At 36.5% G+C, this 72,089-nt stretch overlaps 2 protein-coding genes and 2 pseudogenes across 2 annotated transcripts in view; 3 read left to right on the forward strand and 1 right to left on the reverse strand.

Moving 5' to 3' along the window:
- Nucleotides 1-13, forward strand: part of LOC111876534 (root phototropism protein 2) — a 2,486-nt gene extending 2,473 nt beyond the window's left edge. The window contains exon 5 of the mRNA XM_023873084.3: nt 1-13. This exon is cut by the window's left edge and continues 674 nt beyond it. The gene's annotated coding sequence lies outside the window, so the exon portion shown is untranslated.
- A 7,302-nt stretch (nt 14-7,315) lies between these two features.
- On the reverse strand, nt 7,316-18,839 carry LOC111876557 (uncharacterized; annotated as a pseudogene).
- A 2,148-nt stretch (nt 18,840-20,987) lies between these two features.
- On the forward strand, nt 20,988-24,973 carry LOC111876533 (probable inactive receptor kinase At5g58300; annotated as a pseudogene).
- An 11,121-nt stretch (nt 24,974-36,094) lies between these two features.
- Nucleotides 36,095-38,045, forward strand: LOC111876532 (ubiquitin-conjugating enzyme E2 28). The gene is made up of 5 exons (XM_023873082.3): nt 36,095-36,252; nt 36,449-36,616; nt 37,234-37,361; nt 37,463-37,567; nt 37,647-38,045. The coding sequence occupies exons 2-5, from the start codon at nt 36,547-36,549 to the stop codon at nt 37,788-37,790; spliced, it is 447 nt and encodes a 148-aa protein (XP_023728850.1). The 5' UTR covers nt 36,095-36,252; nt 36,449-36,546; the 3' UTR covers nt 37,791-38,045.
- The last annotated feature ends 34,044 nt before the right edge of the window (nt 38,046-72,089 follow it).

Genomic DNA, 72,089 nt, shown 5'->3' on the forward strand with positions numbered 1-72,089 from the left:
TTTATTTTATGTAGTGCAAATGTTTTATGAAAACAAAATGAAAAATAGATATGTGTATATGTTGGATTATAAAAAAAACAAATATTAAAATAATTCAATTCAAATGTTGGTTCTAAGAATCGTATCAAATTATGTTTTGGTTTATTTTATGCAATGCAAATGTTTTATGAAAACAATATCATATGCATTGAATGAAGAAATATGTATATATGTTTGATTTTAGAAAGCATGTTTTAAAATAAGCCAATTCAAATTTCAAAATTTTGTAGAATCATAGCAGAAGTTCCAAATTGTTTAAGAAACATAATATCGAGTTGTTTAAAACAAAGTATGAGAAACTGATTTATTTAACATCAAAACAATGCTAAGATAAAATTCAAATACTAAATTCCCAAGTCTTCCTTCAAATTCCTAACTGCAAGTCGATACTCGGCACCCATGTCATGAGTTCTAGTACATTAGACTAAAATGTCTAGTGAGAAACATAGATTACGTTTCATATATAAAATAAATTGAATTCAAATAATCAAAACACGTAGATTTCAATAAATATATGTAATATGCATGATAATTCTCAAAATTCGCAATTTTATAGTTTTTAATCTCCTTGTGTGCAACATTGATTACATTACGTGCGCATTCATCGAATGTCTATATACCCATATTCAGTGGTGAATGCAGGATTTAAACTCACGGGTGTCCAAATTGAATGAGGTGGAAAAAATTTTTTTGATCGAAAACGTTTGTTATTGGATCGGTTTTTCAATTTAAAATCTAATTAAGCCAAAAAAAATAACTATAACTTAGTTCATACTTCTAAAAAGGAGTTTATTGTTCATTATTTCAATTTGGTTTTCCATTATAATGAGAAAAATAACTTGTTTCATTTTTTTCTAAAAAAACTTTAATAGTATACCTAAAATATACTGATCGTCACAAACTCAAAATCATTAAGCAATAGAGTAAATTACACGAATGGTCCTTATGGTTTGGGGTAATTTGCACGTTTAATCCCTAATTTATTTTTTTAACTCGGAAGGTCCTTACTGTTTGTTTTTGTTACGCATTTGGTCCTTATTGTTTGTTTTTGTTACACGTTTGGTCCCTATCTTACCTAAAAAGACTATTATTTAAATAGGAAAAAATGGTGGGATAGGTAAGGTAGGTGAAGGAGGTGGGATTGGGGGTGTGTTAATTTAAATAAATCAAAAAATCAAGGGCAAAATAGTGTTTTTAGGTAAGTCAGGGACTAAGCGAGTAACAAAAACAAATAGTAGGGACCTTCCGAGTTAAAAAATAAGTTAGGGACCAAACGCACAAATTACCCTAAATCATAGGAACTATTCATGTAATTTACTCTGAGCAATATTAATATATAACATTACCAAATTTATAAACAAGGAACACCATAACAATTAACATTATTTTGAATTCATTAAGTGTAGTTATAAATATAATTATAAATCTATAATTTGAGTAAATCAAAATATTTAGAAAAAAATGAAAACTAAAAGAATGAGGATGTATATATTGGCGATAATACCATGTACTATTAACCTAGTAACGCTCATCTGAAACAAAAGTGATTCTAGTAAAGTATATAGGCTTTGATTTGTACTTAATGGCAATAAGATTATAGGTGGTTTAGCACACAATGCAATAGACTAAATATTAAACAAAGAGAAAGAGAGAAACCTCGAAATAACGGAGACGAGTGTAATGGAGAAGGCACCGGCCGGTCAACGGTCGACGGAAAGAGACAGTAGATGGTGAAGATAGGCCGCTAAAGGGGATCTGACCATGTTGGGAAGAACTGAGATCCCATAATTTTTGAAGATGGAGATGGGTAGAACCGTGACCACGTCGGAAGCATCAAAAGAGTTGGCGGCGGCAGAAAAAATTTCAAGACGACGACAACCCGATGATTTTTTTATTTTTTAAGGGTTTTGCGTTTCCACCGTTTTCTTACTTTTTCCCCCATCTTATAGTCTTTTATATCTTATATTTTACAAGTTTGAGAAGATTTATCTTTTCAAAGGATATTTAGAGAAAAGATTTTGTTTTGGTAACCATCTCCTAACCTCCTAATACAGCTGTAATACTACATTTTACAAGTTTAAAGATTAAAATTAGGTTGGATTTGATCTTATCTTTGACAAGTTTTAAAAATTAAAATCACTTTGTTATATTATGTTATGTTTGTGCTGCTATAGGTGTCGAATTTGTCTTCCCAAAGGGTGTCCATCAAAAATTTATCATATACTCTACAAAAGAAACCCGAAACTTAGGGGTGTCCATGGACACCCTTGAGATATATATAGGCTCGCCTCTGCCCATATTGGCTTCTTATAAGGGTTGTCACCTTAATATCTCAAAAGATTCTCAAGTATTTTCCACAATTATCTACACAAGGCTAATTTACATGGATATACAATTACATATATGAATTTTCATTATCCTTAAATATTAATTACAATTTAAAGAAAAAAGTATTTTACTTCTTATTAGATTCATTTCCATTATGTAAATTACAAGTTATAGCTACCAAGTACTCTTAAAGTGATACATGATAATAATATATTAATATATGACTTGAACTCAAAGATCCTATATAATCACCTTAATTCTTCAAAGTTTTAGCTCATTTGATGCTTGTTATTGCTTCACTGAACACTAAAACTTATTCATAGTGCATGTAAGACCATTTTGTAACAATACTATAGCTATTACAAATCAATTTCTCATCAAGTGTGTTTGTATGGGATGTACACAACCTTGTATGACCATACATGATAACTTCATACCACTTTTCTTCGGACCCATGCTCGGTGCTTCAATGCTCGTACAATTTGCATGGTGATCACTAATGCATGTATAATCTGGGTATAGTGTACCATGATCACTCTATACAATACAATCTACATTGGAAAAAACCTTTACTATTGGATTTCATTCGGTCTAATGGATGAATATATATATATATATATATATATATATATATATATATATATAAACATACCAACTTATGTACAAATATAAATTAAGCCTTTATAGATTGTATATTCACAGATTCACTAATGGAAAACACATTAATGTAATATCATTGTATGCATTACATGACGAGTCTTCAAGATCATACACAAGACCGTATGAGTTAAGTCATCACCTACGCACCATGATATTCATAACAAGTAACCTTTTGTTCATAGGAGAGGCTTACAGTGGATGGGCATATGACGATGCTATATGAATTTGATAAGAGTATTGCTGGAGGTGTTAACGTTTTGGTGATGGCGTTTAGGGCCCTTGGCCACTGCACCCAGCCTGGCATGAACCCATCTCAGATCAAAGCATGCCCATTAAGGGTTTTTACAGGAAGTTTTCAGTAGAAAGATTTTCAAATCTAGGGTTTTCTGTAGTATGTGTAAGGAAGAAGATGATGGGGTGGCGCCGAATGGCGTCAACGACAAATGGTGGTGGCGTTGGGAGCGTAGATGGCATATGGTGGGGGTGTCGATTGGATGTCATGATGACAACAAGAGGTAATTGTAGGGTTTTTAGATTGTTTAGAAATAAAATAAAAAAAATCCTTTTAATCAGAGAAATAAATTGTTTCGAGTAGGCTGCATTTGTTTTTATAGTGTATTGTATATGTGTCTTTATTGTAAACTAAGTTTTGATTGGTTTGTTTTAAATGACATGGATCACTCATCTACACCATCCATCATAGATTCAATGGTCAATATCTTATCTCCTTGTTTTTAAAACAATCATCTTAAATTTAAGATGGCCCACCAAGATATATATATTATAAAGTAGTAAGATATATATATATATATATATATATATATATATATATATATATATAAGTTTGGATTATTTGTTTTTACTAACAATTGTGTGCCAGAATGCACAGATCTGGACCACCGGATGGAATAAATCAAAGGTTATGATCTCAGGGTCTATGATATTAGAATAGGATAACATATACCATATAATCAAAAAAATTCAGTATAAGGGCATTTTAGTCAATTAACCTATATTAAAAAAATGAAATTTTCATATTTTTAGGGATAATTAATTCCTTTATTTTTAAATTTTTGAATATTTTAAATAATTCGAATTTAAAAATCCAATTTTATTATGTCAGAATGATAGAATGTCAACCATAAACTAGTAAATATATTTTTCGATTTTATTCTGTTAGAATGACAGAATGTCAACCATAAACTAGTAAATATATTTTCGATTTTATTCTGTTAGAATGATAGAATGTCAATCATAAACTAGTAAATATATTCTGAAAGAATACACAAAATCGATTCTTGAACTAATAATATACCAAATAATTACATTGTATGATTGTGATTCATTGATTAATAACAACATTCTGAAAGAATAACAAGTGTAATTCTTAAAAAACAACAACATTCTTAAACAGTGAGTGTGATAATTCTTTAATTCATTCTTCAAGCATTTCCCATTAGGTCTTCAAGCCATTTCTATCACAAATTCATTGTCAAATATTTTGTAGTGATACACTTGTAACAACTGCACATTAAACATATAAATAATTAACTGCAATTCTATCATAATAAAACAATAATATTCTTACAAAATAAACTATTCTTGCAGAATGGTTTTTGAATATTCTTAAAGAATTTGTATTATCAAGAATATACACAACGAACAAAATATTTGAAATATAAATGCATGAAAAGATCATGTAAACACAAATGGTGACTAAGAAAAAAAAACAATTAGAATATATAAACCATCTTCGTAAGGGACCAAACAGTAGGAAGAAGACCCTCCAAGGGTGAAAAGGTCCAAATAGATAGTATCTATCCCGCCAATTGTAAAAAACCACCTTTGTTTGAATCTTTGTTTACATCTAACTTCATATTTTAACATACAAATAGCATCAAAGTTCAGATTTCTTCATCTAATATCATATTTCAGTAAAGTAATATCATTTACAAATAAATAAATAAAAAATAAAAAACTGACTTTTGCATCTAGTTTTCATGTTTCAGCAAACACAGTGTTTTAGCAAACAAAGAATATATAATATTATATTAAAAAAAAACACAGCATATGATTTCATATGTTACCTCATATCAGAAAAAAAAAAGAAAAAAAAAACAACAGAGTAACATGTACTATCAGATTAATGAAAAGAAAAAGGGGAACAAGAAAAAGCACTACTAGAAAAACAGCCTTTTACGACGCTCATTGCGCGTCGTAAAAGGCTCAGACGACGCGCAAATGCGTGTCAAGGAAGGCCCTGTCATAAAGAGAGACGACGCGCTTTTGCGCGTCGTCTATAGACGACACGCATTTACGACGCTCATTTACGACGCGCAATTACGACGCGCGTTTACGACACGCAATGCGTATCAAGGAAGGCCCTGTCATAAAGGAAGATGACACGCATTCGCGTGTCGTAACCTTACGACGCGCGTGTTAATGACACGCAATGCGTATCAAGAAAGCCCCTGTCAAGAAAGGCCATGTCATAAATGAAGATGACACACATTTTTGCGTATCGTAAATTTAAATGTTTAAAAAAAATAAATTTATATATTTATTAATTTTCAAATTAAATTTGCATTTAATTTCTCATAATAGAAATAAAATAGCATATACAAAAAATACAATCCATTGGATAATATAAAATAAAATTTCATACTCAAATCATAAAAGGTAAGATGAAAAACAAAATCAAAGATATAGTTACACCAAATTCAGAAAACAATTACCCTAGCTACATTTGTTCTATTTTCTATCCCACTCCAATCCACTTCCCTAGCTGCATGTGCTATCAAACTCCATCTAATTGTCCTTGCACAACCGAACAAACAAACATGACTATCAAAGATATAGTTATGTGAATTTCAGAAAAAAATACCCACCTGAACATTTGTAGAGTCTATATCTATTCGTAGTCGTCTGGTACTTCAGCAAACATGTATTACCTTTGAGGATGAAAAACATTAAGGTTGGATCCATGGAAACTAGAAATCAAATTTTCAACTTATGAGAGAAATTAAAAGGTAGAAATTGAAGCTTACCTACCTGTTGTAGCATCCACATAATACTCCCACATCCATTTCATATAACATTTTTTACACAACTTCATTTGACCACCATATGTACATATATTAAATTCTCAAAGCTCTGTTTTAATTTGCTTTTTAAATTGCATGAAACATTGAAACCCATGTTAAGCCTTTATATCATATAAAAATTAAATAACAGATTGTAGTTGAAACCCATGAAAAATGCTAATTCTTGAAAATTCATTACTCCAAACCTATTTAGACTGATCATTACAACCACCTAGAATGCTCCACACAGCTCCAAAAGGTGGCAGCAAGCTCCACACAGCTCCAAAAGCATGGGAAAAAATTTGAGACCAACAAACACAACAACTAAGCAAAACACAGAGCAGGGGTAAAATGGTCAAAAAGGCAGAAAACACTTCAAAGTTCAAATAGCAACCGTAGCAGGTTAATGATGTAGCTATAAAATTAGCAATTAGATACCTAAGAAAGAAATCACAAGTTTCCCCAAGTTTCCCCTGTTCCAACAATTAATAAAATCAATAATTCACAAATTAGGTTAATGATGTAGCTAATTTTTTATACTCACAAGAGAATAAGGGAATAAGTGATGCAATCGATTTCTACATGACAGAGTCAGAAAGAAGACCGGGTGTGTTGTTGTTCTTATAACATGCCTTGCTTCAGAACCCACACCATGTACTATCTCCGGTTCACTTTCCTGCAATATAAATCCAACATGAACAGATTATCAATAACAACTGATGATATATAAGAATTTTATGAATGATATATAAGAAAAGTTATGATAAGGGAAAAGGAACTTGCACTCACTCTTTCATCATCATGTTCTACCTTGTCGCATCTCAAGCATCTCTCTCCCGAGCCAGTCAACTGAACTAGATAAATAATTCAAGCCGGTAACAACTCTGGAACTGCCAACTCCGCCATGTCCAAGGTTGGTAGAAGCCATTTAACACCTGATGAATAGCACAAAGGTGGCAACGACTGTTTCTTTAGTAACTTCCAGGAAGTTTTTTATAAATGTCAACCAAGGGTATAATGGACCAAACTTGAAATAAATTTATATTTATCCCTGACATGACGTTGAAGTTTTCAACCTCGAGTGTCAATACCAAGCATATCCCTGGAACTTTGTGCTGTTGGATCGATGTATATCAGGAGCTGTAAAATCAAAAATAAAAAACATTAAATATGAGTAAATGCAAATTGTAACTTACCAATAGACATTAAATATGAGTAAATAAAAAATCAAGAACATCATCAACCAATAGTTTGATACCAATAAATTCATCACGATTAGCAAGGCTTCTAGCAAGGCTAATTGCTCATTCACTATAATCTATTCCAGTGAGATCAGAGAACCTATTTATACTAACATCAAAAGTAATAAAGAATGATTTATCAATTATCATCGTACCAAAAGGAGGAATAAGTGTTATTATGTATAATACTATACCCCTGTTTAGCAAGCTCTTGAAGAAGTAGCCCATTGCCTGTTCCAACATCAAGAACACTCCATCTTGCTAAATCTTTATCCTCTTGACTAACAGACTCAGAGTCATCAATTTTATGTTGAATTTGTAAATGTCTTTGTGAAATGTCAGCACATAGTCCTTTTTTCCATGAAGCAACCATTTCCATGACATCTGCCCCAAACCTTTAGAAAGAATTTAAAAAGTCATACAAAAAAGCATCTTGTCAAAGAAGGTATATGTCATAGTCAATTAGATATGCATACCAAACTTCACCAGCATCCCCATGTTCACGAAAATTTGTCAATTCATGTGCATATGTTGCATCCCAGTAACTTTGATACCCCAGATGATTACCTTGGTTAAAGCTTTAATTTACTAAACCTTCAATTGGAACTGAAGAAGCATAGGGCACTACCCTTGCTGTTGTAATTGATGATTGGGACCCATTTTGCCTAGCAATAACAGATCACAGATGTGACCATTATTGCAACTAAATGAGCTTCAATTCCATTCCATATCTTCAATTCCAACTCTCAAACGCTAAATGGTAATTTTCTCCAGCACTAGCAACTTCAGGGTAAGATTGACAAGTTGATTTAGTTAATGAAGAATCATGATCTTGAAACTGAATTTCAACTAAACAACACATGGGTGTCTTCAAAGTCAAGATCAAGAACTAAAGACGATGGAATTTTCTAAAAAAGAAAAACATTAAGAACAAGAACAAAGGCAAAAGGATTGGATGTTTAAGAATCATAACCCTAATTTGTTTACTAATCACAGATAAAAATGCCCAGATTGGGAAGGAAAATAAACATGCAGGTTCCAAAAATCAAGAAACCCGAACAATTTATGAAGATCTTATAAAATCAAAGAGCTAAATCCAGATAAATTCTAACACTGAAAGAAGAACAAGAAAGGGGTTTGAAAGATTAAAGATGAAAAAACATGAAAGCAGAAATTATACTCTATGGAGGAGAGACTTACCTAAAGTCGCAGGAGAAGAAGTGTTTATGCAATCAGAGTAGTTTTAGGGTTTCCTTCGGTTACTCCCTTCATGTCTCCGACAATCTCCATCTATGGAGGAGAGAGATGAGAGAAAACACGGTGGAGGGGGAGAGACGAGAAGGTGGATGCAAGCGCTTTCCAGAACCAGAATCCAATGTTGGAGAAGATGCAGCAGATGCAAGCGCTGTTGTGGTGCGATGTTGGAATGGTGGAGTCCGAGAGAAAAAACAAATTATGATGGGTAGCTATCATTGTTGGTGATGTTCGATTCATCAGAAGCCCTAGTTCTTCGCTCAATCGTCTATTTTGTGAAAGAAGACATTACCATTGCAAATGTGTTATGTTTGATTAGGGTTTACACAGAGAAGGAAGTGAAAGTCGATCGCAGAGGAAGGGGTTGCAGAGAGAAGGAAGGGAGAGAATGAAATCGATTTGGCGGGTGTAGAGAGTACACAGGGAGGATGGCGGGTGTTCAAAATTTTGGGGGATTTCATTTTCCCTCGGACACGCGCGTTTCTTATAAAAAATATAAAACGACATTCACAGATGACGCACAAGTGCCTTCCGTGTTTTTAATATTTTTACATCAGACACTAATTTAAAGGCACTCAGTAATGCGCGACATAAATCCTTAAAATTTTTGAAGAGATGACACTTTTTTAATGTCACTCTCTAATGTGTAACATAAATCAAAGAGCGTCGTGTTTTGCGCGTCGTAAAAGGCTGTTTTTCTAGTAGTGAAGCTTACCAGTTCGATTTTGACATCGGAGTTGTGGCGGTATTACGACAACAAGACCAATTTTCCGACCAAATTCCAAGAGATAACATAAGATATCGACAGACAAGTACAAATTCCGCCATATCTTCAACAATTCTGGCAAGGGATTGAAACAATTGGACATCAATAACGAATATGTCACAGGGGGAAGAGAACGAAAAAAGAAAAACAGAAAAGAAGAAGCTACATGATCATGGTCGTCGTCACCGGGAACTAAATTGTCAACGTTGCCGATAAGGAGCAACTCGTCATCGATGTCGTGGACATCGACGTTACCTAATGATGGTCCGACAAGAGGGTTGTGGTGACGAGATGATGATTTGGTTTGGGTATCGGCAATGGAAGGGAAGGAAGGAAGACGAAATTGTGTGCTGCTACAAGTAGTGGGGCTATGAAAGATGATGGGTTGGGATGTTGAACACGAAGGTGGAGGAACGACTTTGATGCTTCGATTTCTCCAGCGAGACAACAGAGAAGGAAGAAAACTGAAGACGACAATTGTAGGGTTTTTTCTACAGGTTTTAACTTTGACATCCCATATTTAAAGGGATAATAAAGATATTAATTATCTACCATAATTAAATATGTAGAGATTACTATAATACCCTTAAACGATTTATTTAATAATTTATTATTTCCTCAATTCTCATTGGTGCATACATACACACAATAGTTGCTAGAAACATTTGAACCTATCTCTCTCTCTCTCTCTCTCTCTATATATATATATATATATATATATATATATATATATATATATATATATATATATATATATATATATAGCTTAGCTAGAGGTTTTCTTAATCCATGTTATCTTAACCAAATGTGTAAGGCTTAAGATCCATTTATGGATATAAAACAAACATCTCAAGGTTGGAATAGTCATTATAATATGAAGATATAAGGTATGCTTTTATATAAAAATGAAAAGAACATATGTGTTTACTAAGAACTAGTGTGAGCAGAGTGATATTCCTAATCTTGTATGAATGAGACATGCTTAATCATTTGAAATAACATTCCGACTATGCATGGTTGTTCCCCCTTGAATCGGAAAAATGTGGTCAAGAGTGTAGTGGGTAAGAGTGGATACCCAATGGCGGTCATTTTACATGTCGATTCCTTAAACACCCCTTATGGACCAGCTTCGTGAAGAAGGTCTACAAACGGTAAGACTGACATTTTACTTATACATATATAATATTAAACTTTTAGTTCTATATAGTATAAGGGTGTATTTTACACTTTTAAAATACTAGGTGGTTTAATTTAATAAATTATACCTTTTGATTTAATTAAATATAAACCATATCATTATGGATTTATTAACTCTCTTTTAGTTATACACTTAATTAATTTAATAAAACCATAAGAGTGTAATTTGAACTTTTCAAAAAAAATACTAGGGTTTTAGAATTTAACATTTTAAAATTAAAACTTTTAATCAAAAATTTAAATTCCAAAACTTGAGGGCAAGTTTTGAAACTTTTCAAAACCTTAGGGTTTAGAATTTAAACATTTCAAAATTAAAGCTTTTAATCAAAATTTTAAATTCCAAAATTTGAGGGCAAGTTTTGAAACTTTTTCAAAACTATCTAGATCAAATTACAAATAATTTAAGTAATCAAATAATTGGTAATTATCTAAATTTGACCTAATTCAATTTTATGGTAAGATAATCCAATCAAATAATTCAAATAAATCTAGTTTATCATGTAAGACAATGACTATCTAATTAATTGACAATTATCTTCTATTTTGGTAAGGATAATCACTCCAAATTAATAAAAATCGGATTTTATCAATGAAAAACGTTTATGGTAATTATCCACAACCAAAACATGTCAAAATCCCGCAAAATCTGCAATCAGACCTACAAACTCGTCAAGTCAGGGATGAACTCGTCGAGTTCCCAGTGAACTTGTCGAATTCACCAATGAACTCGGCGAGGTCAGGCTCCAGAATGCAGATGTTCGGGATTTTCAGCTTGAACGATTATGTAAAGCATCAAATACATCAAACAAACAACCTATGGTCTGATACCACTGATGGGTTATGAGCACTACATCAATCCTATGGTGTACATGCAAACCCTAAAGCTTTGGATCTAGTTTGTCTAATGAACATGCAATAATCATCCAAAGCTCATAAACCCTAATTCTAGCATACAATAATCGAAATTGAAAAAAGAATAGAGTTTAGATCTTACTTTGATTGTTATGTTGCAATAACAATCTCAATTCCTCTTGATCTTGACCTTTGAAAGCTTAGTGCCTCAAATGTTGCACCTCTAATGGGGTCACAAACACCATGAGCAACAAGATGACCTAGGAGAAGGAGGAGGAGTACCAAAAACGTCCAAGAACCCTTAAGGATTGTTTCACCACGTTTTTGGGGCTTTCGGGGTTCCTTATATAGGTATGCTATTAGGGTTTTAAACTAGGAAACCCTAATTTGACTGCCTAGGTCCTAAGCAACCCATGGAGTCCCTCCTTAGCGACCTTGGACGAATTCTTAGGGGTTTCCCCATAGATTTCATCCACTCCAACTTCTATGGAGTCCATTAGCCCATTTATGCAACTATCTTATAATTATACAATCAGTCCCCTTTATTTAATTAATCTCTTTTAGCCACAAAATTAATTCTTGATTAATATTAATTAAACAATATGATTTCTCTTTTAATATATAATTCATATAATATATTAATAAATCATAATTAATCCTTTTTCTCCTTAGTTCATCCTATCAGTTGTTATGGTGAAGGCAACCCAAAAGGATCATGCTCGTAATCGGGTCAAGTACATACCAAAGTAGTTATGGGCTTAGACACTTAATCCAACAGTTTTTTATGGCTTTCCCATGCTTATAATTACACAATCAGTCCCCTTTATTTAATTAATCTCTTTTAGCCACAAAATTAATCCTTATCAATCCCTTGTAGCGTTCGTATGCTTCGTATATTCTTCCGGTTGTTGCTCAAAATTTGTTATGGTTTTCTTGAGTTTAGCAACTTTGGAGGGTGGGCAAAAGTGTTATAAAAATTGCCTACGCATCTGTACCCAAGTAGTAATTGCACCGAGTGGAAGTGCTTTCAATGTAGTGTGTGGGACATTTGGGATGTTAAAGTAGTCAGCAATGTCATTGGCTTCATCTAGGTGCTTGTAAGCATCCTCATGATCCTTCCTAGAAAATGGTACTTCTTTGAGTGCGGATATAATGTTTCCCTTCAGCTCGAATGTTGTTGTAGATATGATTGCATGTTGCACTAGACCGAGATCGGTGTCATCTCAGATTCTCTTTTTGTATGCCTCCGTAGATATACCAATAATGTTCGTCATTTCGTTAGTTTGCTCGTCCTCGAAATCGCTTTCTTCAAATTCAGGTTCAGTCTCCTATTCGGGATCTTTTGGATTAGGATTTTGTTCAAAGCTTTCAATCTTGTTCTCGTCCTTCTTTTGACTGCTTGAATCTCCTACATTATTTAATTTCTTTTTTCCAAAAACTGATTTGAGATCTTTGAAAGGTGACTTATTTGGCAGGTTAGTTTCTCCTGCGTTTTTATCCGTCTTTTTGTGAAGGGCAGACTCTGAATCTTCAAGCTGTGGTACCAAAGGTGTGTTGGATCCACAAGTCATGAACTACTGCAAGAAAAACAAAAATAAAAACGTAAAACTGAACAAAAACTAAATAAAAATGCTTACTGACTTCTCACCACGACGTGGTAAAGGGTACCACGTCATGGATTTCGCAAAAAAAAATCTAAACAAAACCGAAAAACAAAATTGTGAAACAACTTAGTTCACATCGTGGACTTAAGGTCCACGTTGTGAGTTCAGTACTGAAAAAAAAACTAATGAAAAAAATTTACTTTTTGCAGGTTTTACCCTGCAAAAAGGATCGATTAATCTAAAGCAAATAAATTCCTAAACTAATTAGCCATTCCCCGACAACATCGCCAAAAATTTGATGTGTCAATAATGCTACACCTAATTTTACCTACTATCCTACTAGCTATTCGACTAAAGGCAGTGTATATTTTCACAAATAGTATAGCACAAACAGTCGGGTATCAATCTCAGAGAACATAATTAATTAATTAACCTACTTACTATTAAATTAACCTAAAATTCTAATTAAAAGTAAAATGGTTTTTTTTTTATCTAATTTTGCAAGTTTAGACAAACTTAAATTCTTAACAACTTATTCAATCAAATATTAAAAACACTTTTGTTTAGTTCGAATCAACTTTTCCTCAATGGCTAGCTATTAATTATGGATAATTCTCGTTGGTTACCAATTAATATATTATTAGCAATTCAAGTCCAAATTTACTAATATTGAATTAATTCATGTAGAGCTATGCATGGTCACACATAAGTTAACACATAATCACTTATTAATTATTATTGGAGCTATATAAGATTGACTAAACAAACACAATATTATAGTCATAATATATGTTCTTGAGCACAACCAAAACTAATACTCTAATCACTTAACTAAGATTGGTTGGATCCTAGTTCTAGCAATTCAATGGTCACTAAATTACTAGGTGTCAAGTTCATGCAATTTAATATTCACCAAAATATACAGAACATGAGTTAAAGCAATTTAAGTATCAAATTCTAACATGCTAGGTATTAGCAATCAAACACAAGCATTCAACCAACACGAAAAATCCATAATCAAATAACTATTCCATGAGTTCAAGCTTTATCTAGCTAAACAGAAGCAGCTAGATTTAGCTACTCATAGTAACAACCAAACACACAATCTTCATTATTAAAATCATAGTAATGTACCAAACTAAGAATAAAGTTATTATCTTCTCCTTCTCCTTCGTTTTATGCAAAAGCTTGATTTCTCTCTTAATTCTCCTCTGGAATTCGTATTCAGAACCCTCTAATGTCTAGCCAACCTCTCAAATCCGTAAACACCAAGGATATATATACTTTTCGGGATTTTGAACTCCATGTCGTGAATTTGGATGAATCCTTATCGGGCAAGGACTTCGACTTTTCGTGTACTCATCTTCTAGAATCGCCCATGCCACGTCGTGTAAGTGAAGTCCACGACGTGACTTCAACTTTTTTCGTGGGTTTTTCTTTTCTTTAATTCTCCAAGCCTCCAATGTTTCATCATTTGTCGTTTTTAGTCTTTGTTCTTTAAGATCACTTACGTGAGTTTTGTGTGTAGACTTAATAACATATAATATCATTTTACTTTAAAAATACAATTTTGTAATACAAACAAATAATTATTATAAAAGTCATATTTAATACATGTTCACCATGGTTTTTTATATTTCTTCATATTTAGTATTATATTCTTATATTTTCCATATTTTAGCAATATAGTTTTATTTTGCAAGTTGTATAAATCGGCTTGGTTTGAATATTCATGTTGGTTGTTTAAATCATTTTATAAATTCAACAAAACACCCCTTTGATTTTTTTCCTCTTAATCCTTTTTTTTAATTAATAAGCAATAAAAATGTTGAAGATTCATCATGGGAAATAAACAAAGTTCTTTATAACCAATCTGCAAATTCGATCTCATTTTTAAAATTTTAAATTTCATTTATATAAGTCAAATAAAAATCAATTATAGATGACGTAAAAGTAATGTGACGTGTTAATAAAAAAAAGTGATGATTTTTCCACTTAAACAATCTTAAATATTATTAAAAGAGAAACATTATGACATCATCTTAAATAATCTGGACCATTGATTGTATTTCAATCTTATTTTTTCCACCCTTAGATCAAACTGCTGACATCATCTTCCCCATATGGAATGTATTTAATTCCAATAAAGGTTTTCCAATCATCAATCAATAACTTACATTCATTGAAATGGAATGTATTTAATTCCAATAAAAGTTTTCCATATTTTACATCTTGAATTTTCAGCTATGAAGATTTTAATATGGTCAATTTTAAAAACATATTACTAACAAATCATTTAAATCAAGGCCTTAATATCAACCATTAATATAAATCCGTTTATATTAGTAAACCATTAATATAAAATCTTTTTTTATTAGGAAATCATTAACACCGAAAAATCATATTCAAATTATCACATACATATACGATTCATCATTGAATCCGCGACTCACATTTATTTTCAATCGTTTATTTTCTTCAAACCTTCTCCTACAACATCGTTAATATTGCTTATAACTTCCATCATCATTCTCTACTATAAACATTCGCTCTTGTGCGCTAGAAGGTCAATACCTTCTTTCGCTTTTTATATTTTTTTCGATTATTTTTTGTTCCTATATCAAATGTATGTATTCATATATTTCGATTTTCTTTGTCACAAATTACATGAAATCAGTTAACTACTTTTCTGAAACTTTTCAAATAAATATGAAAAGATATTAGGTACCTTTAACAAAACAAAAATTAACTATCTTGGGAACTGACATTAATTACGAAAATGTTACTTTTATATATTAGAGATAATTATGATTTTTTTTTTTAATTTTTATGTCATAAGAATCCGGTTAATTTTGGCATGATTTTAAAATATCATTGAAATTATTATGTTTTTGTATATCATATCAACCTACTTTTTTATCTTTGTATAATAACAATAAAATTTATTAATTTACACAACAAATATAGATATTTCAAATTTTGTAATATTATTATACCTTACAAAATACAACTCCCTCCAAAATAGATTTTCGCCAGTAATTTCATCCATAATTTCAACAAATTTAAATTTGTATTTTCTTTATATAAAATTTAAATTTCAACAAACATTTACGTCTTAGATAATGCTGCCCTATTATAATTATTATTTTCCAAAAGTATATCCGTTAATTGAGGAATTTGATATAATAAAGGAATTGAATGTTAATTAAAATGAGATATATATTCCATAATTATTACACGAGTTTATTAAAAAAATTAATATCAAGGTGTAAACATTAAACATTTTTAAAGTGAAATTTCAGAATACATACAAACGATGATGTTGTACAATGAAATATAAAATTGAATAAACTGAAAAAAAAACACTATTAAAGCAGTCAATCTTGAAAATAACATAGTTGTGAAAAATTATAAAGTAAGATAAAAATTATAAGATATTAGGAGATTTGTAAAAAGTACATTTAGTAAAAGCGTTACGGTTATTAGAAAAAATAAGACCGTTAAGATTAGTGAAAATAGAATATATAAACTAAATTATCACAATAGTAATAAAATGTCATTATTTGATATTTCATATAATTGACAGATATATCAAATTACATTGATGATATACTAAAATTATTCAAAGTTGCGCCAAAACTAATGCAAAGTTCTTGCGAACACTAAATAAATAAAAACAAACATAAAAGCTAGCATTTATATTTATAATCAATTTAAAATAACCCAATCATGATTTAGAAAAGAATCTCCAATGATGATATACTAAAATTAAATCTATATAACATTTAACATTTTATAAATTATATTACATAACTTTATTTGAATAAATGAAATAGTTGTGAATATTTAATGCAATAGAAAAAACGGTATATTGGTTGTCAATATATGTTTAAATTAGATAACATTATTATGCAAGGAACGTCTAATTAAAATGCTTATAAATATATAAATATCATAACTATATGAGACGAAGAAAGTCGTTCAACTAATAAAACAAAAAATGATGTCTACAAAAATATCTTTTAATAATTATATATATTTATCGTTTTCAGTGCATTTTCTACACATTTCAATAATATCAATAACCATATATTTTTTTATAATCATTATATACAATATCTATAAACGATTATATATTTTTTATGCGTTTCCCACGTTTAACACGGGATATAATCTAGTTAATACTAATAAGAAATACTAAGAAAAACGGCATTGTTATGTGTCTAAGACTGTGCCAATTGAAAAATAGTCATACTCATATGCCAGTATGCCACAAGCATGTCATTGCACCATTTTTAGTTTGTGGTTTCATATTTTAAAATTCTATATGTAAATTTTTATAATAGTAGCAGTTTGTAACATATTAAGATTTACATTTATTACATTTATTATTAGGTCTCTAAATGAACTAAATGTGTAGCGACCTGTGAATAAATTGTTCGACGGAAAATTTATTTATATTTATTTATTTAATAAATAAATGAATATAAATATTGTTTTTTTATTGTTTAGTTAATCAACCAAATACAACCGAATACAGTATATGGTTGTATTACTTCATTTATATTTATTTATATACGTTTATGTTCATTCTTTTTATATTTTTTTGTTTATGTTCAATTATTGTATTGCATTACATGTATAATATTTAAAATTAGTGAAAGTGAAAGGATAGCTGGGACTTAATTTTATTAATTCTAGGTTTTGTAAAAATATCAAAAATAACATTGATAAGTACAGTCAACATATCAACGATGTTGACGGTCAATTTTTACGGTTGTTTTGGATCTTTATATTCATTTTTATTTGTTTATTTATCATTTATGTATTTTAAGTTCGTTTGTTTACGAACCTTTCTTTTTATTTAGCATCTTAACGAACATCAAAACAAATATGAACATAATAATTTGCTAAATAAAATTGTTTGTTTATATGTTCATATCTATTTGTTTGTTCGATTAACTTAAACAAACGTTTAGTTCATTTATAATCATATTTGTTAACTTAAACAAACGTAAATTTTGTTCATTTAGAATCATATTTATTACCTTAAAAGTTATAATCTTAAAGTTGTATGGCATGTGTACCGTGTACCGTTTCTATATAATTTGTCATTTCCTTTTAGATTTTCATTTGGTATCATAAAGATTTTTGTTTGTTTTAAGTTATTTTAATGGACAATCCACGAAAAGAAGATATTTTGATTGATATTTACGTAATAACGATCATTAGAAGATATATGATCAATAAGTCCCATCAAAGGTTTGGACGTTGCATGCAACTTGTTTCACTCCTTTTGTTTTTCCTTTGTGGAAGGACAAAACTGTAAAATTGGTCATGTGGTTTTCTAAAAACTTTGGATAAGGTGTAAAAACAAAAATTTTCTTTGGTTTTAGTCTCTAAAATAGTTGAAATGACTTTTATGCCTTTTTAATTTCTTTTTAAAATTTTCTTTATTTATTTTAATTGTTTTATAATAATAATAATAATAATAATAATAATAATAATAAAGAAATGGGCCCTACAAGCTACAACACCTCGACTCATTTCTTTCTCCCTCTCTCACTCATCAAAAAGTCATCGGCGTCAAAATTGCTCTCCATTCTCACTCACCTTTCCCGTCGAGAAGCCCTAACGCCGCCGCCCTAAGGTCGCTGTCGACCGCCCAGATTTCTCGCCATCCTTCATCACCGGTAAGTATCTTACTTCTCATCGCCTTTATTCCCCCTCTCCTTCTTGAACCAATGGATTCACCTCTTGATGATTGAAACCTGCCATCACGAAACCTCGATGGTAAAACCCCATTGTCAGACATCTACAAGTTTTTTTGTCATTTCATCTTCAAGAGTCTACCTCCCAACCCCATTGTCGGCATCCTCCTGTCAACTGTGCAGCCTCTTGATGAGTGAACCCCACTGTAGGTTTCCTAAACACAGCTCCAATGAAACCCCCTTCCCATTCAGGAGGTCAAATTAAACTTTGAACCATGTATCGCCTTTCTGGAGAAGTTTTTCAGGTTCAGTGAAAATCTAATTTGCATAGAGAACTGAGATGGTCACATTGGATCAAAAGAAAAAGAAATTTGATGTGTGTTACAGAGAAAAAGAGGTAAGTTTCGATTTGAAATCAGATGCAATGTGTTTTGGGTTTTGCGGATTCCAATTTTGGAACTGGAAAATAGATTCCAGGTAGGGTGATTGAACGGTGGGGAGAGAGGGAAGCAAAGATCAGATCGGTCAATGGTGCTCGAGTTTTGAGGAGTTACCAACGGTGGGTTATGTTCACTGGTGTCAAAAACCACCAACCATTGTATTTTAATACCACACAAGTCAACTGAGTAGAGGTTATGGAATTAGTTTTCCTTCGTTCATTTGCTGATAAGGGAGGGATTAGGATGAGACTGGATGCAAGATTATTAGAGAAACCTCGAGTTTTGAGGAGTTACCAACGGTGCGTATGTATGTGTAATTTTCAAGCTTCAGATTGAATTTTGAAACTGGTTTTATATACAATCACAAATATAAAAAAACGAAGAAACTAATGTCCGTGTGTGAAATATGGCTGTGGGTTTTGAAGAGAAAGGGAGGGGTGAACGATAACATACATCGGAGGATGGGATGCGTCGGAGATGTTCTAGCCTTTTGGGTTTGATCGCCTGCAAGTATGTGTTTGTGTGTGTGTGTGTGTGTGTGAGAGAGAGAGAGAGAGAGAGAGATAAGATAGAGAGAAGGAGAGTTTTACCTATTTTCTTTTTATTATTATTAATATTTTTGTTATTGAAATGTTAATAAAATGTAAAAGTAAATAAATAAGGGTATAACCGTTTTTTCAAGTTTTTTTGGACTAAAATCGCAGGAATTTCTTGATTTTGGACCTTCTATGCAAGTTAAAAACGTTTTGGACCCTATCCAAAGTTTTTAGAAAACCACAAGGACTAATTTTACAGTTTTGTCTTTGTGGATGTCATAATTGCATTAATGGGTTGAATACATTCAAATTTTCAAGGTCATCCAAATACATTCAAAATTTCAAATTAATAAAACAACCTACTTTCTTTAGTAAATTTTTATTGATATTTTAAAGATATAATATTTTTGTTATATTAAATATATTAATATCTAATTAATTTATAAACATAATTAAAATATTATTGGCATGTAAAAGGAATTTCTTAATCACGAAATAAATCTCAATTAAAAATCAAATCCGTCGGTCAAATTAGAAAGTTTGTAGGACATTTGTGTGATTTCCTCTTAAAAATATTATAAAAGAAAGTTTAGAAATAAATATATAAAAGTTACAAAAGAAATTGTACGAAAAAAAGGTAAAATTTTGTAAGAAAAATTTAAAACATTTATAAAATATTTGATTTAAAAGCATTTGTATTAAAATTATAAAAAAAATTAAAAATTTATAAGCAAAGTTTAAAATATTATATTAAAAAAACCTATAAGAAAAAAATATAATAAAAATATTGTAAGATTTTATAAAAAACCGTAAGAAATTTGTAAAAAAAAATTGTTTATATTTAGACAATTTTCTTTTTTTTTGTACACATTTTATCATTTAACTTGTTAAATGTGTTCACATATTATCATTGTCACATGTTATAGTAGGTAACAATGGTAATATGTGAACACATTTATCAAGTTAAATTGTCAAATATATATAGAAAAAAAAATTAAGTTGCATACATTTGAACAAGACGAAAAGATAATTACCTTGTAACTCATTGCTCCTACATATACTCTTATCCAATTAAATGGTGACATGTATAACATTTAATGCTCATTTAATGAGATTTAACAATATTTTAGGATAATAATATGACACATGTCATCATTTAAATGAGTATGAAAATTGATAGGATCAAAAGATAGAAAAATATTTAATTTTTCTTATTCTAATTGTTATTGTTACGAGCCATTATATCTGGGGAGTATTTAAATAGGTTAGGGAAGATAAGGAAGATGTATAATTAGATATTTCGTATTGCTTGTATGGGATTTTTTTTTTCAGTGTCCATGTTTTCGGTGTCCATAAAGTATTATGGTATCTTCAATTTGTATTTTCTGATTATTTTTTCAAACTAATGAATGTTTAATATGCTTTTTAGGTTTCACAGACTATAACGATTTTCATAGAGCAAATAAACAAATCCTATTTTTATATATTTTTTTTGGGTTGAGTTGAATAAGAACAATGTTATTTTATTTTTTCTCAAAGCAAACTTGTCAATATTTTAAATCGAACAAAGAATGTAATTATCTGAAAAAAGAATTAGAATAAAATCAAATAATACCGGCGAGTGTATCTCCCCACCCTCGCACACAGTAGTTTGTTGGAGTCAACAATACCAGTGTGCTTCTCTCTCTCTCTCTCTCTCTCTCTCTCTCTCTCTCTCTAACACAAACATACACACACGCACTCCTGCGTGAGTGCGTGTTCTTCCGATTTCTTCAAATTTAGACTAAGTTCATGATGAATTTTGAGTATAAGTAATCTAATCCAGTTCAATCAACACATATACGTTGCATTTGAGCGTGTCAGATAAAATGTTGCTGAAGTTTCAGATGCTTGTTCATCTGTTTCACGTCAATTTCAAGTGAGCGAGTTCCGTTTTTCTCCTAAATTAACATCTCCTGTTTCTATATCATCCGAACTTCGTAAGGAAAATGCTGATGGATTTTCTCTGAAGAATGTTCTCGACGCATTGGCGGGGGAATTAGAACTGCTTTAATAGTTTGGACCTCTAATGACGACTCGGAGCTCAACATTCAAACATAAGATCTTCAGAAGCATTGTGCGTCTTAATGTTTAGAGGTGAGTTTCCATTGAAATTCTGGCGTGCGTGTAGTTTTGTTCGATGAAAAGTTCTCTTGCTTGTACGCTATTTACAGTTTAGATTTATTAGATTGAAATCTCGTTGTTTCGTCGAGAGTTCATGTAGTTATATATTACTGTTCATGTAATCATATATTAGTTAAATATGTGTTTGTTCGTGAATTTGTTTAGCGAAATTATCATCTACTTGCATGCCATTTGCAACTAGCCAAACTAGCATAAAATCTGTATATTTAATAAACAATTAATGCATTCTGGTTAGAATTATTGTTCGTTCTAAGTTTAGTTAGATGTAAAATGTTGTTCTGTAGAAAATTATCAGAATGAGATGATTGTTATGGTAATCTAATATTCCTAATTAAGTTCATCGATTAAGATTGACTAATACATAGATAATCTGTTACTGTGCAACTTAACATGTTAATTGCTTTGATTATGGTGGATTAGCTGAATGAATTAATCTGTAACTTGTTCACATGTACATGAAGATTTGCTAAACCAAATCGTTGTGTCTTTTCACTTGAAGCATGGGAAATCCACAAAGTTCAAGACTGATGCAATAGAATTTTCTTGTTTCCTACAGAAATAGACAGATTTAGGTTGCTATGATACAGAGATAACATGCTACAAGGAAACTTGCATTTGCATAACGGGCTAGCGGCGCAGCTTGTTGCCCGTTTGCCTTCAATCGATATGTATTGAATTCAACTAAATCATAAATAAAATTGACATATAAAAAAGATTAAAAAAAAAAAACTAAAATTAGATACATGCCTTTCCATTTATAGACAATTCATTTACAGCATTGATTTTATATTGGGTTCTCTTTTCATAAATTCCTCTTTTTCTAGATAACTTACTGTCACTATTATCCAAATCTTCTTTTTGTGTGGCTGAACCAGGAAAGACACTCGACATGGATCACCACAAGCTTCATTTGTGTGAAAAAATCCTCATGAAACTCTGCTCCAGTCAACTATTTTTGCAAGTTTTTGTCATAATTTCCCTTCTTCCTCTGGTGTTTGCTGACCTGAACTCAGATAAACAAGCTCTACAGGCTTTTGCAGCTGCTGTTCCACATGGTTCAAAGCTCCAATGGGACAATTCTACTAACATCTGCACATCATGGGTAGGCATTACATGTACACCTGATGCCACTCGAGTCCTTATTGTTAGACTTCCTGCAGTTGGACTTACAGGCCCCATACCATCCAACACTCTTGGAGAGCTTGATGCCTTGAGAGTTCTCAGCCTTCGATCAAATTTCTTGAATGGAAGTTTACCATCTGATCTCCTTTCCCTTCCTTCCCTCCGTTCTCTTTTCCTTCAACATAACAACTTCACTGGTAACATTCCAGACTTTCTTCCTCGCCGACTTCATATCCTTGATCTATCATACAATTTCTTTACTGGAAACATTCCAGCAACTATCCAGTTTCTCTCACGCCTTACCGGATTATTCCTCCAAAACAACTCCCTCTCTGGTCCAATCCCAAATGTCACATTCCCAAAACTCAAACATTTCAACATAAGCAACAATCATCTCAACGGTTCTATCCCTTCATCCTTCAAAGCTTTACCAAGTGCATCGTTTCTGGGAAACCCTTTCTTGTGTGGTGTACCTCTCAAGTCTTGTTTACACCATCCTCCTTCCTCAAGGAAATTCAAATTCCCATTATGGGCTATTATAGCAATTGCAGCAGGAGGAGGCGTTGCAGTTTTGGTTTTAGTTATTATCTTTGTCCTCTGCTGCTGTCTTAAGAAAGAAAGTGGTGATATACGTAGGATTGAGAGAGGGAAGTCTTTCACTAACAGAAATGGTCAGAAGCCCAGTGAGGAATTTGGTAGTGGGGTGCTAGATACTGATAACAACAAGCTGGTTTTCTTTCAAGGCTCTTCTTATAACTTTGATCTTGAAGACTTGTTGCGTGCTTCTGCTGAGGTGCTAGGGAAGGGTAGTTTCGGAACAGCTTATAAAGCGGTCTTGGAGGAGTCAACCACTGTGGTTGTGAAAAGGTTGAAAGAAGTAGCAGCAGTCAAGAAAGACTTTGAACAGCAAATGGAGATAATAGAGAGAGTTAGTCATCACCACAATGTTGTCCCTGTTCGTGCTTACTTTTACTCAAAGGACGAGAAGCTTCTTGTGTATGACTATTTCTCTGGAGGTAGCTTAATGTCCCTCTTACATGGTAAGCATTTTGTTAAAAATCCAATCTTTCTTTGTCTTTGTGAATTGTCATTACTAATTTACAATAAAACCGCATGCAGGAAACAGTGGTTCTGGGAGAATACCACTAGACTGGGAAACTAGAATCAAGATCGCCCTTGGAACTGCAAGAGGCGTTTCTCATATCCATTCTTTTGGAGGCCCAAAGTTCAGCCATGGAAACATAAAGTCTTCAAATGTTCTTATCAACCACGAAATGGATGGCGTGATTTCTGATATGGGGTTAGTTCCACTCATGAACTTCCATCCTGCACCATCATCATCCCATGCTGCTGGATACCGAGCTCCAGAAGTTGTTGAAACCCGAAAACACTCTCACAAATCAGACGTATACAGCTTCGGGATCCTCCTGCTTGAAATGTTAACTGGGAAACAGCCAGTTCAATCTCCAGGGAGAGGAGAGATGGTGGATCTGCCTAGGTGGGTTCAGTCAGTGGTGAGGGAAGAATGGACAGCTGAGGTTTTTGATATCCAGCTCATGAGATTTCATAACATTGAAGAGGAGATGATGCAAATGTTGCAGATTGGTTTGGCTTGTGTTGTCAAGTCACCTGATAGTCGACCCACCATCCATGAAGTTGTGAGAATGCTGGAGCAGATCCAGTTATACAACTTTGAAAACCGGCCTCCCTCTGAATAAATCAACCAAATCCAGAGATTCAGATGTGCAGAGTGCAGACTTCATCATTTCAGCTTTACACAGGTTAGTACGTATAAACTAGTTACTGAAGAAACTTAGGAAGAAAAACAAAACATATATTTGATTCTCTAATACTTAGATACTTACCCTATGCCTATCAGATTTGTTTGTGTACACGCATGGACTTGATTGAATAAGTTGCTTGCTTTAAACAGTGAATTTGGTTCAATTTCCTCAATCTTTTTGGGTTTCTGTTTTTCACTATCTTTAAGCTCATACTCATACATGCATTTATGTTTTATACCTTAAACGGTAAATGAGTAAAATTTGGGGATAATCTCTTAAATCTCATAAAGTATACTTAAATGCTTCAACCTCCTGAAAGGTTTTATCTAAAAAAGTATATTATTATCTTATTATCTTATAAGTATAGTTTGTATCAGCATATTTCATTGTTTAGTTTTATAAAATACAAAAAGTGAAGGACAATTTTTTTCCCGGCCTCAATTAAATTATTCAACTGTTTTGATCCGTATTTAAAATTATTTGTTATAAGGTATAACCTTAGACTGTAAGTGTTTATTTTGACAGCTCTATTTAAAACCCATTTCTTTTATTCTACTTGGACAATTTTGATTTTTTTTCTCTATATTTTGGGATATATTGGATAAAAAATGTGATTATTTTGAAATTAAGTTGATGATAACACCTAAGGTTGCCAAATCCTCGTATATGAAGTTGAAACTTAACTTGGAGATCCTCATTTTCACATCAAAAAGTAAAGCTTGACATCAACTTCACAACACAAAAACTTCTACGAGCTTACATAATACATTAATACTTGACATCATTATGCGGAATACTTTCTTCCAATAGCTAAACCATAGGTGTCATGTCGCTTACCATATGCTTACAATATACCAAGCTTGCATGCAAGAAAAATACAAGCTTTACAAAAGTAATTGAAATGTGCTAGGCTGAGGTGCACAAAAAAAAAGTAATTGTACTATCTTGTATGCCCAAGAAACACGTTTCTAAAAACTTAAAGTAGAAAAATAGCATTTGAATTTGAACCCTAAAACAATCCGAAGACTAAAAATCTTGCCTATTTCTATTAGATATGTTTTGTTTTCTGTTTTTAGATTGAATGTATTGCAAATTCTGTTTTGTTATTTTTCAAAATCAAAAATTATATAAAGTTTTTGGTTTTTTCACGCGGTCTACATAATCCGGTTCCTAATCCAACTCTCTCCGTTTGCATATTTTTGCTAGAAACCGGTTTGGCCAAAATCCGATCAAGATCTAGAAAAATATCAGTTTGTGCACTAGGTATTTTACTTGGCCCAAAGTTTTTGCCTATTTTCTTCTTTATTTATGCTTAAATTTTCTTTCAAATCCTTACAAGCGGCCCAAAACACATATTTTGAATTAGGTTCAGTGGCAAAATATAATAAAACCCCTTCAAGAGATATATTTTTGCTTATACGAACATACAAATTTTACCACAACATAAAAATTCACTAATCGTAAAAAATTTAAGTTTCTAGATTTAGGATCAAAATCGACATTGTCCAACAGGAGAATTTCATATACCATTTTTAAACCTTCAAAATATAATATTTGTCTAATTTTTTTTTTTTTACAATGTCTTTGATAGTTTATAATTATTTCTTAGAATTATTATAATAATTAAATTTTTTTAACATTTTATCCTTACGTCTCTAATAATGAAACATCTACTTTTAAATTATTGAAATGTTGCTTTCTTGACAAACAAATTGCTTCATCTTCAGCCTTTTCCATAGAATGTATGAATTTATTGCTTAATTTTTGTTGTTGAATATTGTCATGTTGTAAATTATGGATATTTTAGATATTATTATTGATAGTTTGTTGTTCAAGAATGACATATCATATTTCAATATTTAAGAATGACATATATGATATTTTGATGTTTTAAAATGAAGGGAAAAATAATATTTAGAAATTAAGTTGTATACATATAATATTTTAATGTTTAATAAAAGTATTTGAAATTCTACTCTCCGCAAATTAGATGACAACTTTTAGTGGGTTAATAAATGACTCTCTCTAGCATGATAATTTTTGATTGGTGAATAATATAGAATCAATCTTATAAAATGGTATATTTTCCGGTCCACTAAATGAGAAACATTCAAAACAACATATGGTAAAAATAAAGAAGCACAATGTGCAAGAGAAAAGAGAAAGAGGGGAGCAACGAGTTGACGAACCTGCTTGAAGCACCAAAGTTGCAATACCATGTGTGGAGGATTGATTATCTTGGGGTGCCTCCCCGTCCTTCCCATTTATTTTTAACCATTTGTGCACCTTTAGGGAAATCAACTTTTAATTTAACTGGTTATTTGCTTCTGCTCTTTTACATGTTGGTTCCAGCCAACACCATTTTTTCATATAACTCCATCAACCTAATACATTTTTAGTTAATATAATATTAGAAAAAAAAAGGTTTCTGAATATCATAACAAATCAAATATACACATCTTTAAAATATGTAATTTCGAGGTCAACAAGAAAGTTGTTTAGGTATAATCTAAGAAATCAATATCTGGATTTTAGATGAAATCAGAGATACATAAAACGATACACTTATTGATTTTTATGTTTTCGAGAAAGAAATTTTGTAAAGAAATTTTGTGTAAAAGATCCGTTCTACCAAATTGAAACCGCATATGTAAAGTCATTAGAAGTTAAATCTTTTTTTGAAATGGAAGGGAAAGTCATGTGTGCTCCCAACAAACACGTCCGTTACATATGGAAACCATTACGATTTGAGGCGTTGTCATGCACCGGTCAAAAGCCCCAAAATACCACACACATCACATAACACGGTAAGCACGAAACTTAGTGAGTTTCTCAAAATACCACACACATCACATTAGCTACTCGAGGCTAACTCAATACGACCCTCTGGTCAATGTGTTTCAGTGGAGACCCTCCGATCCCACAACTCGGGTGGACTCTCCGGTCCTAACTCAATAAGCTCATAATAATAATACTCAGCATAAATCACAAAGATATAATGCAGAATATCACAATACACAGATAAACACATAATACATCTCGGTCACACAAAGATACCACTCATGGTAAGTATAGTGTGTCACACCCCCAAACCAGAACAGCGGAAACGTTCGGGGGCGGAGGACTTCATGTAAGTATCACAACACATGCAATATAGTAATCCAAGTACAAACAATCATTTCATTAATAAGTATAAGTTTTACATAAGTGTTTAAACATTACATATTCAAATACCAAAGTAGGTACAGTAGAAGACAAGAGTCACGGTACGGTACTAGGTAGTCTTCGCAAGAGCTTCGGGAGTGTACCTGTCTACTGGATTTCTGAGAATACAAGTTATTTGAAAAGAGTAGATCAGCATTTAAGCTGGTGAGTTCATAAATATTTTAGTTATGTAAAGTATACTCTAGGTTCTTTGGAAAAGTTCACTGGTTCCTCCAGAAAATCCTATATTTCCTGAGGTGATAAACTGATAACCTCAATAGTTTCCCTCTGTAATTACTTAGTTTATATTAATTATGTATAACCAAATATCGAACTGACAGTGAAATGGGTGTATCTGCCCTAAGCCCACCACCAAACAAGGAACAGGAAGTAAGGCGGAAGTCACACATTTCACTGTCAATCGGATATTACTTATATATATACCTCTGATGTAATAGCTAAGGACTTATAGAATTAACCACTAAAGGTCTTTTATGTTATAATAGTTTACAGAGATTGAATGACTAAGTTTCATTTGATAAGTGGTTTAATTCCATAACCCGTTTCATTTGTAAAAGTGGTTTAATCCCATAACTGTTCCTTTGTAAAAATGGTTAATCCCATAACAGTTCCATTTGTAAAAGTGGTTTAATCCTATAAACCGTTTCTTTTGAAAGAGTGGTTTAATTCCATAAACCGTTTCATTTGTAAAAGTATTATTAGTTATATATGTTCAATGGTAAAAACCTTAGTATTAATCCTGGAAAATATTATATTATCCATAATACTGCTTTGTGGTTTTAAATGTTCAAAAACAGAAGTACAAGTATATTTACCATACTTGATTTCATGATACGTAGCTTTTACTGTAAGTAAAAACTACAGAAGGTATATTTGGTCGGGATGTAATTATCTTTTCTTACGGTTTTAAGAGAAGTATATTACTTAGTAATTCACTCATTGTTTTATCCATGTGAGTTCTATTAACCATACTAATATGACTGATATGTCTGCGGCGACATTCTTCAGGCGTCGGAATGGAATGATATTTGACACCCTAGGCCTGCCGTCCAAACTGTAGCGAACAATAGAGATGCGGGATTGTCAGTCCTATATAGATCTATACACAAATTCACGCTCTCCCTACAAGAGATTCTGGTTAATAGGTTAGGACTTAAAGTCGTACTTAGATAAGTACACCTTGAAGGTTCTCACAAATTTATTATTTCAACGAGATTTACGATGTATTATTACCCCGTGATTGCTAACAGTGGTACTCTGTATCGTACCTTTGTTAATGCAAACCCGGTATGATGTATTATTACCCCGTGATTGCTAACCCTGGTACTCTGTATCGTACCTTTGTTAATGCAAACCCGGTATGATGTATCTTTACTTCTTTAATATGTTATTCGTATATTAAAGGCATTATACATATCCTGGTATAGATAAATGAATTGTTGGTAATTTCCTTGGAAAGTATACAGTCGTGAATCATACTTGTATATTTAGTTTTGAATCATAAATTATACCAATTATAATTTATATGCTCTAATCTAATTAGCATGATTTCTCATGGATGAACACATTTGCTCAGCCCGATACAAAGGTGGTGATACCAAAAGGAGTAACCTTTTGTACTCATATATGTATAATATATATATATATATATATATATATATATATATATATATATATATATATATATATATATATATATATATATAAAGAAGGAAACGACCTTCGGACAAATAACACAACCTTAACTCCACATCCAAACAAGGAAAAGGAAATAAGATAATTCATTAGTCCTAAGCCCTTCAAATCTTATTTATATATTTATACATATATAAACATGATTTTTGGCATTTATAATTTGAAATAGTTTATAAAACATTTTTCAAAGAATTTAACGGGGCTTACATGACTTTAAAGATTTAACATGGCTTTAAGTCATTTTGGATGTATTTGGTAATTCTTAAAAGCATACAGAAACTCTTTGTGTGATTATTATCACATACAGTTATTAACACAATTTAATATTGTTTTAAACTTGTATTCCCTCCTAAAAAGCATTTAAAAACCATTAAAAAGGTAATTTATAGGGGTATGAACTCACCTTGATAAGCGGTGATTCGGGCAACGATTCGTTTCCCGGAAAAGAGTTTGTTTGACGAAAAACCAGCTCAAACTGGGTAGAGTTTCAACAGGAGAGAGGATGAATTCTTGAGAATTCCGGGGCTCTGGGGCTTGCTTCAGGCTTTAGACGTGATACCAGGGCCTTCGGGGGTCGTGAGAAAGTCGAGGGGTGAAAAGGTGAAAAATGGTGAAATTTGGGGTGAAAAACCTCTCAAATCCAAGAAGTCTCGCACCCTTTATATAGGGGTGCGAGGGTGCGTCTCGAAGAAGACAGGTGGCGAGGGCGAGGAGTCAGCAGCCACGCGTCGGATAGGAGGCTAGTACACGAGGCGAGGCTTCGGACATGGCAGCTTCTGAGTGGACCGGACTTTGGTCCAATAAGAGAAGGCCACGTATGCGAAGGGTGTGTCCGATGTGAAGGTGTAGGCTTCTTACTGGACCGCAGCCGCGGTCCAATCCGATGGTGACACAGCGATTTGCGGTCCAACCCGAAGATGACACGTGGAAGCCTCGCATGCGAGGGTGACGTGGCAGAATAGTGACTACGCGATTTTTCTCGGTTTTTGAGCCAAAAACTTCTAAAATTCATAACTTTTGCATACGAACTCCGTTTTTAACGTTCTTTATATGCACGCGTAGGTAAAATTATACTCTACGACTTTCATTTAGACTTCGTCGGCTAATTTTGACTTTATTTTTAATATTATTATTTTTAACAGACCGGGACAGGAAAATCCGTTAAGAATTCATAACTTCTTCATCCGATGTCCGTTTTCGTCTGTCTTTTTACCGTTGTGCTACTTTTGAAGAGACCTTCGATTCTCGTTTAAGTTGCGTCGGCTAAATATCGATCGATTTATATTTCAAATTTTTAGCTGTCTACTGCTAAACCGAAACTTCGAAAAATCATAACTTCCTCATACAAAGTCAGATTTTGACGTTCTTTTTATGAACGTTCTCGGTTTAACATATTATACAACTTTTATTTAGATTGTTAAGTCTAAAAAAACTTTTATTGAAAGTTCGCTTTTTACACTGAATAGTGTTTTGCCGGTTTTATCGCGGATTTCCGATTGATCATAACTTCTTCGTTATAACCCGGATTTTAGTATTCTTTATATTTTTGGAAACCTTTTTACAATCTCTACCACTTGGTTCATCCTAATTATGTTTATTGATCAATTTATTTTTGACCAAAATTTGACTGGTGTCACATTATCCCCCCGTTAGAGGGAATTTCGTCCCGAAATTAAGTCTAAAGTGATACTCATGGACTAGGTCTAATCTTCCCTTTCTCAGGTCCCCAGTTTGTAATCCAGTGAACCTTCACCAACGGGATAAGACTTTGCGTGGTTCTTTAGATTTCCCTATCCATGGTTTTTATTGGTTCTTCTACAGAGTGTAGACTTTTATATAACTTGATTTCATCAAGTGAAATAACAAGTGTTTTATCATATAGACACCTCTTAAAATTAGATATGCGAAAGATGGGATGAATGTTATTAAGTTTTTGTGGTAGTCTAAGTTTAAAGGTACAAGACCAATTCTGGTAATAACCTCAAATGGTCTTATGTACTTTGAGTTTTGTATTTCACGCTTTATAAAGCGCATCTTGTCTTTCCTGGGTGAGACCTTCATATGACAAGGTCATCAATCCTGGAATTCCAAGGGTTTTCATTTATCGAAGCCGTAGTGTCTCTGGTTAACTCTGGAAGCTTTATGGAGCTTCCCGATTCGTATTTTGTTTTTAGTAGTTTCTCGGATGAATTCCAGATCAACGAGGGTGATGTGTTGAAATTGGATCGCTAGCTAGTTGCATATTACCTAATTTAGTCTAGTGCAGATGGGATCTATACTTGTGACCACATAAGGTTTTGAATGGAGCAACTTGAATGCTAGTGTGATAATGGTCTCGACTAATTGGTAAATGGGTATCCCATTCTTTACCATAGTTGATCCCATTGAATCATGACTACTCTAGTTCCTAGAGATTTTTTTTAGTGACGGTCTGAACTAGAAGATGATTCTATTATCTCAGTGGAGATAACAGATATTCGCATACCGTGCTCTCACACGTTCCAGTTATCTTCTCTACTAGCCACATTTTCAGGTCTCACGGCTTCCTGTTGAGCCTCCTTACTTTGTGTGGAGAGATTTGAATGGGTTATCATAGTCAATGATTGGAACTATGACCTAGGTACTCTTTTCGACTTAAGGTGTTAGTTACTATATTGGCTTTGTCAAGATGATAACGAATTTCAAATTCGTAGTCATTTAGTAGCTCGACCCACTGTCGTGGTCTCATGTTGAATTCTACCTGGTAGAATACATGATGCTGGCTTTTGCTTCGAAGTTCCTGATCAGACTCATACTTGGCTCATCCATCATCACCTCGTGTATACAAGTCGTATATAATTTAGATTTCCCAAAACGTTCAGATGGGTGACTCTGCCCCAGGTCCACAACCAAACAAGGAACATGAGATAGGCGGAAGCACACATCCTTAATCTTGTTAAGTCTAACTTATATACCACCCTCGTGTATACACTTAGCAACGATAGATCAATTTAATGAGTTCTTAGTCTCTATTCTTGAACTTGACCTGCGGTACAATGATTTTCCTATGAGATCTATTGAGGTATTTCAGTAGTTACTGACTTCTAAGACTACTTCTGTGCTTTTCGTTTGAAGTTTCCTGTCTACTAAGTAGGTTAGAATGGTGTGGTACTCTTCTCATGGGTACTTCTGAAGTTTTGAAACGAGAGGAAACCTAAGGGTTTTTGTGTTATGGATTGAAAGAATTTCATCTTACAGCTGATTAAGGAAAATTTCTCTTATACAACATAAGAATTTTCACATGGTAAGGGCCAGGCCAAACCATGTCGAATGAGGATGTCAGAATTTTCTCGATGAAATAGATATTAAGTCGTTCTGGGATGAATGATTACTAGAATGATATCCTAAGTACCTAAGTTTTTCGCGCTTCTGGTTTTATTCTGTTATTATCACTACGAACCCCTTTTTGATTCGAAGTTGGCGGGTACTACCAATACGAGGGTCCTGATAATTTGAAATTATGAACTTTCATGAAACGATCCTTACTAGGTCTCTCTATAATTGCTTGGTGCATACAAGTCATGTATAATTAAGATTGGTAAGACCTTAGACTAAGCAACCCTGCCCTAAATCCACAACCAAACAAGGAACAAGAAATGAGGCGGGATTACTCACTCTAAGTCTACAAATCTTAATTATAAATGACCCTTATGTATACACTAAGTCATCATAGCTTACCTGTTAGGGTTTCAAATTTTTATATAAGTGTTATGATTTAGTTTGGACGGAAAAGTAATCATAATTATAAATAGTTATCGGGGTTTGGAAGCGTACCGAAATATAGCAAGGTTCTTTGATGCTTTCCCATGTATTGGGATCAAAATCCTCCTGCTCCCCCGTCGTTCTTCTCTGTTGGACAGTCCCTCTTGTAATGTCCTATTTCACCACAAAAGGTGACATATGGGAATGATTCCAACATCGGTAGTTGCAATGATGAACTTGACCGGAGTTCTACAGATGCGGGCGGTATGCCCCTTTATGTTGCATTTATTGCAATGCAGGTCTCGACAAACTCCATGATTATGGTAGGTACACTTGCTGCAATGTGGGAGGTTTCCTAAGTACGGCTTGGTTGGTGCTAGAATAACAGGGCTGATGGGGGTATTGACTGCCCCAGTTTGTTGCCCTCTGTTAGGTTCTTGAGTTGAACAACTCCTTTTCAAGTTCTCGAACTTTCGTGTAAGGATATTAGGCTTAAGGTTCGAGGTGTCCTTACAAGTAAGTACTTGTGGCTGTACTTGATCATCACCACGATCAGGTTTACCGATAGCATTACTACTAACATTTGCATTGTTAGCATTAAGGTGTGCCAGGACAGCTGTTACAGCTGTTGTGACCGCAGCTTGAAACGTAGCTGCATCTATCTGAAGGATTGGTGTTTTGCTGGTGGGTTGGTTACACTTCTTTGGAGGCATGATTATGTTATATGATAAGAAAATGAGTTCGTGAGCGACTATCGTGTCTCTAGATGTATTCTAACCATTTGTATCTATGTATTAATCTTTCGTTTTGTTATATTGTTCTTAATGATTCGACCTACATCCCTATGATGCAGTCCTGGTAAGGAATATAGTTAAGTTTCTTGAATGGTTAGGAACCGAGTATCATCCGAACTAAGTTACCTTCGCTTGGTGGATATTGTTTCCCAATTTTCGAATATATTCGAAAACAATTCATAACAGTGTCTACATAGAATAGACTTATGAATTTGAGAAGTAATCACCATCAATTAAGATTTCGTGATCTGATTTATGGTCATTAGATATGACAGGAAAAGAGGATAAGCTCCAAACCTAATGTGAGTAATGAAATCAATAATTCACTAGGTTGAACCGATTTACTAGTTATTACTTAGATGAAATGGTGCTCAAACTCTTCACATGAATCATGTGTGGTTTTCCTTTGTTCTCCATTTTATTCTCTCTTGGTATTGATTTATTCTCTCCTGGTATCTATACGGTGTTTTTCTCCTATGTAGGTATATTGAATTCCCGAGCTGTCTTACTTCCGATTCTGACCCTGGTCCCCATTGCTTCGTAATGAAGATTTTGAATCTCTGAAGTTCATGCGAATATCTCATTGGTGTCCTTAATAGGGTAAGGGCACTAAATGATTTCAATAGTCTATGTGCTTCTCATATGTTTCTTTCTTGGGATTCCCCTAATGAAATTCTGTTGGATCCTCCTTGACTCTTCTATTGATTTCCAGAGTATTTATCTAAGGGGTTTATACGAGAATGGGAATGTCTAAAGAATCTATGAGAAAATTTAAATTTTTACAAAGGTGATCCTTCCTGGTCCTCCTATAATCACATGGGGTGTACCGATTATATATAATCCAGATCAAATATACCTTCGAATAAGTAATCCTACTCTAAAATCACATCCAAACAAGGAAAATGAAGTAGAGTGAAAATCACCTATTCTAAGTCCATAAAATCTCGGCTATATATAACCTTAACGTATCCAGAAAGGGTCATATATAATTAAGATTTTTAGACTTAGAATTACCTATTCTAAGTGTACGCTTAGAATTACAAGAATACACTTATAGATATTAAGATTACACAAAATAAACATGACTATTTAAAACTTGACATTTTTGGCATTTGTAGAAATATCAGAGAAGATCTACAAAAATGAGATTTTTCTGGGATGAATTCAACATTTTTGCGGATGTTGTTTAAGAAAATGTCAGATTCATATGAAAAAAAACCAATTTTTATAGAACTTTTTGATACTTTCGCGGATAACATCTATGAAAATATTAGGTTTCAGGTAGATCAGGGCTATTTTATGTGCGGATTTAGAAAAAAAAATATAAACTTTATTGGTAATTTTATATTATGTTGTTTAGAATATTATGCGAAAACCAAAAGAGAAAAAAGAAAATAATATTTTCTACCTTAAATAGGAGGAGACCATAATAGACCATTAAACTCGGCCAAAAGTTAGATTTTTTCAACATAGTAGGAGATTTCGGTAGCCCATCTTCTCATTTTCGTAGGTAGAACTCTAAATTCTTTAGTTTTATTAAAAAATTAAAGATTTTCATATTTGGAGCTTAAAGAGATTTTCACAAGTCTCACATAACTATTTTGATCCATCTTATAAATTATAACTAAAATTTAAAAAATAATAAACAAAATTAATCTGCTTAAAAGAAAAATAAAATCTCTAGGATTAAAAAAGTTCTTAGATTTTAAAGAAAAATAATAAATTTTTTGATTAAAAAAAGATATCTCTGGCGTAAAAGTGGGCCGAAGTTGGAAAACGAGAAAAGTCGCCTTTACAGTCCGACGCCCGTTTATCTCACGCCAACTTTGTGGGGCCCGCAATTGAAAGAAAATTCTAGAAGCTGATCGCCCTATAAATTTGATACGCTGTAAATTTAAGCCAAACCCTAGTTCCATTTCGATCTATTGCTGTCTCTGCTCCTCAAATTGTTACACCACCAATTACAACAGTTTTGCTTCCATATATCTTCGATCAGGTACTTCCTCCTTCACGTATAAAGACATATAGCTGAATTCTATTATCTGTATATGTAGTATACGCGACAATCAAAATTTGATTGTTTGTATGCACAGGGTTATGGTAGTATAGATCTCTGATTGCTCGCTTGGGTATTTTGATTGTCGTTGTGTCAATTGTCTCGTGGACTGATTTCTTATTCTTATTTGAATTAGGGCGTGGTTAGACGGTGCTGATTTTTTGGCTGTGCACTTGCGATCTGCTTTTACATTTTGGTGAGAGTAAAGCTCTGAGATCGTAAGTAGCTCTGGTGATGGCGTCGAAACGTATCTTGAAGGAACTCAAGGATTTGCAGAAGGACCCTCCTACGTCATGCAGTGCCGGTAAAACTACTTGTTTTCATTCTTAAGTTTAATTCTCGTAAGGAATCATGTTTTGCCATGATTGATTTGTGCTAGAACAAGTTTATATTGTTTGATTGCAAGTAAATGATGTTTTAATCGGGTGAAAGCATGCTTATCAACAAGGTTTTGGTTAGGGGGTGTGGGTAATTCAGGGAAACCATTTTTGTATGGTATCTAATGACCCACTGCAAGTATATATAGTTATACATAGAGCTTAAGGAACCAAATATTCTCTGTAAACGTTATTGTTATCCTGCAGTGGATGTTGTGCGTCCTCTTGTTATACTGTGTCAATAGTGGCTGAATGATAAAGATGCCTGATTTATGATTCTTTATACAAAATTGATCGCTCAATGGAATTCTTTGAGTGAATACTATTTAGGTGCTTTTACTTCTCTTGACTAATGACATCGAGGTATTTCAAGGTTGATATGTTAAATAAATAACTTGTGATCACATATGTAATCCTATTTGCTTAAGTAAGTTGACAATATCTGAATGATAAGTCTTCCTGAATTAGATTCTTTGTATTGAGAACTGATCTTAGACCTTAATATATGCATAAGCTGATGTAATTTTGTTTATTGTTATTATAGGTCCAGTTGCAGAAGACATGTTTCATTGGCAAGCAACAATCATGGGACCTAATGATAGTCCATACTCTGGTGGTGTGTTCTTAGTTTCAATTCATTTCCCACCTGACTACCCCTTCAAGCCTCCTAAGGTAGATTTGCTTCTTCTGTTTTTTTATCAAACATATGATTTCTGGTATTCTTTTAGGTCCTTGTACTTGAAAGATTAAAGTTTGTAGAGTTTGATTTTCAGGTTGCATTTAGGACGAAGGTGTTCCATCCAAACATCAACAGCAATGGTAGCATATGCTTAGATATCCTCAAGGAACAATGGAGTCCTGCACTAACAATCTCCAAGGTCTGGTTTTGATCTTCTGAATATTTGTTTCTTTTAATTATTTTTAAAAGTTTTCTAATGAATCTGTGATGACATACAGGTGTTGCTTTCCATTTGCTCATTGTTAACGGACCCAAATCCTGATGATCCGTTGGTGCCAGAGATAGCTCATATGTACAAGACTGATAAGACCAAATATGAAGCCACTGCTCGTAGCTGGACACAGAAGTATGCAATGGGATGAGGATATGATTGATTCATATTTTTGAATCTGGATGAGATATGGGATATGATGGATGGTTGAAAGAATAAAAATTGTTAAGCTTTTTCATCACTTTTTATTCTTCAAGTTGAAATTGAAATGTTAATGAAATGGTTGTTAAGATTTGTCTTCTCATCTTGGTATGTGTAATATTGGATTTTGATTTACTGACTAAAAGACGTTTAGAAAATGTGTTATTGTTATGTTTTCCAATCATAAGCAGTTTCTTCCTGAAAACCATCCTCAATCAGTCAATCTTGCATATTCTATTTTTTTTCATTTCGTTAGTTGCGATAATCTAATAGTTCAGATAAAATCTTTTCAACTATTGTTCTTAACGGTAAGTCTGTATGTTTAAATCTGTGTGCATCTTATATATGTTTTTTTATCCTATTAATTAAAATTTCTTTAATAAAATATAGACCTGTCTTCTTTGATTGTAAGAGTTTCAGCTGTTTAGTTTTTCTTGTATCCTATTCTTAATCTAATCCATTAATATCTAATCCATTAAGAATCCTAAATAGACTTGAACCCATGAAAATAATATTTTAAATTTTTTTTCGAAATTTTTTATTTATTCTGTATTTTAAAAATATATATTATTTTGATCTCCAAAAATAAATGGAAATGAATGAAAAAATAAATGGAAATAAATGAAAGGAGGGATGTCCCTCCCCGCAAAGGTATTGAAACAGTTTGTATAAAAAAAATTGATGGTTTTTTCACATCTATTAATTTTTTTTATGAATAGAAGCACATGATAAATGTTATGAAGTTTTTTGATGCGTTTATATTTATCAATGACTTTATTTTCTTTTTAATGCACGTGGATCGATGCAAAACTTATAGTTATGTGTTATTCTAACGTATTTAGATTGATCTACAACTTGTTTTTATGTGTATTTTCAATGTTTGATTGTGGACATCAAATTCTTGAATTATGAATGCATGTATGTGTAGGAAAATACAAAAAAAAAAAAAAAAAAAAGAGAGAAGAATTATAGAAACCGGTTTACTTGGATATTGAACCGGAAACCGATCACCATACTGGTTGAACTAAAAAAACCGGTTTTTAAAACATTGTTTCTATTGCTGCTGAAGACCAAAAACGGCTCCCCCTGATCAACGACTGCAGCTTGCTCTTTTGCCACATGTTGTAATATCGAACCAGAAAATGAGAGAAACCAAGGGAAGCCACCGGAGCAGCCGCCTCCGCCTCCGATTTCCTTCTTTAGATTAAACCAAGCACCGATGGTGCCCTCCATTGGATCGACAAAAATTACCCACATCTTCTTCTCTCCCGAATCGGAAAACACTTCAACCTTTCTGTAACATCCCAAAAATACGGTTCAAAATTTTCAATTTCAAATTAAATAATTATAAAATCACTTGTCAGAAAACAATCGTAGTATCACTCATATCAAAAGCCAATGTATCGATAATCAAAACATATCATGATAAAACATCATTAGAGTATAAATCCCAAAGATCTCTGGTCCGAAAAATGTACTGTGATTCGATGCGATCATGCCTGCTCCTTTCCCTTCGAAGAGGAAGTACCTGAAACCAAAATTGAAAACTGTAAGCACAAAGTTTAGTGAGTTCCCCTATCATATCGCATACCATATAATAACATACCGTCGGTCATATCTATGTGTTGGGCCTACCCTGTCAGGCATATCTGGGTGCTCGATCTACCCTGCCAGGCATGTCTGGGTGCCCGACCTGCGCTCCGGTTTATCTCAACAGGCTACGAGGATTGTTTCACCCCTACCACTACCACATAATACATAGCATAAACATACTATCAGGCATATTGGAATGCCCGACCTACCCTCCGATTTATCTCAACCGGCTGCGGGGTCTAACCTACCCTTCCTACGACTCACATAATATCATAGCATACTGGCGCATAAAGCATAATAAATAATGGCATACCAGACAATTATCACAAAGACAATTATCTCAAATATAATCAACTACTGGTGGGTCGTCATTGGTGCCTTCGACCCACTTCTACTGGAAGCTAACTCACCTCAAATGTCGTGAAGTAGCTGAACTGTCCTCGACTCTGAAATCAACTCCAATCAGACTCCTACACATAAAGGATCTCCTTTAGTTACCCTTTCATACCCATAACCCCTTAAGGGTCAACTTTGGTCAAAGTCAAAGTCAAAGTCAAAGTCAACACCTTTGTCAAAGTTAGCCTTCTGGTCAAAGTCAATATTTTGGGTTGACTCAACTCGCCGAGTTGGTCCATCAACTCGTTGAGTTCCATGATTCATAAACCCTAAAATCGCGATCCAACTCGTCGAGTTTTTTCACAACTCGTCGAGTTCCTCCTGTCCACAAAATCAGGGCTTCTCCAGTCAACTCGTCGAGTCACCCTTGAACACGTCGAGTTTTGCCCTTTACAGACTCGAGACACTTCGACCCAACTCGTCAAGTTCTTCAGTTTGTTAAGCCATCTTAATAGATTAAGCTCCTATCCTTCAGATCTAAGCTCCAAACTTCATCTACATATTGAAAGTGTCCTTTTACGGGTAAAGTTTCCAACTTTACCCGTTAATAGCCTTCCTTAATGGGTTTAGCTCAAACCCTCACTCTTTAAGACCTATATCTTGATCTAAAAGCCATAATACTTCAAGCTAAGGCATAAAAACATAGATCTGGACCCTAGACACTACATGAACACGTAAAGTCTCTGACTTTCTCTTCATGCATGGCCTTTTGGAGCTTAAAAGACCAAAATGACATCCTAAAGCTTGCATGGGGCTTCAATGACCATAAAGTTTGCACCTTTATGCCATTAAAACCCTTCTAGACCCTAGATCTGAAAGGGTATTTACTTGGGACGTCCAAGTCCCAAAAGCTTACATTCTTGGACCAAAATATGGAGAAAATGCCCTAAAACTAGATCTAAGCATACTATAGGCAATATAGGAGCTTTATGCCTATAATGAGTCATAAATGAAGCTAGACTTATGGATCTATTCTTCTCCAACACGTCCCTGCTCCTTCTTCAAGTATCTTCTTCTTCAAAACCACAAGAATGCACCAAAAATGGCTCAAAACTCTCAAAAGTGTATTAGGGTTTCGTGGCAAGGTTTTGGGATGATGGAGGCTGTAAGTGAGGCCAGCCTTTGGAGTTTAAGGTGTTTAAATAGGGTGTAAAACCCTAAAAATTAGGGTTTCATTCTGCCAGTCATACTCGTCGAGTTGAGGCTCTCAACTCGCCGAGTAGACTTTTCAAACCGTGTCCAAATCCATTCCTACTTGACGAGTTTGGGGCCTACAACTCGTCGAGTTTCTATATAACAATGAATAAATTTTGAATTTAATACATACCAGGAACTGGGCGTTACATTTTCTCACCATGACCTATATCCTCACTATTAATGCTTCCGTCCTCTCAGACTTCGGCGCCACTTGTTTTGTTTCCGACGACATCCCTATATGCTACGACCCCTCTTTCACCTACAATTGCACTGGTCCAAATCTCTGTCTCATCCAACCCGACATCTCCTGCAGGTTTCCGCTTGTAAACAACGGTTTCTGGCTGTAAATCTTTTTAGTTTTATTTTGATTTTGTTGGGGGAGATTTGAATCGATTATTCGTTTGTGAGATTTCTTTCATCTTTTGTGAGATGTAGACATAACCAGGTGGTAGGTGCTCTCGACAAATATTTTTTTTGGTTGTATAAGTCAAAGTCTCTTTCTCTTCTTCAGCTATGTAAGTTGGGTGTTTAACCAGCGTGTCACTATCTCTCATCTTTTCTTCATATGGGTTTTGATTATTACATATGGTTATTGTTTTCCCGTCACAAATTTGCTTCAAAACTGGATAATTTTATCGAAATTTGGGGAAGAATAATAAAGGAAGAAAAGCAATGCAATTGTGAAAAAGAAAGTTTCAATCAGTGGAATCAATGCTACCCTCTGTGGTAAATTCAATCAAAATCCTGACAGTTGTATTTCTCCAATATTTCTTCTAGTTTTAGGCCCTTTTCTCCGGTTGTCTTTGACGAGACTAGAACGACAGAGATGTGAAGGGTGTAGAGGTTATTGGTAGTAGAGACATAGCTATTATGAATAATTGAAAGAAGGAGGCTAGGGGTGGTCGACCAGATACACCAGAGGAAGAAGGTAGCATGGAAGAATGGTTAAAACCCAAATGATTTCTTTAAATTAAAAAGAAGGTAGCATGGAAGAATGGTTAAAACCAAATGATTTCTTTAAATTAAAAAAGAAGATTTTTTGTTATATGTTTAAAGAGAGTTTTATTTTATTTTATAACTCTTTGGTATTTGTTTTGCCGTATATTATATTAGAAAACTTTTTTTTTTCTAAACCATTTTAATATATATCAGTCAATACATTTTTATGTTTTATAACTCTTTTCCCAATTAATTATATTTTATTTTACTATATTATTAAATTTGATTTTGAATATATTATTTCCTACTATTTAGTAATACCTATTAAATATTTAATGACATTTTATTTAAGAAATATAAATTTTAATAACATATCATAGGTTGATCATTGGATATCTTTTTACGATGGACAAAGTCATGAGTTTGACGTGACGGATAGGTGCAGTACTGTCGACGTATTAAGTCCGAGAAATAGATATCTTAACCTGCTTGCTTACTCTCTTTCTCTCTCTAACCGATCAAAAATTCAATCTTTTTTTACAAATATAAATAGCAAATACCCGTTTCTACCATTAAAAATCGCATATTCTTCCATTCCATTTCATCATTCTTCAATTACATTCATTTTCTCTCCAATGTCATTCGTTTTGGGATTTTCAATTATCGTGTTTGAATTTTAATTATTTTTTTTGTTTTTTTTAGTTGTACTATTCTATGTTTTAATAAAAAAATTTATGTTTAGTTTTATTTTATTTTTCATAAATTCAATTTAGTAAAAGTTTAAATTAAAAAGATAATAATAAATAATTTAATGAAAGCATGAAAAAAGAATATTTTTCATATGTTGTGAGATAGGACGGACAAAACTGAAAGTAAAAAAATAATAACATGAATGTGATATGAAAAATTCATTAGAAAGGATGAGAAAATCTGTTCTTAAAATTATGAAATTTAAAAGCCTTATTAATAGATGTAAACCAAATCTATGTTAAAAGTGTAGCACCCGGTTCCTGGTACGTAAATCTTAATTGAGTATTTTCCTTCTTTTAGTCTTGGACTCGGCGAGTCATAGGTCCGACTCGCCGAGTGGATGCGGGACCCTAAGTTGTCGACTCGACGAGTCCATATCCTGGACTCGGCGAGTCACAGCTGTTGGATGAAACCCTAAGTTTCAGGGGTTTGCACCCTATTTAAACGACTTAACTGCCTCTAGCCAGCCCCATTCACCCTTAGAGCCCGGTATCCCTCGTTCTAAGCCGTTTCTTGAGAGTTTGAGGCTTTTGTGTGGGTTTTTGAAGGTTTTGGAAGGAGGAAGGAAGTAGATCCAGAAGAAGGGAAGCCATCCAGGCATTATTGTGTTCTTCCAGCAGTTCCTTTGAGGTATAACCCGTTTTCCCCATGATTCTATGCTTAATACTTCATTTGGGTCCTTCTTGGTCAAATCCCCAAGCTTGTATGTGCATTATATGTCGTAATAAGATGTTTGGCCTCTGGATCTAGGCAAGATTGAGCTCCAGGAGCTCAGATCTGTTAGCTTTATGGCCCCATGTTGCTTGATAGCCCTAGATCCACCCTTTTGAGACATTTTGAGCCCTAAAATCCATATTGGTGAATATCCACACGTAAAGTTGGAAACTTTACGTGTGATTCGTGTCCTGGAAGTCCAGATCTATGAATGGCATGGACTGGAATCGAGCAAATCCGTGTATTTAGTAGGTGCATGGCAACGACTCGGCGAGTCGTTCATATGACTCGGCGAGTCTGTTCGCGAGTCTTCGAGTTTGTCCCCTTTTCGTAATGTCGAGTGAGCAGTGAGTCACGGGGTGTGACTTAGTGAGTCGGAAGCTTAACCCATCTATGGAGGTACTCGGCGAGTCAATGCCCTGACTCGGCGAGTTCAAGGTAATCTCCTTAGATCAAGAACAGACTCGACGAGTTGTTCATACAACTCGGCGAGTCTCAGCATGAGTGTTCATCGGATGAAGATGAACTCGACGAGTTGTTCATACAACTCGGCGAGTAGGATGAAGGACTTGAATATTGGTTAAGAAGGCGAACCCGTCGAGTCGTCGCCTAACTCGACGGGTAGGATCGGGATTCAGGGCAGTCGTTTGGGTAGGGACTCGGCGAGTTGGAAAGCCAACTCGGCGAGTCGGGTCAACTGAAAGTTGAATCTGGCTTTGGCTTAGGGCAAGGTCAGGGGTAAAATGGTCATTTTACCCAAAGGACAGCGAGCAGTGTTTGATTGAGTATATTGTGGGAATTACAACCGGAGGGTTTCCGGAGCAGCAGCAGCAGTAGTAGGTGATCAATTCCCACACAGACCAACAACCATTTCGAGGTGAGTTTCCTTTCCAGTAGGAACGGGTCTAAGGCACCAAGGCCGACCCGCGTAGAAGAGATGCTAGTACTAGAGTGTGGGCCGAGCCCGTATCTTTGGGTTTAATCAAGTATGATATATGTGTTAATATGATAGAGTTGCTTATACTTGTTGTCTGCGTGATACTTGTATGTTATGGGTTAGCGGTTGAGTGTGGGCAGGGCCCGTATCTCTCCGAGGGTGGAGTGTGGGCTAGGCCCGTACCTCCCAGATAGCGAAGTGTGGGCAGGGCCCGTATCTTCACAAGTGTGGGCGAGGCCCGTATCTCCCGGCTAGCGAAGTGTGGGCAGAGCCCGTATCTTCCCGAGTGTGGGCAAGGCCCGTAACTCCTAGCTGAACATTGGTTGTTATCTGTATGCATGGTATGGGGTATTATGGGGGAACTCACTAAGCTTTGTGCTTACAGTTTTCAGTTTTGGTTTCAGGTACCTCCTCAGCTAGGGGAAAGGAGCCGACGCGGTAGCAGCATGTCACACACACACTCTCCGGTTTCCGCATTTACGAGCTTCACTGGGATAGATACTCTGATATTCTGATTAGTTGTATGTTTTGGTTTTCAGACATGGTTCACTTTACGTTATGGTTGATCAAACGATAATTTTAGTTATTAATATTTTCTAAAGTAACGTTTTTAAACAAAAATTTTTGGATGTGAAAATTTGGTCGTTACAAAAAGTTAGAGTAAATTATATGAATCGTCCCTCGTGTATGTTTCAAAAAGTAAGTTTATTCGTTATTTTCAAAAATTAACTCGGATTGTCCCGTTTGGTTAAAAAATGTACTCTTCATCCCTCATTAGTTTAAGTTTACATGTTTCGTCCCTTATGGGACATAAAATGACTATTGTGCCATTTTGTATTTCTTTTTTATTTAATTTAATCTTACTATAATTATTATTAATTTAAAAATAAAAGAAAAAACAACACCCTTCATACATAACGCCAACATCCCCATCCACCCCACCCCACCCCACACCTCCTTTTACTGAGCTCCCCCCCCCCCCCCCCCCCTCTTCTGTTAACTCTTCAAGAACCACCGACCACCATTTCCGGACAACCACCACTACAGCACACCACCTGCATCTCTCAAATACCATACTTCCATCTCCACCTTCCAACATCCTTCTTCCTCAATCAAACACCTTAAAACCCACCACCAGCTTCCTACATCCTCCTTTTGCAGGTTACACCACTATCATAAAACCCTTGTCGCACCCTTGTTCACTGTCGTAAACCGCTACCAACACCCACTTTAAACCTTACCTTCCAAATCGGAAAGCCCACCTCAGTTGTAACCACCTGTCGTATAAAACCTGCACCCTTCGAACATCATCTGAATATTCCTTTTTTTTCTCCTTCTATGGTGTTGCTATCGATCTCTGTTGTCACATGTGCGCTGCAAACGATCTCCATCGACTAGGTTTCGTCACATGTATGCCGCCATCAACTTCGGCTAGGGTTTTGATAGATCGAACTCTGTTACCGACGCTATGGACGTTATCTTGGGTTTCGTCACAGATTTCATAGATCTCTTAGGGTTTCAGATCAAGCTCTGTCGCCGCCTATATGCTTTTGTAACTACATCTCCTCTGTACCACCATGGTTTCCAGGTATTTACACTTTTAACCGTGTTGTGGTAATTTTTGGCAATTTAGTCTAAAAGCCATGCGTTTGGCGTAGGATGTTAGGCGTTCAAACACCAAGCGTTCTATGATTGATGCCATGTGTTTGCACTCAGAGACCAAACCCTAATTTTTAGGGTTTTCACCATATTTAAAGAACATTATGGCCTCAAAACCCTTCAACACTCCAGTCCCTATCCTCATTTAGAAAATTGTAAGTGTGTATGAGAGATTGAAACGTTGTGCATCTTTTTGGTATTATTTTAGTGTTCTTGATAGAGAAGGAAGATCATTGGTGTGTTGGTGTTGCTCTCAAGCTTGTGGATCTGGACTCTTGGCATCTTGGAGCATCATTTTGTGGTATAAAGTTCTGAACTTGATCATCATATATCTAGATTTTTTTATGTTAAAAGTTTGTGCTTATTAGCCCCATTTTCTTGGTCTTTTTGGGGGTAGGAACTACCTTAGATCAAAGGAGTTGTCATTTTGGACGTTTTAGGGTAGATTAAGTGATAAAAGTGTGAGCTTGGACCTTCTTTTCACTGCATGCAAGTTTTGAGGTGTCTTAATGGGTTAAGGAGTTGGAGTTTTAGCTTTTGGGATCATTGTAACCATGCATGGCCATAAAGTTTGCAACTTTATGGCTTTAGACATTCTATTAGTTATGGATATGAAGTTTGGACTTGATATCTTAAGCCATTAAGTCATTGGCTTGGAAGTTGGTGAACAACGAGCAAGGAAGGGATCATCGAGTTGATGGAGGATCGCCTCAGGGCGTTCAGGAGCGACATGGCATCTGGCCAGACGGGATCTCGCACACTGTCCTTTAAGGACTTCAGGGGCAGTAGTGCATCGGATTTCCATGGGGTGAAGGACCCTATTGCTGCCAGGCGATGGATTGCAGACATCGAGTCTGCCCAGTTGACTAGCTTCTGCCCCGAGGGGTCGAAGGTGAGGTATGCAGCAGGATGTTTACAGGACCGAGCCCGGGATTGGTGGGAGTCAGTGGGTGACTCGTTGGGAGCCTCAGCTATCGAGGCTATGACCTGGTCGGACTTTGTGACCAGGTTCAGGGCAGAGTTTGCGCCGGTTGTCGAGCTTCAGCAGCTGGCCAGGGAGTTTCTAGACATGAGGCAGACGACGGAGACTGTGGCAGAGATCACCGCCAAGTTCCGGGAGAGGGCTTTATTGGTGCCCCAGTATGCTGGTGACGAGGACATGAAGAGGACTCGTTACCATGATATGCTACGAGCTGACATCCGGGAGCATGTTAGCTTTTCGGCTTGCCCTACCCTGGACTCCATGATTGCCAGGGCGAGGGATAGGGAGATAGATTTGGAGCACATCCGGAAACGGAAACTAGAGGAGGGTCAGGCAGGAGGGGCTTCGGGGAAGAAGCCCAAGGGATCAGATGGTAGGCCGAAAGGCCAGTCAGGACCGAGCCGCTGAGGGAAATGCGGCAGGACGCATATGGGGGCATGTAGGATGGGATCAGTGGGCTGCTACAAGTGCGGCAAGGCAAGGCACTTTAGCAGGGATTGTACTACTCCAGTTTCAGCTATTCAGACATCAGAGTTGCTGTGTTTTCACTGCAACCAGAGGGGCCACAAGAAGGCCAATTGCCCCCAGTTGACAGTTGCAGCGCCAGTAAAGGCGCCAGCTCCAGCGACCCTGTGAATCACGGATGGTCGGCAGGGCAAGGCAAAGGCTCCCGTGGTGAGGAGCCGGGCATTTCAGCTGACTGCCGAGGAGGCACGCGCCGCACCCGATGTGGTGACGGGTATGATTCTTTCCCTCTATCTTATTTTTATGATGTTCTGTTATTGATTTGTGCCCTGTATGTATATGTATGCATTAGGATCGTTCCATGTGAACGGCCTCCCAGTTCAGGTGTTATTTGATTCGGGTGCATCCCGATCATTCGTTTCCCTTGCGCTTAGCAAGAAGTTTCATGAGTCTTCGGGCGAGTTAGATTGCCATTTGGAGGTGGAGATTGCCGACGACCGATCGGTGCGAGCATCGATGGTATTTCGAGATTGCGTGCTGCGTTTGTTTGAGGAGCGCTACTTGGTAGATTTGGTTCCCATTCCGTTGCGTGGGAACAAGGTGATTATAGGTATGGATTGGCTGAGCCCTAATGGGGCGGTGATAGATTGCGCGCAGCAGCTAGTGCGGGTCAGGACCCCAAGCGAGGGAGAGCTAGTGATTCATGGAGAAAGGCCTCAGTGTGGACCCACTGTATGTTCAGCTGCGAGGGTTAGGCGTTATCTTCAGCAGGGATGCGCAGGATATGTCGCGTATGTGATGGATACCCGGGAGGCGGGTAAGGCGACAGTGAGCGAGGTCCCGGTGGTCCGAGACTTTGCAGATGTTTTCCCAGAGGAGCTTCCTGGGATACCTCCGGAGCGACAGGTGGAGTTCAGGATTGACCTTGTTCCTGGCGCGGCTCCGATAGCCAAGGTGCCGTATCGGTTGGCTCCTCCCGAGATGCAGGAGTTGTCTACGCAGCTGCAGGAGCTGCTAGACAAGGGATTTATTCGTCCGAGCAGTTCACCCTGGGGAGCCCCGATTCTGTTTGTAAAGAAGAAGGACGGGTCGCATCGGATGTGCATAGATTATCGGGAGCTGAACAAAGTAACGTTGAAGAACCGTTACCCACTTCCGAGGATTGATGACCTCTTTGACCAGCTTCAGGGAGCATCTTAGTTCTCCAAGATTGATTTGCGTTCGGGTTATCATCAGATGAGAGTCAGGGAGGAGGATATGCAGAAGACCGCGTTTCGGACGCGCTATGGCCATTATGAGTTCGTGGTGATGCCGTTTGGGCTCACCAATGCTCCTGCCGCGTTCATGGATCTCATGAATCGCGTATGTAGACCGATGCTGGATCGGTCTGTAATAGTCTTTATTGATGATATCTTGGTTTATTCCAAGACTCGGGAGGAACATGAGGAGCATCTGAGAGAGGTGTTGGAGACCCTGAGGAGGGAGAGCTTGTATGCCAAGTTCTCCAAGTGTGAGTTTTGGTTGCGCGAAGTGCAATTTCTTGGACACCTCGTCAACCAGAACGGGATTCTGGTCGATCCGGCCGACGTCGAGGCCGTCATGAGATGGGAGGTTCCGAAGTCTCCATCTGAGATTCAGAGTTTCCTGGGATTAGCGGGTTACTATCGGAGATTTATTCAGGTTTTTTTTTTTTTTTTTTTTTTTTTTTTTTTTTTTTTTTAAATTATTTCATAGATTTCTTCATCAACAAATGTTGCTACAATTAAACAAAAATAAATAATTTTGCTAAAACATAATACAATAGGAAGTTTGTTCACATTTAGTCATTGAACTTTTTAGAGGGAAACGAACTTTCGATTTTGTTCACATTTAGTCATTAAACTTTTTTTCGTTATCTATTTGCCACTAAACTATTGAAACTGTTCACATTTTACCCTTATGACCGGCAACAGCCGGTCATAAGGGTAAAATGTAAACAGTTTCAATAGTTCAATGACAAATAGATAACGAAAAAAAGTTTAGTGACTAAATGTGACAAAAACCGAAAGTTCGTTACCCTTTCAAGTCATTATCCCGATTATTTTTTAACCCATTAAAGTTTTCATGAAACCCTTGTTGGGATGGCCTTATTTTATTATCGTTTCTTTATTTTAATATATAGACATAAAATGTACTCATTTTATTTTAAAGTATATTTTAAAAGTACATTATTGTTTGATAAAATCTTGATTATTTATTAATATAAATTTATTACAATGTATTTTTATAAACATTTGTAACTTAGTATTGAACAATTTAAAATTCTCAATCAATAAAAAAAGAAAATGTTGAAAATAATAATAATTACCATGTGTTTTATTTATATATATAAAAAATAAGTTTAGTTAATAAAACAACTAAATAAACAAAACAGTAAAATAAAAACTATAAAAACGGAAAATGGAAGGTAGATTTTGACACTTTAATAGAAAATAAGGGGCATTAAATGAAAACTGATAAAGTATATTAGAATTTAACAAAGTGACGTTGGTGTATATAGAATTTTATTCGTGCATTTAGAACAACCCAAATAAAAAATCAGAGCTTAATTTGGACTAAATGTATCTTTCCCGTTAAATAATTATATTATATTTTTTTTAAGATAAAATTTAACAATTGGTTGTTTGGAATCCATATTATGCAATGAGACATTACTTTTGCTAATTCGAATTGAAGGGTGATATAAAGTAGGTCTTCATCTTCAGGCATTATATCTATAGTTAGCGCATTCATGCTAGTTAGTATCAAGGATATCGTCACTAGCATCAATATCGTGTCCTTGCGGTTTACAAAATATCGGATTTTGAGGACTTCCTAGCAAAAAGTCACACCATTGGTCCTTAAGTTTTCAGTTCATTGCGCAATTAGTCCTTGACTCTAACCCTGTCACTTTTGTGCCGGTAGTGCATGGGTATTTTTCTCTTTTCATTTATCATCATTTTCAGATTAAAAAAGTTAAAATAAATTAAATAGCTAACCCAACGTCTCCCGGTCCCCTTCCTTTTCCCTACCAGGTTCATCTCCCACAATGTGACCCAACCCTTATCCTCTCAATCACAGATTCCGATGAGGGGTGGCGGTGGTGCTCCGTCATAATCACAGTCTCCGGTGGAACCAGGTGAACATTGTCGACGATCACCACTGAACCCGTCCCACCCGTTTCTTCCCGTTCCACATGTTTCTTTGTGTCCCACCCGTTTCCTCCCCAAACATCTGACGACACCAAAAAATCAGAACCCAAGAATCGCAGGAGAAGGAAGAGATTACGAATGATGCTTCTTTAGAACCTACAAATCAGGACCTACAAATCGAACCTAACTTTGTTACCCTTCTTCATCTCTCTCTCTCTCTCTCCTATAGATTGATCGGTACTTTCATCTCCTTTAACAGCTTCAAGAACCCTAACCCTAGTCCTATCACACAAGTCGTTGTAGTTGGGTGAAGAAATAATCATCAACAACAACACATACCCCTGTTGTTGATCATAAATCAACGACATCAGAAGTTGAAACCGAGTTTGAATTAGCTGATGTTCCAAAAGTCAAGACGAAGATGTCGGGTTTGGTAAAGTATTGGATCCTAATTCTGCTAAAATTCACGGTGATTCAGTTACAACTCTTGCTGTTTCTCCCGAGTATAAATAAAGATTTCTATATTAGGGTAAGAAATCGATGAATCTAGCTTGGTGGTGATGATGGTGGTATGTGTGACGGTAGATATATTGGTGGTTCTGGTATAGTTTTGGAAGATAGCTTTGGTGATGAAGGATTACAGTGACTGCTAAATGAAAAGAGAAAAATACCCTACACTAAATCTTAGGGTGAAAAGTTCTCCTTGGATGTGGCTTACCCTCTCGTATGTGTAAATGGGTTGAGTCTTTCCTATAAATAGGAAATGAGTGACTCCCATTATGTAAGACCCATTTTGAAACCCACTTGTACTCTTACTATTCTAATGGAGCTTAAACGTGTTTATTTACTCCTTGTGTTCTTGATGTTTGTATGATTCACTAGATCTTTACTATTCTGTACATGTCATCATAATCTGGGTCACTACAATTGGTATCAGAGTGGGTGTTTTTGAAATTCTTAAAAATTGATCCATGATGACAACTTTTGATTTGGTGAATCTCAAATGGGTGTATGTTCTTCATCTTTGCGAAAGTTTTTGTTTTAGAAATCAAATTTATTCCTTGATTTGATTCAACATTTTAATTTCTCTCTCTAGAATACTTGTTATTTTCACTTTTTCTTTCTAGAGATTTCTTTCAAATTCGCTTTCTCTCTCTATAAAATTTAAAGTTCTTGTGATCATGGTGTGTATTTGGCTTATGATTCTTTGATCGTGATGATTAAAGATGTCAAATACAAAGTTAATGAGAATCAATTTTATGGGTTATTGTTGAAAGGCAGGTTGATTACATTGGATACTTTAGTTTCTCATGGAGGCTTGAAAGATGATCATGGAAGATTGATATTTCAACATCTTTTGAAGATTGGCAAGCAATCACCATGAATATGTTATCTTTATGTGAAAATCAAAAGGAAGGAAAAGAAAGAAAATTATTCAAAAAGGAATATATTTCTCTTATTGAAGACCCAAATGATCTTCATGTTCTTAAATTTGTTGAAGTTCAATAAATGGGAATTCAATGTGATTTTTATGAAGATGTGAGAGTTTTTTGTTCAATTGGAGTTCAAACTGATGAATTTTGAGTTCTTGTGATTCGTTTGAAGGAATGGTGTCATATCGAAAGCCTTCAATCCAAGAATTTCAAATGTATCAAACTCCAAAAGATTTGATTCAAACTTTCAAAGTTGAAGTTGTCAAGAATGAAGTTGTTCTTGAATACAAAACTTCAAGATCCAAAAAGATGAAAAAAGCAAGAACAATTGGGTTTCTAAAAAAAATCTTGTCGTTCCTTGTGCCACCGAGCTCCGTTGTTGCTGTCACGCTGCTGTTAAAGGCCAAGGCTTCCATAGGAGGTCATGGTAGTGGATGACCGAGAGAAACACGTTGGTGGTCATCGTTGTGGCTGTTCCGGTGGGGTCGTACACCTTCTCTCTCTTCTCCATCTCGTTCAGTTATCACATCGTTGCCGCCGCCACTACTCCAAGCGACTGCCTCTTTTTGTGCTTCAGTTGCCATGCGTAGCCGTGAGAGTGGCTGAGATGGTGCATGATTTACGATAGAACACGAGTCGTGTGTGTTGCTGCTTCAACCGTGAAACGGGTGTGGGTGTGATGTTGGCCGGAGAGCTTGGCGGACCACCATGGCAGCCAACCATGGTGGTTGTCGCTATGATGCCTCTTATTTGCCGCCACTAGCCACCGTGAGGGGTGGCTGTGTGTGTGTGTGTTTTTGTGTGAGTGAGAGTGAATTTTATGGGTCTTTATGGTTCTTTATGGGTATGATGTTATATATGTGATTTTGGCCAGAAAACCCACCACTACCACCACCGTGTTGCCGCCTTCTGCCGCCACCAGCTATCGTGTTCGGTGGTGGTGTGCATATGTGTGTGATTGGATTGCTATTTGAGATGCTTGGAAATGTTTTGGTCTAGAATCATAACCACCACCACGAGGTGGTGGCTACCGCCGTGAGCGGCCGTTGACTACCACTACCCAAGGTGGTAGTTGGTGGTGCCCAACTTAATTAACATTAATTAACCTAAAAATTGATCCATTTGTCTAATTGGCACGTGATTAGGTTGGAAACCCTAATTAGGTCTTAGAAAACCCTATTTTGGATATGTTAGTTTGGAATTGTTAGGGCCCGCATGTAACGCCCGTAGATCCGGGCTAGTCAATTTAGAGGCAATAGGGGTCGAAAACGATTTTTCGACAAAAGATTATTAAGAATAAATAATCTTAACCAAGTTGTAGAATATGTCACAAGGTTTCCATACATATAAAGAACGCCGAAATCTGAGTTATAACGAAGAAGTTATGACCCGTTGAAGTTTCACGACGGAACCGATACGATACCGGGAAGCGTAAATAGTGAATTTACGATAGAGCGAGATTTAGCCTTATCACTCTAAACGAAAGTCGTAGAATATGTTAAACTAAGAGCATCCATAAAAAGAACGCCCAAATCTGACTTCGTATGAAGAAGTTATGATTTTTCGAAGTTTCGGATTAGTAGTGTACAACCCGAAATTCGAATATTAGATCGAGCAGTTTTTAGCCGACATGACCTAAACGAGAATCGAAGATCTCGTTAAGAGTAGCATAACGATAAAAAGATGGGCGAAAACGGACGTCGGATGAAGAAGTTAAGAGGATTTAACGGACCAATCATGTCCTGGCCTGTTAATAATATAAAATTTAAAATCAAGTCAAAATTAGCCAACGGAGTCTAAACGAAAGTTGTAGAGTATGTTCCCACCTTCGCGTGGATATAAAGAACGTCAAAAACGGAGCTCTTACACGAAAGTTACGAATTTTTAAAGTTGAAGCATGAAATTGCGAGACCTGATGAAGGATCGATGACGTGGCACAATCTAGACCCTCCATCGCTGACTCGGTACCCGCTTCGGATGAGTGACACGCCACCTTCGCAGTACGCCCCACGTCCGAGGTTGGTACGCCCAGCGTACCTCGGTTCTTATCCATCCGAGTCCGAAGTGCGAGCCAGCTGGTGCGAGCTGGCAACCCTATCCGGAGTTACGCCCAACGTAGTCCGAAGTCAGGCGCCTATAAAAGGCATGCGAAGGGTCCGAGCTTTTCACACATTTTCACACCAAATCTCTTTCTCTCTCTGGTTTCTTTCTCTCTCTAAGACCCCAAACCACCCCTAAGCCCTAGATAAAGCCCCTAGCACCCTAAGGAAGCCCCGAGGCTCCCGGAGTCCTGAGAAAAAGAGTCTTTCGGTTTTGAAACGTTGCTCCAAATAAAGTTCCGGTTTTCGATAAAATTCGCTGTAAGTGAGCTACGCTTACGCAATTTTTAATATAGCTTTCAAATAATTATAGGAATGTTATTAGGTCCTTGAAATAATTATTTGGGCTAATATTATGAGTTATATTGAGTGTTATTTAACGCTTATATAATAATAATAATAGTCAGACTATTAATTTGTCGCGGTTATCGTTAGACTAAACCCTAGTGGTATTGGTACTAGGTTTTATCGAAGGAAATTGTTTTGAGAGTATCGAAGCGTTGTTCGAGTGCTGAGTCACCACCTTTCAGGTGAGTTCATAGTTACTTTCATCTTACACATAGATATGAAGTATTTTAATATAAATTACGTGTTATGTGTGCATATTGTCTGAATACTTGCTGTCTATGCTGGTGAAAAAATTTTATACATGTTTTAAATGATGTAAATTGTATAAAGTATTTTATATCTACAAAATATGTTGGGTAAAACATGGGTAGATGAATGATGAGGAATAAAAGCTGAAATAGAGGAACATTAGTAGTACGGACCTAGTGCCTTATAGGTATACATTGGCAGCAGTGGACCTAGTACCCTATAGATGAGCATTGGCAGCTGCGCCACAACCTGTAGATGTTTTAGATCTACGGTAAACGTCCTAGCAGCTGCGCTCTAAGGATAATATCGGCAGGTGCGCCTAATAGGGAGCCTTATGACCATGACAGTAGCATTTAAAGGTCAATACCGGCAGAAGCGCCTCCTAGAAAATGTCCCAATTCTGGCAGTTGTGCCTAAGTGATAATATCAGCAGCTGCGCTTGACCAATGTGTCATTGGCAACAATGGACTTTATGTTGTTTCCTTAGGATGATCCTTAGGAATGAATGAATGAGAAATAGCTGATTCTTAAGGTAGATCCTTAAGAATAAAGAAGATGATGAGGATGGGTAATTGGGTTGATTGTTTGATTGTTTAAACATAATAATTATATTATTGAGGGTTGAAAACCCTATGTACTCACCAGGTTTCCCAACCTGACCTACTCAATTTATTTATATCACATGTATTGATATGAAGTCACATTACACTGAGAGATTTAAAAGAGATGTAGATCACTACTGTAAATTAATATAAGTTCTGTTTATGCTTATGTTTTTGTATTGACGATGACATCCCAAAAGTTTTAAAAGTGAATAAAAATATATTTCTTTAGAAATGCTTTGATAACGCGATTATCATGTTTTTTTGGAAAAAAATTCCGCAACATTTTTATTAAAAGAGATACTCTGATTTTTATAAAGTATAAACAAAATCGGTCTTTTCTGGCCGTAAAAATGGGGATGTCACAATTGGTATCAGAGCATTAGTTTAAGCGAACTAGGAATATGGATTTATTTCTAGACTTAAACTTAGAATGCTAAGCGATGATTGTGAGGTGTGAGCACTAGCTTATTTTAGGAATTATGCCTAAAATGCTTTTATGTGCTAAATGTTTTGTGCATGATATGCTGCTATTTGTTCGGATCTATGGTCTATTGCCGACCGGATCAGGAAACCTTATGTGTTTAGGATTCTAAGTGTTTAACTACGATATTAGAACTAGCATGTAAACGTTTAGGAGAGATAAGGATGATTTGAACATCAATCCTAAATAAAGATAAAGATTCACCTTATTCGGTGTATAGATCAAGATGGCAAGGACGCGTAGCGGAAATGTGAATGCAAATGGGAACAGAAACCAACCCCCAGTGATTGAGCAAATACCGGTTGTGGAAGTCCTAGTAGAGTGATGGACTTAATGGATTATGTCCTTAATGGGTTAAGTGTTCTTAACTAATCCTAGTCAACAACAGTAATCACGAAGCTTAGTGAGTTCCCCAAAATACCACACACAATGCAACACAAATAAACAACTATAGGTTATCAGCAACCCTGGAGACTACCTGAAGTCTCAGTAGGCAAATAGCACACTTGGTGGGTTATCTACAACCCTGGAGACTACTTGAAGTCTCATCACACAGTATCACATATCACAGTAGCAACACCTAGACCCAGCTGGTCATCACATATATATCTACACAACTATCCTACCATACAGGTAAGAATAAGTGAGGAGACTCACCTAATACCAATGTCTGGTAAATCTCACTCCCGAACTGCCGGAAATAGACTCCGCCTAATAAACACAACAAGTGACCTGTAACATCCCAAAAATAATGACCAAAAAATTTCATTTTTAATTATTAATAAAACCATAGTTATCAAACCATTCCATCAAAACATGATTCAAAGTAAACATTATTATTAGAGTTTCCAAATCAAAACATCAGAGTAAACATCCCAGGCTAAACATCATGGTGTGTGCGATGCAGTCATCTCGAGCCATTCTTTTTGCAACTGGAAGTACCTGAAACCAAAACTGAAATCCGTAAGCACGGAGCTTAGTGAGTCTCCCCAAACTACCACATACCATACACATAATCACCTATATTGGGCCCCTGTCCCTCCATCGGGCCCCGTCCGGCATCGGACAGTGTCCAACATCAGGCCCCGCTCAGTATATAGATCTTTTTCTCCTAGGCCCCACATGTCACTGGGCCCCGCCCGCTATACACATACAAATAATATCATATAATAATGATAGCACATAAAGAATCATACACAATATTACATGTTCCAGTCCTAAGGCCTCGCTAATCATGGGCCCCATCCCTACTCTGCTAAGGATCAGATATGGAACCCCGTCCACACTTAACTGGTGATGAGATATGGGACCACACCCACACTCACCTCCCTACCAGGCACATACAAGTATCTCAAAGACAACAAGTATAACTAAACATGCATTCGCTCATCGGGTATCGCCCGACATCGAACCGTAGTCCGGAAACATACATATAAACATTCCTTGTGCCCCGCCCAACATTGGACCGTAATCCGGAAACCATACAGACATTCCTCGGGCATCGCCCGACATCAGGTCGTAATCTGGAAACCAAGGTTGTAGAACTCGCTACTCGGTACTTGCTCGGCCAAGTGGGAGTAGCGAGTACTCGGGAGCAAGGTTGTAGAACTCGTTACTCGGTACCTACTCGGCCGAGTGGGGAGTAGCGAGTACTCGGGAGTACTCAGATTCGATAATTCATGTAGAAATATTTTTAGGAAAATTATATATGTTAAAATCATAAGTTAAAATCATAATTTGATTGAAATATATAACAAAATTAGATACATGTGAATACATAAAAACTGAAATACACACAAATGTCTCACTTCAAATATAATTTTTGAAAATTTAAGATATATATATATATATATATATATATATATATATATATATAGTAATAATCACATGTGTGTGTTAAATAATAAATCATTAAGTGTATTATACATATTAATCTTGAAATTCTTGATTTTTTTCTCTTTGTATGACAGTTTTGAGCCTTTGACCGAGTTTGATCGATTTTGACCGAGTTGGCTGAGTTTGACCGAGTAGGCCCGAGTTAGAGAGATGTTGACCGATTTTTGACCAAGTTTGAATTAATCAGAGTATTTTTTTTCCGAGTTCACATTACTCCCCTCGGTGGAGGGCCGATTCCGAGTAATCGGCCGAGTAGCCCGAGTTTTGCAATACTGCTGGAAACACATAAACATAAATACGGGCCGACATTGGTGCCTTCGACCCATTCAACCAGGAGGAAACTCACATTGCAAAGCTGAATGCAGAATCTCATGGTAAGGAATCTCTAACGGCTGCTCCGACGACTCCCCGAGCTATCATTACCAAAATAACACTTAGTCAAAAACCATTAATCCTTCTTAGGGTAAAATGACCATTTTAACCCTGAGTCCATTGAAGGGTCTTAATCCATAAAGTCGATTACTTGGTGGCTTTGCATGCCCCATACAAACCCAAACTCCAAAATTGGCATTCTACTTCCATGAAAGTGACCTTGACTCATGCATGAAACCAAGGGACTTCATCCATGGGACCAAAAGAGTCCATAAACCCAATCCTAAAAATGATATATGAGAATAACCATCAAGCTCATAACTTTATACCTTGAAATGGTTTGAAATCAAGCAAAAATCCCAGATCCACAACTTCTCCTTTGCACCAACACCTTGCCTTGACCTTTAGTTCCTTTGAGAATGGATCCAACACACCAAAATGCTCTCAAAAGGCCTTCTAAGCTCCAAGATCACTCAAGTATGGATTAGGGTTTCGTAGTAATTTCTTTAAGGTGAAAGGGAGGCTGACCTTTTAGACATAATGTTCTTTATATAGTGTTGAACCCTAAAAATTAGGGTTTTGGGACTCTGAACGTATGTTGGGCCTACTTCGTGTACGTTGGGCGTACGCCTCCCACACCAGCGTCCACTTATCCCTTCTACGCTAGGCGTACCCCAGCTTACGCTTGGCGTACTCTCGCGCATGCCACCATTCATGCATGTGATTGCCTTGTCACTTATCTCCATTAGAGACCAATATTGCCAATAGCTTCAAAGTGTCATAACTTCCTCATCCGAGGTTCGTTTCCAACGAATCTTATATCCACGAAATGGTGGTGAGAAGCCCTACGCTTCTAACAACTCATCATTACCTAACAAATTTCTGAACAAGAACCCAAAATCCCTAGAAGGTCGATATGTCAAATTACTATCACACCCTTGGCCTCCGAAGACACAATCAAACACTTGGGTCATGTATACCCTAACACCCACATTCGAAATGGGCCAAATCCTTCCTTTCCCAATGCCCTAACCCTTATGACAACTGATGATTGGGTTGCAGCCACTAGCAACGAAGCACTTTAAAAACCAAGTGCTACATAACCCTAATCAATTAAGTTTATAACCTGAATCACAGGTCCAAATCCCACAACTACGCCCCTGAAGGGCAAAAAAAACAATTTTGCCCTTCCATGGTCCAAAACCCTAAATATTTTGACCAAAAGTCAATAATTCCACCTTCTCGGTCCGTCGGTCCGTACGCAGGGCGTACATATTGAATCAGCAAAAATAGGGATGGACTTGGCTATGCGGGGGGGGGGGGGGGGGGGGTAGCCAGGAGTACACCCAACGTACTCTGCCTAGTCCTAAATCTCCAAATTTTATGTCTCAATCCTTTAAGAAACTTTTTCTAACTTTAGATCTGACCTCTATAGAATGTCTTAACCCATAAAGTCATTGACTTTAAGCCTTTTTCATGGCTAGATAGGGCACAAAACGCAAAACCTTAACTTCTATAACACTCTAATTCACTTAACTCATGCATGGGCAAACGGAAACGATCAAGCAACCATTTTTATGAATCAACGCATTCTCAAACATCTAAAAGGACAACCAAAATGCTCTGGAGTTACCCGTACTCACAAAGGTCCAAGCTTTAGGACAAAAAGTTCAAAAATACCCATCAAAATAGATCTAGAGAGAACATTAGCAAGGTATGGACTTTATACCTTTAAAAGATACACAATGTAAGGTAGTTTATGGATCCACAAGCTTGCATGAAACATCACCTTCTTCAATGGCCTTCTTCTTCAACAAGAAAGCACCAAAATCACCAAAAGCCTCAATATCTTCACACACAAGGATGAGACTCGAGATTAGGGTTTGGAAGGAGTGGCTGTTGTCTGTAGAGGGTCCAAGGGAGGTATAAGGTTGTTTAAATAGGGAAAAAACCCAAAAATTTAGGGTTTAAGGTGTGGGATAGTACGCCCCATGTACTACAAGTATGCCCACTGTACTAGGGAGAACCCCACGTTCCAAGTCTCAATTAGATATGTTGCGCGTACCTCACGTACGCCCAACATATGGGCTAAAAATGCAACAATTTTTTACATAAGGACCAATGATGTGTAAATTCCTAAAAATCAGATGTTACATGACTCTTGATAATGCTTGATGTTTGAAGACAATTCAATTCAATGTGGGGAACTATTAAAGTGTGACTCAGAATTCGGCAGTCCGAATGGATTCATGGCTCGAAGCGATCAAAGTGAAAAAACCTTAATGGTGTTAACATCAATTAAGTTAGTATCCTTGTAGGTTTTAGAGTTTTCTTTTCTTAGATTATAATTCTTTGTTTCCACTACCATGTAATTAATCTAGGAAGTATATAAAAAAACCTATCATAAAGGAGGTAAGTCCCTTCGGGGGAACACTGTCAGGAAGGAGATGACTATTGAGAATGTTTGATGGTTGAAGACAATTCAATTCAAGGTGGGAAACTATTAGATTGTGACTCAAAATTTAGTGGTCCGAATGGATTCATGGCTCGGACCGATCAAAGTGAAAAACTTGAATGGTTAAATTGAAGGGATAAGTGTTTGGAGTTGACCGATGATTGTTAGGCACGATCAAGGTGAAAAAACTTGAATGAAAAAATCGAATGGGCCTGTTTTTTATGTAGATATTAACTATATGTGGGATTATCCCTATAGTTAGAAGTTTTGGATTAGTGTCTAAGCCCGTAACTATATTTGGTAAGTACTTGACCCGGTTGTGCATGGTCCTTTGGGTTGCCTTCACCAAAGCAACAAGATGATTTATTAAGAAAGAGGTTATTATGATTTATTAATATATTATATGAATAATATATTAATGGAGAAATCATATAATTAAATTAATATTAGACAAGAATTAATTAAGAAATTAATTATGTGGCAAAAAGACATTAATTTAATAATAGGGACTTAAACTGTCAAATGTGTGATAGTTGACTATTGGGCTAAGTAGCCTCTTGGACTAGGCATGGAAGAAATTATGATGTGTCTGTAACACCCAAAGTTTTGAAGGCCAAGAAAGGAAAGAAAACCCTAAATTTAGGAGGGACTCGGTGAGTCCAAGGAGGAACTCGGCGAGTCCGAGCGGGATCCGAGTCGAGGATTAAGTGACCAACTCGGTGAGTCGGCCAAGGCGACTCGGCGAGTAGGGTCTATGCGAGGAAAACCCTAAATTCAGGACTTGGAGCCTATATAAACGTCTTAATCTTCTTCCTAGGGTTCCTTACTGCCTCTTATGCCCTGGATATCGAACCCTAGCCGCCATATCCTCTATTTGAGCCATTTATTTCCTTCAAGAGTGCATTTAGCTTGGAGAAAGAAGAAGAATCTTGAGAGTGCAAGAAGGGGGCTGTAGATCCGGGATTGGGAAGACATTTCTGAGCTTTTGGAGGTATAAACTAGTTCCTGGACCCTTTTTGCATCTAGATTTATGTGTGGTTGTTGGGGCTCTTTAGCCATAATGATATTACTTTGAGTTAGGAGTCGGATCTGGAGTTGCTACTTCAGATCCAAGTGTGTTATGGACTGGAGAAGCATAAAGTATCAACCCTTGAGTCGATTTTGAATCCCTTTGGCCTTAAACCCTAGTTTATGGTGCTTATTGCCTAGATCTCCCTCTCTACACGTAAAGTTTGCAACTTTACGTGGGGGATAGGCTTAGGAAGGGTAGATCTACAGTTTGGAGTCCATGCATGACTCGAAAGTCATCTGCATGTATGTAGATCTGAATGGACTCGGCGAGTCCTTCGAGTGGACTCGGCGAGTATCTTGAAGATGAAGAGGAACTCGACGAGTGGGATGAACAACTCGTCGAGTTGGATGAAGATGGGCATGGATTTGGCGAGTTGGATGAACAACTCGGCGAGTTGGTTGAAGATTGCCTTGTGCTCGGCGAGTCTGTTCTGTGACTCGGCGAGTCAGGTCGCGTGGTCCCAAACCCTTCGAGTTAAGACTCGGGTCAGCGAGTCGAGCAAGGACTCAGTGAGTTGGTCAGGACAGGATTCGGGAATCTGTAGGCTCGGCGAGTCAAGTCGCGACTGGAAGGACTTTGAGCATAAGAACTCGGCGAGTCAGTAAGTGGACTCGGCGAGTAGGGTTGACCTGGAAGGTTGACTTTGACCAGGACTTTGACTTTGACCTGAGTTGACTTGGTTGTCTTTCGGGGGTCAGTTAGACTCAGTGTTGCTTTGACATTGGTAGCTTGGGGAGCGAGTGGAGCAGGAGTTCAGAGAGTTGTCGGTCAGCAGCCAGAGGATTATCAGCATAGTTCAGCAGCGCAAGGTGAGTCTCCTCACTGTTTGTATGGGTCTAAGGCACCAATGCCGGCCCATTTAGAATATGCATAAAAGACCAGGGGGTGGCTCCTGGCACACAGTATGTTATTATGTATGATAGGAAGACCCAGGGGTTAGCCCTAGGCAATATGCATGAAAGACCAGGGGGTGGCTCCTGGCGCACAGTATGTTATTATGTATGACAGGAAGACCCGGGGGTTAGCCCTAGGCAATCTGTATAAAAGACCAGGAGGTGGCTCCTGGCGCATTGTATGCTATTGTATATGAAAGACCAGGAGGTGGCTTCTGGCACACTGTATGCTGTTTAGCTGAGTAGAGTAGTATGTACGATTGTCTTTGTGATACTTGCATAAAAGACCAGGGGGTGGCCCTTGGCACATGTCTGTAAGACCAGGGAGTGGACCTTGGCACTTTTCTATAAGACCCATGGAGCGGCCCAGGCATGACCAGGAAGACCACGCGCGGCCCGTGGCATAATGGCAAGACTATGTTTGGCACATAGCACCTTACTTGATTATGGATAAGTCGGTTATGTATGGTTCTTGGCTATGAATGGTTTGTATGGTATGTGGTATCTGGGGAACTCACTAAGCTTCGTGCTTACGGCTTTCGGTTTTGGTTTCAGGTACTTCCAGTAGCGGATGATGGAGCTCGGGATGATCGCATGGCACACACCATAGATTAGTCAGCCTGGGAATGTTTTACTCTGATAATGAACATGTGTTTTGAAAACTAATACTTTGTTTATGTTTTGAAAGGATGATTTTACTTAAGCGATACTTTATTAAAAGAAATTTTTAGTCTTGAATTTTGGGACGTTACAGTGTCCATCCCTAATTTCGGCCCTATTCCAGAAGGTTCCTTGGATAGCTTAAGGCCTAAGCTGTCCATTAGGGTTTTTTACTAAAACCCTAACAACTCCAGTATAAATAGGACCCTAAGGATCAAGAATTCAGCTAACCTATTCCTAAGAGCTATAGAGCCGAATTCAAGAAGCATCCAACCTCTCTCCAAGATCATTCTTTTGTTATTGGTGTTTGTAAGCCATTAGAGGAGTGACACTTGTAACTCTAAGCTTCAAAGACAAGAAGATTCAAGCAAGCAACAAGAGGTAATAATCTAGATCTGATTTGTTTCATATAATTTTGAATTATTCTCATTAGATCTAGGATTTGAAAGTCTTGCATGAATGCATGTACAATTAGAGAAACCTAGATCCAAGCATTAGGGTTTGCATGAGCACATAGGATGTTCTTTTAGATCAAACCCATCAGGTGTTGGTGATTTGTTATCATCAATGTTATTTAAGTGTAATGGGATTACTTTTATTGACTAAAAATGATCTTGATAAGTATTAAACAAGTAAGGAAGGTGTGGAGCACACACTTGTTTAAGTTTGATCAAGTATCAAAGTATACTGTCATTTAGGGGCGAAGCCCCTGAACGAACGGGGGTCCGGGGGCAGCGCCCCTGGGAGCGGGGTCCAAGGGGCGGCAACCCCTGGTGGGGTCCAAGGGGCAGAGCCCCTGGCTGGGGTCGAGAAAATCCAAATTTTGAATATTTGACCCGGTTTTGACTTTGCATTAATCGTTATATAAAACCCGAATTTGTAACAGTTTTGACTGTTGAGAAAAACCGTTATATGACAGTTTTGTCAGTTTTCAGACAATGAAGGTTTATAACCAATTTTAGTCAGTTTTTTCTGGTCCTCACGAAGTCACACCATCTCATTCTCTCTTTCTTTTTCTTTGATTTTCTTTGAGTCTTATCCAATTGAGGATTTGGGAGTACCACCCAAATACTTCGATTTGAAAGTGATTATCACAATTCTCAGATTTCCAAGTGCCACTAAACCATATTTCTAACATCAGGAAGGATATTTGTGGTGTTAAATATTTTTTCCCAATATATCACTTGGAACAGTCATATAATACAAGATATGCTTGGTTCCTGCTCGTGGATGTATGTTGTAACATCCATAAAATTCATGAAAATTAAAAACTTTTTCAAGCATCAAAAACCATTATTTATTACAAAATGTTTTCAAAATAGTTTCATATCAGAGTATATAAGATATCAAATCATAAAAATTAGAGGAGGTGCACGATCATGCAGTCGCCTTCCTATGATAATCCGAAGTACCTGAAAAGAAATCCAAAACTCTAAGCCCGAAGCTTAGCGATTTTCCCCAAAATACCAACGTCATACAAACCATAACCATATAATAACAAACAACATGCATATAGAGTCTACAATATGACTGGACCGCCCTCACCGGGCCCTTAGTCTGTCTGGCCCGCTCTTAGAACTTTCAGCATGTCTTGTCCGCCTCACTGGGCCTTCAGCTTGTCTGGACCGTTCTTCGGGACTTCGGCTTGACTGGTATGCCCCCTGGCTTGCAGTCTATCCAGGTTGCCCTGGATATGTTGGCCTACAGCACAAAGCAGGTCCGCCTCAACCCCAATCATACAGTCAACACATAGATAACAAATGCTAGCATATACAAACAATCAAAACGATCTAACAGATCACTAATCATAGAATCATCCTATATACCAAGATACCGACCTAACCAGTCTCTAACATAACATCATCCTATATACCAGGATACCGACCTAATAGGTCATTAAGCATATCTTCATGCGATAGCCAGGATATCAATCCAAAAAGAAGGGACGACATTGGTGCCTTCGACCCTGTTAGTATAATTAGGACAAGTCACCTCATAATTGTCACACCCCAAAATCGGAACGGCAGAAACGTTCGGGGGGTGGAGGACGTCATGTCAAGTATCACGAGATATGTATATGGTAAGCAAGTAATGAACAACCATTTCATTTAGAAAGAAAGTGTTTACAATGTGTGTGTTCACAAAACATAGAAGTCATAAACAAATAACAAAACAAGACTTGAAGTTGTAATGCTCCATCTTCTAAATTCCCAGCACGAGCACCTGTCTAATAGTCTCCTGAGAATACAAGTTATTTGAAAGAGTTGATCAACAATTAAGCTGGTGAGTTCATAATATTTTAGTGATGTGAGTAAGCTGTAAAATGTGGTTGAAAATGTATAAGCACAAGTGATGTAAGCTGTAAGTTTTGTTTTGAAATGATCGCCTGTTCCTCTAGAAAATCCTATATTTCCTACTTTAATGGAAGTTAAGTAAAATGACACTACAAGCCTTTCTATGCGTACTAAGTGGGTACAAGTTATATATACTTGGAGTAAATAAACAATCGATTGTGTGCATCTGCCCTAAACTCACAACCCAACGGGGAACAGCAAGTAAGGCGGATAGCACACATTCCATTGGTTGTTAGATTGTTGTCATATATAACCTTGGCGTATTCACTTGTTACTCATGGAGTTATTTGTAATGGTTCCTTTATATCTAATGGAGAGTTCTTTTAAGAAAACCTATTTTTCTTATAGTAAAACATTGACTATGGTGATTACTTTTATAATAGCTTTGTTTATACTGCTATATATAATCTGATATCGGGTAGATAGTTAATTGGGGGAATCTGCCCTAAGCCCACATCCAATGGGAACAGGATGTCGGGGGAAAACACACATTTAGCTATCTATCGGATATTAGTTTTATATATAAACATGGTGTATAAACTAAGGTGTTATAGAGTTAACTCACTTAAAGTCTCTAAAACTGTACTGGCTTAATAAAATGGATTAAGCCCTTAACTGGGAAATCTCTAGTTTTGTATACCAAAAGTACTGACTTTGAAAAGTAAGTTTTGTACTAGAATAACTGTGCGTTGACTCTGTGTCCTATGACCTAATCCATACCTGGTACCCTTATGATGACTTAATGTATACTAAGCATAGATATATAGAGATTCAGGTAGATAATAGATTGGGTGACCTCGGTGCAAGCCCACATCCAACGGGAACAGGAATTACAACGAAGAGCGCACATCCTATTAGTTGTCGGAATCTACTAGCATATATGTATCCCATAGCATATACATTAAGGAATCATAAAGTTAGCATCATGATCCTAACCTTTAATCGTAGCCTTCTACCAAGGCTGTAACGACCCGTTTCCGGTATGATGATTCCATGGTATTTATTTTGAAGTTTGCAAGAGGGACTCGGCGAATTCATAGCCTGAATCGCCGAGTAGGGACGGGATTTCGAGCACGTGTTAGTCGGCGACTCGGCGAGTCCATATTCGGGACTCGGTGAGTCTGCCTGTCTGGAAGAAACCCTAAATCCCCGGGTTGCTCACTATTTAAGCCACCTTATAGCCCCCAATCTCCCCTCCTTCACCCTCAGAGAGCTGTGAGAAAACCCTAATCCGTTCTTGAGTGATTTAAGTGTTCTTGTGTGAAATTGTGAAGGCTTGAAGAAGAAGAAGAAGAAAGGAGCAAGGAGAAGAGGTGTAGAGCAAAGATTCAAGGGCAAATCAGAGTTCCTTGAGGTATTCTTCGGATTTCCTTCCCTTTTATGCTTTAAAACCCCATTAGAACTCTTCTAGATCTAGTTTGATGCTTTTCTCAAGCCTTATGATGGTATGGATGCCCTATTAGGTTGAGATATCCTTAGATTTGTTCATTTAGGAGTTGTAGAGCCTGGATCTATTGTCTTTTGTTGATACCTTGCATGAAAACCCTAGATGTAGCCTTTTCTTTATGCTTTTGAGCTATTTTATCTTCATGGATGCATATGGGCACGTAAAGATAGAATCTTTACGTGCTAATCGAGTTAAGGGAGTCCAGATCTATAAGTTTTATACACTGGATTCAAGCAGAATCGAGTTTTGAGTTGTTGCATGCAAGCGACTCGGCGAGTCTGAAGAACGACTCGGCGAGTCGAGTCGAGAGTCCCCGATTTTCCCTTTTCGAGTGATGCCGAGTAGGACCAGTGAGTGGTAGAGTGGACTCAGCGAGTTTGAGGTCAGACTCAGTAATGGAGGGACTCGGCGAGTTGTTCAAACAACTCGGCGAGTCCAAGGCAATCTTCTTAGCTCGAAGAACAACTCGTCGAGTTGTTCATATGACTCGGCGAGTCGGATGCAGATTGCCTAAGTTTTGATTCGAAAGGGAACTCGTCGAGTTGATGCCATACTCGACGAGTAGCAGCGAGTAGGGTCGAGAAGTGAGAATAGGGACTCGGCGAGTTGGCGGCCCAACTCGGCGAGTCAGGTCAACTGTGGGTTGACTTTGACCAGGAGAGTTGACTTTGACTAGGAGAGTTGACTTTGATCAGGAGAGTTGACTTTGACCAAGGGTAAAAGAGTCATTTTACCCCAGTGCGGTGATTAGCATTGATTGAGTGTGTTTATGGACTTGTAGTCGGGGAGATACCGGAGCAGCATCAGATAGCTTCCAGAGCCATACACACAGCAGCCAGTTCACGAGGTGAGTTTCCTTCCAGTAGGAACAGGGTCTAAGGCCACAATGTCGGCCCGTTCAGTTAGTAGTAGTTTCAGGACTCCGGTCCAATGCAGTAGTTAGTATGTTTGACGCCTTCGTGGCTCAGACAGGATGTATGTGTTTATGCTAGTTGACATGTTATGCTATGCTATGTTCAGTCAGTCAGCTTCGGACTTCGGTCCGATGGAGGGGACAAGGTCCTAGTCAGTTAGCTTCGGACTTCGGTCCGATGAAGGGGACAAGGTCCCAGTCAGTCAGCTTCGGACTTCGGTCCGATGGAGGGGACAAGGTCCCAGTCAGTCAGCTTCGGACTTCGGTTCGATGGAGGGGAAAAGGTCCCAGTCAGTTAGCTTCGGACTTTGGTCCGATGGAGGGGACAAGGTCCCAGTCAATCAGCTTCGGACTTCGGTCCGATGGAGGGGGCAAGGCCCCAGTATGTGCTTTATATGTTATTGTATGGTATGTGGTAGTTTGGGGGAGCTCACTAAGCTTCGTGCTTACAGTTTCAGTTTTGGTTTCAGGTACTTCCGCAAGCAAAGGGAAGAGCTCGGGATGATGACATCGCACACACCACAGCTTCAGTTTTCATCCTGGGAGTTGATTCAGTTCTTGATTTTGATATGTTATAGATATGATACAGTTTTCCTCACAGTATTTTTACTATGTTTGAGATACATCGCGTGTGGTTTTATGATATGATACTCAGATTTATGGTTTTTGGTTATATTGAAAAATAAAATTTTTGGGTCGTATTTTTGGGTCGTGTCAAAGGCATCTTCTGTTCTGAGTTAAACCCGACTGTTCCTTTGTCAAATGTAGAAGTATATTCTCCTTGGTTTATAACTATCTCGACTAGAAAATAGATCAACTTTCAAGTGTTACCGACACTTTATGAAAGTAAGGGGAGAAGTAAGTACACAGATGTCGTTTATAATGACCTACGGATGTACTAATAACCTAAAACATATTTGTTTTATTACTGTCATAATGTGAAAGCTAGAATCCCTTACTAAACGCTCTCAATGTAAAGAGATTGAGGGAACCAAACGCGACCCCAGCAAATCCATGCAAGCCGTGTAATTCACATTAAAATTATATGATCATGTATACCCAATATAACTATCACTAATGCGTTAGTGATTCATTGGTATAATTAGATCCTGTCTGTGTGTTATCATGCTATAGCAACTTAACTTGTTTGTTATGTTCTGTTCTGGTATTGATTCTTTGTGTGCTTCATTGTACTAGAAGTAATGAATAGCATTCTCCTAAACTATACCTATTATAGTTTACTAATGCTCTACTTGGACTGTTACTGAAATGACTCATTTCTCTACTAAGTTATGCTTTTAATCTACAAACGGAGTTTTGTGTAACTATCAAGTAACATAACTTTAAACGAGTTATTGAAATGTTTTGACAACTTATAATAAACATAAGTAACATTTTGAAAGATATTTAACAATAAACATTTACTCAATTAACATTGTGTTCAACCTGTATTCCCCCTTAAAACAGTTAAAATAGTTGAAAGATTCATTACGGGGTATGAACTCACCTGATGTGGGTGATTCAAACGGGTATGCGTGTAAGGATGAGAAGTTCCACGAATGAACTCTCGAGACACAATAAGTCCTAAATGACATATAAGGACACATATTGACATGAATATAGTGTTTACAACAACTATATGAAAGGAAACACCTTACGGGACTAGGAAACACCTTCACCAAGTGTTGGAATCACATGTGATTCAACATAGGAAGGTATAAAGGCGCTCACATGAGTTTACTACCATGGGTTTACGGCCCAAGGGAGTTTACGGCCGTAAACTCATGGCTACTCATGTGTGGATGAAAGTTTGAAGGCTAGGGAATGATTTAGGGACCTTAGCTCTATCCTATGATGAAGGAAACCACTTTCTTTGGAGTTTTTGAGGAGTTCACAGCCCAAATGAGTTTACTACCGTAAACTCATGGACATTTATGTTTATGAGGTCCTTAAAGGTCATAAGGAAGCATCCTAAATTCAAGTCTAAGCCTTAGGAAGTGTTTGTGGCATCAAAACACTCTTATCTTGAGTTTACGGCCCATGGACCATTTGGTCATGTGTTTGCAGCTGTAAACACCTATGGATGTTGGTATATTGGTTGCTTTGAGTCCTAAACACATCAAGGTAAAGTGCTAGGCTAGTCTCTTGGCTTAAGGAAGGCATTTAGGGCATTTTGGCACCCAAAAATGGAGTTCACAGCCCAAGAACATCCTTGGCCGTGAACTCACTTCTAGCCTTTGTTTCTTAATGATTTTGAGGTCTAAACAAGTCATGGGTAGTCTCTAGGTTCAGTTCCAAGGCTTGGAGGGACATTGGGCACGCTTTGGCCCTCAAAATTAGTGTTCACGGTCCAAGAAGATCTTGGGCCGTGAACACCATTTCCTTGGTGTTTTGGCTTGATTTTTCATGTTATCATAGTATATAACACACTTAAATACACTCTAGGTTGAAGTACTTACAATTGGGGGTGATCGGGTGAAGATCCTTGAGAGAGAAATCGGCTTTTCTCTAGTTGGAAATGTAACAAATGAATAAATATGGTTAAGAACCATATATATACCCCTGGGGTTTTTGGCATAAAATATTTTATTCAAGCATTGAACTCTAATATCAATGAGATTTGAGAAAAACAGAGTTGCACAATACCCTAGTGCAAGCCTCTCTCCTGATATCTCTTTAAGTGCAAATCCTGAAATACTCAAACTTATCCCAACAGTTTGAAAGTTAGCAGAACGGATTTGACTTCGATTGCTGTGGATGGTTTTACAGGATGGAAACTTTTGGGTTGTCACAACAATGTTGATCGGAACTGAAATATCAAACTCCCGAAACACGGCTCCAAACACCAACACCTAAAACCACCAATGATCCACTTCCATAAATACCCAAATTACCAAAATACCCTTAGAAGTCAAACTGGTCAACCCTTGGTCAAAGTCAAAGTCAATGGTCAAGATCAATAGTCCATGTTGACCCAACTCATCGAGTGCAGCTTACAGACTCGTCGAGTTCCTTCAGAACTCAGAAATTCGCGAAAACCCCGGTCAACTCGCCGAGTTACCAAGTAACTCGTCGAGTCCATGCAGCATCCAGAACATCGGGAAATCCCTAACCAACTCATCGAGTCATCTTGCTAACTCGCCGATTTCATGCAGAATCCAGAAAGAAGGAAACCCTCATCCAACTCGTTGAGTTGACTATGCAACTCGTCGGGTTCCTTCAATCCTTTTCTCATTCAGACACTTTTAAGCGAAACCAAGGCTCCAAACTGCAGATCTAAGCTCCAAGGGTGTAGTTACCACGTAAAGTTGCTAAGTTTACAAGCATGCAAGGCTTCAAGAAGCTAAAACACTCAAAACTAGCCTTAGGAAAATGTTTAGGGAAAGGAGAAAGGCCAAGGCTTCATAAATCTTGAAGCTTTATGTCAATGAGGGCCTAGAGGAGTCCAGAGCTGAAGTTACAACTTCAAATCATGCTCAAAATCAGAAATGCTTCAAGGATAATCTAGAAATGGCCCTAAACTCTTGGATGAATAGATCTAGTAAGAGAATGATCAAGGTAATGACTTTTTAACTTCAAATGGATTCCAAAATGACGTAGATGCTGGATCTACAAGCCACTTCTCGTTCCAAGCTCCTAACTCTTCAAACCTCTTCAAGAAATGCACCAAATACACACTTTTAGCCTCACACACACACACTCAAAATAGGGTTAGATCAATTAGGGTTTGCTTATGGACGTGAAAAGGTGGTAAGGAGGCTGGAAGGAAGGACTTAAGGTCCTTTAAATAGGGTGCAAACCCTAAAAATTAAGATTTTCATGCACAACCTCTACTCGTCGAGTTGGGGTCCTCCAACTCGTCGAGTAGGTTCCCTTAACCATGCAGACATATCCGTCTCTACATGACGAGTTGGGGGAGCCAACTCGTCGAGTAGGTCTCTAATAATGAATATAAAACTTTAAAATTTATTCTTGGGAGTCGGGGTGTTACATATGTTACATTGACCAAACCACGTAAATTCTTGTGTTGTTTTTCATGATTCTTTTTGATTGCTTACATAACAAAAGTCACACACTTAAGCGTAACCATAAAAAGTTGAGTGATAACTTTATATAAACACCCAATGAGATCAACGGTCTATAATCACTTAGTAACGTTGGATCAATACC

This window comes from Lactuca sativa, chromosome 9, assembly GCF_002870075.4.
Source record: "Lactuca sativa cultivar Salinas chromosome 9, Lsat_Salinas_v11, whole genome shotgun sequence".
Taxonomy (NCBI): domain Eukaryota; kingdom Viridiplantae; phylum Streptophyta; class Magnoliopsida; order Asterales; family Asteraceae; genus Lactuca; species Lactuca sativa.

Excerpts from the sequence above, each read along its gene's own strand:
- LOC111876532 (XM_023873082.3), top strand. The coding sequence starts at position 36,547 with ATGGCGTCGAAACGTATCTTGAAGGAACTCAAGGATTTGCAGAAGGAC. Across the intron at positions 36,617-37,233 it reads TCCTACGTCATGCAGTGCCG|GTCCAGTTGCAGAAGACATG; the intron begins GTAAAACTACTT and ends TTGTTATTATAG. Across the intron at positions 37,362-37,462 it reads ACCCCTTCAAGCCTCCTAAG|GTTGCATTTAGGACGAAGGT; the intron begins GTAGATTTGCTT and ends TTTGATTTTCAG.